The 71338-nt window shown below is 36.1% G+C and overlaps 6 protein-coding genes and 2 pseudogenes across 9 annotated transcripts; 4 read left to right on the top strand and 4 right to left on the bottom strand.

Annotated features, from left to right (window-relative positions):
• Window positions 1-15489: 15489 nt before the first annotated feature.
• Window positions 15490-19448, bottom strand: LOC144559064 (Ras-related small GTP-binding family protein). Of its 2 annotated transcripts, none has more exons than XM_078307994.1 (7): window positions 19055-19448; window positions 18681-18772; window positions 18462-18603; window positions 17811-18121; window positions 17005-17058; window positions 16459-16586; window positions 15490-16004 (listed from the first exon to the last, which is right to left on the bottom strand). In XM_078307994.1, exons 1-7 carry the CDS (start codon window positions 19149-19151, stop codon window positions 15782-15784), a joined length of 1047 nt encoding a protein of 348 aa, XP_078164120.1. In that variant the 5' UTR covers window positions 19152-19448; the 3' UTR covers window positions 15490-15781. The 2 variants fall into 2 exon arrangements, with proteins under 2 accessions (XP_078164120.1, XP_078164121.1); XM_078307995.1 differs by having other exon boundaries at window positions 15937-16098.
• Window positions 19449-20852: 1404 nt separating this feature from the next.
• On the bottom strand, window positions 20853-25625 carry LOC144559063 (plant/protein). Its single transcript, XM_078307992.1, has 7 exons — window positions 25357-25625; window positions 23878-24027; window positions 23377-23592; window positions 22229-22350; window positions 21642-21805; window positions 21223-21377; window positions 20853-21128 (listed from the first exon to the last, which is right to left on the bottom strand). Exons 1-7 carry the CDS (start codon window positions 25567-25569, stop codon window positions 21030-21032), a joined length of 1119 nt encoding a protein of 372 aa, XP_078164118.1. The 5' UTR covers window positions 25570-25625; the 3' UTR covers window positions 20853-21029.
• A 1622-nt stretch (window positions 25626-27247) lies between these two features.
• Window positions 27248-27799, top strand: LOC144559974 (uncharacterized). The gene has a single exon (XM_078309138.1). It carries the CDS (start codon window positions 27248-27250, stop codon window positions 27797-27799), a length of 552 nt encoding a protein of 183 aa, XP_078165264.1.
• A 689-nt stretch (window positions 27800-28488) lies between these two features.
• On the bottom strand, window positions 28489-29978 carry LOC144559889 (uncharacterized). The gene is made up of 3 exons (XM_078309049.1): window positions 29406-29978; window positions 29042-29104; window positions 28489-28824 (listed from the first exon to the last, which is right to left on the bottom strand). The coding sequence occupies exons 1-3, from the start codon at window positions 29760-29762 to the stop codon at window positions 28696-28698; spliced, it is 549 nt and encodes a 182-aa protein (XP_078165175.1). The 5' UTR covers window positions 29763-29978; the 3' UTR covers window positions 28489-28695.
• A 9450-nt stretch (window positions 29979-39428) lies between these two features.
• On the top strand, window positions 39429-40517 carry LOC144559972 (uncharacterized). The gene has a single exon (XM_078309137.1). The coding sequence runs from the start codon at window positions 39429-39431 to the stop codon at window positions 40515-40517; it is 1089 nt and encodes a 362-aa protein (XP_078165263.1).
• An 8750-nt stretch (window positions 40518-49267) lies between these two features.
• On the bottom strand, window positions 49268-51785 carry LOC144559503 (Thioredoxin superfamily protein). The gene is made up of 4 exons (XM_078308534.1): window positions 51442-51785; window positions 51086-51229; window positions 50455-50663; window positions 49268-49667 (listed from the first exon to the last, which is right to left on the bottom strand). The coding sequence occupies exons 1-4, from the start codon at window positions 51681-51683 to the stop codon at window positions 49513-49515; spliced, it is 750 nt and encodes a 249-aa protein (XP_078164660.1). The 5' UTR covers window positions 51684-51785; the 3' UTR covers window positions 49268-49512.
• A 5536-nt stretch (window positions 51786-57321) lies between these two features.
• LOC144559204 (mitochondrial outer membrane protein porin 1-like) lies at window positions 57322-59446 on the top strand (annotated as a pseudogene). Its single transcript, XR_013513104.1, has 6 exons — window positions 57322-57467; window positions 57581-57648; window positions 57788-57898; window positions 58125-58214; window positions 58691-58899; window positions 59118-59446. The product of XR_013513104.1 is annotated as a mitochondrial outer membrane protein porin 1-like (transcript).
• A 2236-nt stretch (window positions 59447-61682) lies between these two features.
• Window positions 61683-69553, top strand: LOC144559478 (FACT complex subunit SSRP1-like; annotated as a pseudogene). The gene is made up of 17 exons (XR_013513153.1): window positions 61683-61812; window positions 62370-62555; window positions 63208-63313; window positions 63815-63951; window positions 64326-64409; window positions 64533-64624; window positions 64708-64816; window positions 65096-65180; window positions 65298-65390; window positions 65551-65555; window positions 65713-65905; window positions 66253-66404; window positions 67020-67167; window positions 68105-68206; window positions 68552-68719; window positions 69169-69247; window positions 69331-69553. The product of XR_013513153.1 is annotated as an FACT complex subunit SSRP1-like (transcript).
• The last annotated feature ends 1785 nt before the right edge of the window (window positions 69554-71338 follow it).

Below are 71338 nucleotides of genomic sequence, written 5' to 3'. Positions count from 1 at the left end.
CATCTGGAGAAACTACTCGAGTGCTCCAAACACCTCCAATTTAAGTAATGTATTAGGGTTGTAAACGCCCTATTATCTTGTAATATGGAGTCAATGCTAGAGTGCTCCAAACACGTTCAATGGGAGTGTTTTATTTGGGTTGTAAATGCCCTATTATCTTGTCACGTGGAGACACGACTAGAGTCCTCTAAATACCTTCAATTGGAGTGTTTTATCTAGGTTTCGAGACACATTTGGGTTGTAAGTGCCCTATTATCTTTCCATATGGAGACACGACTGGAGTGCTCCAGACACGTTCAATGTGAGTGTTTTATTTGGGTTGTAAATGCCCTATTATCTTGTCACATGGAGACACGACTAGAGTCCTCCAAACACCTGGAATTGGAGTGTTGTTTAAGTGTTATAGATGCGCCATTATGTTGCCATATAGAGACACGACTGGAGTGCTCCAAACACCTTCAATTAGAGCGTTTTATTTGGATTGTAAATATCCTATTATCATGTCATATGGAGACATTATTAGAGTGCTCCAAAGACATTTAATTAGAGCGTTTTATTTGGATTGTAAATGCCATATTATCATGTCACATGGAGACATTATTAGAGTGCTCCAAAGACATTTAATTAGAGCGTTTTATTTGGATTGTAAATGCCCTATTATCATGTCATATGGAGACATTATTGGAGTGCTCCAAACATATTTAAACACTTTCAATTGGAGTGTTGTATTAGGGTTGCGTTATTATCTTGTCATATGGAGACACTACAAGAGTGCCTCAAACACCTTCAATCGAAGTGTTGTATTAGGGTTGTAAACGCCCTTTTACCTTGCCATATAGACACACGACTAGAGTGCTCCAAACGCCTTCAATTGGAGTTTTGTATTAGCGTTGAAAATGCCCTATTATCTTTCCATCTGGAGACACTACTCAAGTGCTCCAAACACCTTCAATTGGAGTGTTATATTAGGGTTGTAAATGCCCTATTATCTTGCCATCTGAACACACTACTCGAGTGCTCCAAACACCTCCAATTGATGTAATGTATTAGGGTTGTAAACGCCTATAATCTTGTAAGATGGAGTCAATACTAGAGTGCTCCAAACACCTTAAATTGGATTGTTGTAATAGGGTGGTCAACGCCCTATAATCTTGCCATTTGGAGACACAACTAGAGTGCTCCAAATACCTTCAATTGGAGTGTATTATTAAGGGTGTAAGTGCCCTATTTTCTTGCCATATGGAGACACGACTGGAGTGCTCCATACACCTTCAATGGGAGTGTTGTATTACGGTTGCAAATGTTGTATTATCTTGTCATCTCGTGGTACTACTAGAGTGCACCAAAGACCTTTAATTGGAGTGTGGTATTACGATTACAAATGCCCTATTACATTGCCATATATAGTCACTATAAGAGTGCTCCAAACACATTCAATTGGAGTGTTGTATTAGGGTTGTAAATGCCCTAATATCTTGTCATATGGAGAAACTACTAGAGTGCTACCAAACACCTTTGATTGGAGTATTGCATTAGGGTTGTAAACGCCCATTTATCATGCCATATAGAGACACGGCTAGAGTGCTCCTACACCTTCAATTGGAGTGTTGTATCAAGGTTGTAAGTGCCACATTATCTTGTCATCTTGAGACTACTAGAGTGCTCCAAACACCTTTAATTGGAGTGTTGTATTAGGGTTGTAAATGCCCTATTATCTTAACACATGGAGACACTACTATACTGCTTCCAACACCTTCAATCGGAATGTGTATTAGGGTTGTAAATTTGCTATTATCTTTTCATCTGGAGACACCAATTGAGTCCTCCAAACACCTTCAATTGGAGTGTTGTATTAGGGTTTTAAACGCCCGTTTATCTTGCCATATAGAGACACGACTATAGTGCTCCGTACACCTTCGATTGGAGTGTTGCATTAGGGTTGTAAATGCCCTATTATCTCGCCATATAGAGACACGACTAGAGTGCTCCAAACACATTCAATTGGAGTGTTGTATTAGGGTTGTAAATGTCCTATTATCTAGCCATATAAAGACACGACTGGAGTGCTCCAAACACCTTTAATTGGAGTGTTGTATTAGGGTTATAAATGCCTTATTATTTTGCCATATAGAGACACAACTCGAGTGCTTCAAACCCCTTCAATTGGAGTGTGTTATTCGGGTTGTAAATTCCCTATTATCTTGTCATCTGGAGACACTACTGGAGTCCTCAAAACACATTTAAATTGGAGTGTGGTATTACGGTTGTAAATGCCCTATTACCTTGCTATATATAGACACCGCTAGAGTTCTCCAAACACTCGAGTGCTTCAAACACCTCCAATTGAAGTGTTGTATTAGAGTTGTAAACGCCCTATTATCTTGTTATGTGGAGTCAATACTAGAGTGCTCCAAACACCTTCAATTAGAGTGTTGTGATAGGGTTGTAAATGCCCAATAATCTTTCCATTTAGAGACACGACTAGAGTGCTCCAAACACCTTCAATTGGAGTGTTGTATCAATGTTGTAAGTGCCCTATTATCTTGGCCAAGGAAGACACAACAAGAAGCCTCCAAACACGTTCAATGTGAGTGTTTTATTTGGGTTGTAAATGCCCTATTATCTTGGCACATGGAGATACGACTAGTGTCCTCCAAATACCTTGAATTGGAGTGTTGTTTAAAGGGTTATAGATACACTATTATCTTCTCATATAGAGACACGACTGGAGTGCTCCAAACACCTTCCATTAGAGCGTTTTATTTGGATTGTAAATGCCCTATTATCATGTCATATGGAGACATTATTGGAGTGCTCCAAACACATTTAATTAGAGCGTTTTATTTGGATTGTAAATGCCCTATTATCATCATGTCATATGGAGACATTATTGGAGTGCTCCTAACACATTTAACTGGAGTGCTCCAAGCACCTTCAATTGGAGTGTTTTATTTGAGTTGTAAATACCCTATTATCTTGCTATATGTAGTCACTACTCGAGTGCTCCAAACACCTTCAATTGGAGTGTTGTATTAGGGTTGTAAATGCCATATTATCTTGCTATCTGCACACATGACTAGAGTGCTCCATACGCCTTCAATTGGAGTGTAATATTACGGATGTAAATGCCCCATTACCTTGCTATATATAGACACTACAAGAGTGCTCCAAAGACCTTCATTTGAAGTGTTGTATTCGGGATTTAAATGCCGTATTATCTTGTCATCTGGAGACACTACTAGAGTGCTCCAGACACTTTCAATTGCAGTCTTGTATTAGGGTTGTAAATGCCCTATTATCTTTCCATATGGAGACATTACAAGAGTGCTTCAAACACCTTTTATCGAAATGTTGTATTATGGTTGGAAATGCCATATTATCTTACCATATAGAGACACTACTAGAGTGCTCTAAACACCTTCAGTTGGAGTGTTGTATTAGGGTTGTAAATACCCTATTATCTTGCCATATAGAGACACTACTCCTCCAAACAACTTCAATTAGAGTATTGTATTAGGGTTGTAAATGCTCTATTATCTTGCCATCTAGAGACACTACTCGAGTGCTCCAAACACCTTCAATTGAAGTGTCGTATTAAGGTTGTAAATACCCTATTATCTTACCATCTGGAGACACTACTAGAGTGCTCCAAACGCCTTCAATTGGAGTGTTGTATTAGGGTTGTAAATGTTTTTTTATCTTGCCATATATAGACACTACTAATGTGCTGCAAACACCTTCAATTGCAGTGTTGTATTAAGATTGTAAATGCCTTATTATCTTGAGATCTTGAGACAACTTCTGTACTCCAAACACCTTCAATAAGAGTGTTGTATTAGGGTTGTAAATACCCTACTATCTTGCCATCTGGAGACACTAATCGAGTGCTCCAAACACCTTCAATATGAGTGTTATATTAGGGTTGAAAATGTCATATTATCTTCTCTTCTGGAGACACTACTCGAGTGCTCCAAACACCTTCAATTGGATTGTTGTATTGTGGTTGTAAGTACCCTATTATATTTCCAAATAGAGACATTACTAGACTGTTTCAAACACCTCTAATTGGAGTGACGTATTTGGGTTGTAAATGCCCTATTACCATGCCATCTGGAGACACTACTTGAGTGCTCCAAACACCTTCAATTGGAGTGTTCTATTAGCGTTGTGAATACCCTAACATCTTGCCATCTTGAGACACTACTAGAGTGCTCCAAACACATTCAATTGGAGTGTTGTATTAGGGTTGTAAATGCCCTATTATCTTACCATATGGAGACACTACTAGAGTGCTTCCAAAACCTTCAATCGGAATGTTGTATTAGGGTTGTAAATGTCCTATTATCTTGCTATATATAGTCACTACCCGAGTGCTCCAAACACCTTCAATTGGAGTGTTGTATTAGGGTTGTAAACGCCATATTATCTAGTTATCTGGACACATGACTAGAGTACTCCATACAGCTTCAATTAGAGTGTGGAATTACGGTTGTAAATGCCCTATTACCTTGTATATAGACACCACTAGAGTGCTCCAAACACCTTCATTAGAAGTGTTGTATTCGGGATGTAAATGCCATATTATCTTGTCATCTGGAGATACTACTAGAGTGCTCCAAACACTTTCAATTGGAGTGTTGTATTAGGGTTGGAAATGCCCTATTATCTTGCCATATAGAGACACTACTAGAGTGCTTGAAACACCTTCAATTGGAGTGTTATTTTAGTGTTGTAAACGTCTTTTTACCTTGCCATATAGACACACGACTAGAGTGCTCCAAACGCCTTCAATTGGTGTGTTGTATTATCGTTGAAAATGCCCTATTATCTTGTCATCTAGAGACACTACTCAAGTGCTCCAAACACCTTCAATTGGAGTGTTAAATTAGGGTTGTAAACACCCTATTATCTTGTAATATGGAGACACTACTCGAGTGCTCCAAACACCTTCAATTGAAGTGTTATACTACAGTTATAAATGCCCTATTATCTTGTTATATGGAGGCAGTACTAGAGTGCTCCAAACACCTTCAATTGGAGTGTTGTATTAGGGTTGTAAATGCCCTATTATCTTGCCATTTGGAGACATGACTAAACTGCTCCAAACACTTTTAGTTGGAGCATTGTATTAGGGTTGTCAATTCCATATTTTCTTGCAAGCTGGAGACACTACTAGAGTGCTCGAAACACCTTTAATTAGAGGTGTTATATTAGGATTGTAAATGCCATATTATCTTACCGTCTGGAGACACTACTAGAGTGCACCAAACACCATCGATTGGAGTGTTGTATTAGGGTTATAAATACCCTATTATCTTGTCATCTGGAGACACTACTCGAGTGCTCCAAACACCTTCAATTGAAGCGTTGTATTAGGGTAGTAAATGCTCTATTATCTTGTTATATGGAGTCAATACTAGGGTGCTCCAAACACTTTCAATTGGAGCGTTGTATTAGGGTTGTAAATGTCATATTATCTTGCAATATTGAGACACTACTAGAGTGCTTCAAACACCTTAAATTAGAGTGTTGTACTAGGGTTGTAAACGCCCTTTTATCTCGCCATATAGACACATGACTAGAGTGCTCCAAACACCTTCAATTGGAGTGGTGTATTTTGGTTGTAAATGCCCTATTACCCTGCCATCTGGAGACATTACTAGAGTGCTCCAAACACTTTCAATTTGAGCGTTGTATTAGGGTTGTAAACGCCCTATTATCTTGTTATATGGAGACACGACTGGAGTGTTCCAAACACCTTCTATTTGAGTGTTGTATTATGGTTGTAAATGTCTATCTTGCAAGCTGGAGACATGACTAGAGTGGACCAAACACCTTCAATTGGAGTGTTGTATTAGGGTTGTAAATGCCCTATTATCTTGTCATCTGGAGACAATACTGGTGTGCACCAAACACCATCGATTGGAGTGTTGTATTAGGGTTGTAAATGCCTTATTATCTTGCCATCTTGAGACACTACTTGAGTACGCCAAACACTTTCAATTGGAGTTTTGTATTAAGGTTGTAAATGCCCTGTTATTTGGCCGTCTGGAAATACTACTAGAGTGCACCAAACACCATCGATTGGAGTGTTGTATTAGGGTTGTAATTTATTTATTATCTTGCTATCTGGAGACACTACTCGAGTGCTCCAAACACCTTCAATTGAAGCATTGTATTAAGGTTGTAAACGCCGTATTATCTTGTTATATGGAGTCAATACTGGAGTGCTCCAAACATCTTAAATTGGAATATTGTATTAGGGTTGTAAATGCCCTATTATCTTGCAATATAGAGACACTACTAAAGTGCTTCAAACACCTTCAAATGGAGTGTTGTATTAGGGTTGTAAATGTCATATTATCTTCCAATATCGAGACACTACTTGAGTGATCCAAACACCTTCAATTTGAGTGTTGTATTAGGGTTGTAAACGCCCTTTTACCTTGCCATATAGACACACGACTAGAGTGCTCCAAACGCCTTCAATTGGAGTGTTGTATTAGGGTTGTAAATGCCCTATTAGTTTGCCATATGGAGACACTACTGGAGTGCTCCAAACACATTCAATTGGAGCATTGTATTAGGGTTGTAAACGCCCTATAATATTATCATATGGAGACATGACTGGAGTGGTCCAGACACCTTTAATTTGAGTACTGTATTACGGTTGTAAATTCCCTATTATCTTGCATGCTGGAGACCTTACTAGAGTGCTCCGACCACCTTCAATTGGAGTGTTTTATTTGGGTTGTAAATGCCCTATTATATTACTATCCAAGACACTGCTAGAGTTTTCCAAACACCTTCAATTGGAGTGTTGTATTAGGGTTGTAAATGCCCTATTATCTTGTCATATAGAAACTCTACTAGAGTGCTTCAACTACCTTCAATTGGAGTGTTGTATATGTATTAGGGTTGTAAATCCCTTATTATTGTGTCATCTAGAGACACTACTAGAGTGCTCCAAACACCTTCAATTGGAGTTTTGTATTAGGGTTGTAAATGTTGAAATTAATATTTTTGGTGAAAGAAAAAAAATATTAAATGGGTCAATTAGTCAAATGGTTAGATGAATGTATTTGGAATTTCTAGATGGATTAATTGTTTATGTTTTCAAGGGTCGTGTAGGGGAGTGCAATTCATGCACTTGGTATTTGTGTTGTGTTTTATTATATTTATGTTCTTGTGTTTGTAAAAGGTCACACTATATGGCCTATAAATAGCAAGTTTGTCATTTGTAAGAGTATCTCAACTTAATAGAAAAAATTTTTGCATAAGAGTTCTTCTCTTTTCTATTTCTGTCTTCCACTAAATATAAAATATAAAATAAAATCACAAAAGGCCATGAATAAGCCAACACAAGTGGTATCAGAGCCAGGTTGTGTGACAGTTCAAGTGACAGTGGGTGTAGCAATCACATGACTGGAGACGAGTAGTTATTTTGCAAGCTTGATACGGCCGTCACTAAAATTATAATGGGTAATGATGTGGTTGTGAAGTCGAAGGGAATGGGCACGATTGTCGTTGCTTCAAAGAAAAGTAAAATGTTAGTTCATGATGTGTTGCTTGTCCCATATTTAGCACAAAATCTACTAAGTGTTGGGCAATTGATTGAGCATGGGCACGCAGTTTACTTTGAGAGTGAATCATACAAAATTTATGACAAAAAAGGAGAAAAAGAGAGAACTAATGGTGTTAGTGAAAATGGAGAAAAATATGATTTTCCACTTACACTCAAACCCAAAAAAAGTGTTGCCTTGAAAGCTGGTGTGGAAGACTTGTCATGGTTATGGCACAAAAGGTTTGGGCATATTAATTTTGAGAGCTTAAAATTACTAAGTAACAAGAATATGGTGTATGGGTTGCCACACATAGAAGAAAAAGGCAGTGTATGTGAAAATTCACCGGGAGTCATTTCCAAAAGAGAAGGCATGGAGGGCAAAGAAACTATTAGAGCTTGTTCATACCGATGTGTGTGGTCCTATGAAGACAACCGCGTATGGTGAAAATAAGAACTTTATCACTTTCATTGATGACTTTTGAGGAATGTGTTGGGTTTATTTTTTGAGACAAAAATCTGAGGCATTTTCAGTTTTTAAGAAATTTCAAAATATGGTTGAAAGGCAAAGTGGCCGATTGATTAAAAAGTTGAGAAGTGATCGAGGTGGTGAATTCAACTCTAAGGAGTTTGACAAATTTTGTGAGGATATCGGCCTAGAAAGACAGTTGACGATTGGTTTTACACCGAAGCAAAATGGTGTTGCCGAAAGAAAGAATAGAATAATTGTAGAAATGGCGAGGACCGTGATGAATGAGAAGGGTTTGCCAATGACATTTTGGGTCAAGGTGACGTACACAGCGGTTTACTTATTAAATCGGTGTCCAACAAAGGCGGTTGAGAATAAGACACCATTTGAGGTGTGGTCCAGTGGTAGAAAGCCATCGGTGAATCACTTGAAGGTTTTTGGCTCTATTTGCTATGCACATGTTCCGAAAGAGATGAGACACAAACTTGAAGACATGTGAGAAATGTGTATTTGAAAATAAATAAGGTGATTATAAGTTGGGATGTAATTTTTCATGTGAAATATAAGTGGGATTGGAAAGAAAAAAATGTGGAGAATGTATTTTTTCGGATCCAAGATGAACCACAAAAGGAGTCAAGTGGTCAACATGAAAGTAGCCATGACGAAGAAAAAGAAGAAGAAGAAGAAGAAGAAGAAGAGCAACCACAATCTCCTACAACAAATGCCGGATCGAGCTCTTCTTCTTCAAGCTCAACTTCAGTAAGATTTAGAAGATTACGTGAAATTTATGCTTCATGTAATTTTTGTGTTGTTGAACATAAATGTTTTGAGCAAGCGGTCAAAGAGGAGGTGTGGGTAAACACAATAGAAGAAGAGACAAGCAGTCATGATGGTTTGGTGCAAAAGTACAAGACAAATGAAGAAGTTAAAAAAGGTGTTGAGGAAGAATTATTGGGAATGACAACTAAAAACATTAAGAGGGAGTGTTGAAATTAATGTTTTTGGTAAAAGAAAAAAAAATACTAAATGGGTCAATTAGTCAATTAGTCAAATAGTTAGATGAATGTATTTGGAATTTCTAGATAGATTAATTGTTTATGTTTTCAAGGGTCATGTTGAGGAGTGCAATTCACGCACTTGGTATTTATGTTGTGTTTAATTATATTTATGTCCTTGGGTTTGTAAAAGGTCACCATATGGCCTATAAATAGCAAGTATGTCATTTGTAAGAGTATCTCAACTTAATAGAAAAAATTTATGCATAAGAGTTCTTCTCTTTTCTATTTCTCTCTTCCACTAAATATAAAATATAAAATAAAATAACAAAAGGCCATGAATAGGCCAACAGTAAATGCCCTATTATATTGCCATCTAGAGACACTACTCGAGTGCTCCAAAGACCTTCAATTGGAGTGTTGTATTAAGATTGTAATTGTCCTATTATCTTACCATCTGAAGACACTGCTCGAGTGCTCCAAACTGAAGGATTTCATGATGCGGCAAAGCAATAAATTCAAAAAATTTAACCTTCTTACAAGCATCTACGGATCTACTTTATTATGCTAATTTTATTCAAACAATTCATATGCACAAATAATTATCTACTCATTCATTCATCAAAAATCTATCTACTAAAGGTGATTTGGATATACCTCTACCAAATGTCAATTTGGTAAATAGAGAGAAATCAAATTCTCTTCTTGAATACCTTCGTTTGTCGAAACGGCCTCCTAGTGTTCACCTTGAACTAAACAAGGATTAGAAAGACCTTGCTAGATATCTTAATCTAATCTAAGCTTAGAACCTAGTTAATAACCCTTCTTGTTCATCTACTAATTCTTCATTAGAGAAATCAATAATATGAGAGGAAGAGGGATGGCGGCTATGAGGGAGAGGAAGAGAAGAAAAGAAATTTTCAGAAAATTTCTTGCTTGCTTTCTTAATCAATACATTCTCTACCTCTCCTTATATACAAATATACTAGAGTTTCCATTGTGTAACCTTCCTAATATAATTCTCCTTATTAAAAGAGTCAACCCTAGCTGCTCCTTATATAATTCTCCTTATATACAAATATTAATTTTGGGTTTTAATGAACTTATGTTATAACAATGTTTTGCACATTATTATAATTATGTGTCATGTATATCATACTATATAATATGCACCATATTATACCAAATAATATATATGCACACTTCTCATAAATTTATCTTTGTTCTAAGCAGTCATGATATTTATTTATCACATGTATATTATTTCATATCATATGAAATATACATCATATAAATAAAATATCCTTCTTGTTTCTCGTTCAGTTGGTGTGACCTATATGGAGAATCAGTGTTATGTTGGTAATGGCATAAAACATTTTATTACCATAAATTATAAACGGTATTCTAGTTATACATTATAGTTATCCAAATAACATAGATGTAAAGTATCTCTTTTACAATACACGATCATTTAAAGTAATGTTACAAATAACATTACTTGTGTCCATTCCTTGCCACATGATATTATGAATAATTAATATACAAAGTCGGACTGTGTCATCTTTGTATTATATTCGTTTCTTGGTCTCTTAAGTAAATTATAAATATATAACTGCACTTCAGTTATATTACATGCATTATAATTCTACTTTACCAAGGGGCCCATAAAATATCATCACTCTTTATAAATGAGGGGCAATGATACTATTGACATATAACTTTCTCCCACACAAGTTATATATAAGGAACTAATATTTTTATCACCACTTATGATAAGTAGCTTTTAATACTAATTACATTATATACTTCTCATGTGAAAAATAAATATATCTCATATCTTAGAATTCCGAGATACAATGAAAATATTAATGACACTAACATAACCCATATAATATTTTCATTCGTTAGGTCTGTTCAATATATGAAACCTTTCATATACTCATGTTATTAAACGATAAGCCTTTATCAACATTTATAGAACTACGATGTACTTTAATCAACATGACAAACTTATAATGGTATATTAGTGTTCCATGCTAATAACCAATTTTGTGAACATTTTAAAGATTTATGTTTGTCATCATATAAAGTTCTATGGTTCAAAACCAAGAGCGTCTTCTTGAACACTTCTATAGATAAACATAAATTTCATGCAACAAAATGCATGTAGCATCCAATTCATAAACATAACATGTAAAAGTGATCAACATAAGATAACTTTTAGAACACATATCTAACACAAACACCTTCAATTGGAGTGTTGTATTAGAGTTGTAAATGCTCTATTATCTTGCCATCTGGAGACACTACCAAAGTGCTCCAAACACATTCAATTGGAGAGTTTGGAGCCCTATTATATAGTAGTGACTATAAATAGCAAGATAATAGGACATTTGCAACCGTAATACAACACTCCAATTAAAGGTGTTTGGAGCACTCTAGTAGTGTCTCTATATAGCAAGATAATAGGGCATTTGCAACTCTAATACAACACTCAAATTGAAGGTGTTTGGAGCACTCTAGTAGTGTCTCGAGATGGTGAGATAATAGGGTATTTACAACCCTAATACGACACTCCAATTGAAGGTGTTTGGAGCATTCAAGTAGTATCTCTAGATGGCAAGATAATAGGGCATTTACAACCCTAATACAATACTCTAATTGAAGGTGTTTAGAGGAGTAGTGTCTCTATATGGCAAGATAATAAGGTGTTTACAATCCTAATACAACACTCCAATTGAATGTGTTTGGATTACTCTAGTAGTGACTATATATAGCAAGATAATATGGCATTTGCAACTGTAATACAACACTCCAATTGAAGATGTTTGGGGCACTCTAGTAGTGTCTCCAAATGGCAAGATAATAGGGCATTTACAACCCTAATACAACACTCCAATTGAAGGTGTTTGGAGCACTTTAGTAGTGACACTTTATAGCAAGATAATATGACATTTATAACCCTAATACAACACTCCAATTGAAGGTGTTTCGAGCACTTGAGTAATGTCTCCAGATGGCAATATAATAGGGCATTTACAACCCTAATACAACACTCCAATTGAAGGTGTTTGGAGCACTCTAGTAGTGTCATATATAACACTCCAATTGAGGGTCTTTGCAGCACTCTAGTAGTGTCTCAAGATGGAAAGGGAATAGGGTAGTTGTAATCGTAATACAACACTTCAATTGAAGTTCTTTACAACACTCTAGTAGTGTCTCTAGATGACAAGGGAATAGGGTAGTTGCAACCTTAATACAACACTCAAATTGAATGTCTTTGCAGCACTCTAGTAGTGTCTCAAACCTTGATTGAATATCTTTGCAGCACTCTAGTAGTGTCTCAAAACTTGAGTTTGATAATATTTGGGAATTTCAAATTGATTTGATTATCTCGAAGTTTTAAGCAATGGGAGTTCAGTACAATTGCAGGAAACTAAAAGCTTATAGCACAAAAATTACAAACCAAGTGCAAAAGGATAAAAAGAAACCATGATTTTCCTAAATAATATATCATGTAGTATAATGATATAGGTAACATTTAATTTGCTTATATTTCTATAAGAATAAGTTTGACTTCATGATGGAAGTTTGCCTACCTGAGTGTTTTAGTCTAATGTGATGACAAAAAATTATTTGAAAATAATTTTGTCTCCAATGAAAATTCAGTTGGTCTCTGATTTCCCCCTAATTAAACTTTTAAACAACATAAGAAAATATTTTTTTTGAAAGAAGTGGAAATATCCACCAATTTCCATTAAAATGAAAATCCTATACAGTGTTTATCGGTACCAACAAACTAGTACCAGATAAAAAGAATTCACCTACTAGTATTGATCAATACCACTATAAACTCAAATAACAATCACAAAAACTAATACATCTAACCAAAAATCAAAAACAGAACTTCACATATGTAAAGCAAAAAACAGTTTCTTTCTAGTTATTTGACAACTCTAGAAAATAAGCATAAAAGGCCCTAGAATTTTAAGAAATTTCCGTAGATTGTAAGGAGCTGCAGCACCCATCAGAATCATCACTAAAAGAGGTCTCATCACCATTGGAACTGCTCTCTATTCCAAGCATAGGGGTTGAACCCTGTGGAGCCCCCATGGAAATGGCCACCATAGACCCTATCAATTCCTTCAAATCACAAGGGAAAATTAGATTCAATTTACAAGAAAGATCTGTTTTTTTTTTATTTAAAGCCCAAAATCTAGCTATCGTTAAGATTTTAGACCCTAAAACATGTACCGCTTGTATCTGTCCTCCTTGAAAAATAATTTTGTTTCTATGCAATCATAAACTCCATAAAACTGAACCCCTAATAATTTCAACAATATTTGGATCTTTCAAAGGAATACAATAATCCATCTCCCACAAAGCTTCTATATTATTATACACAAAATAGAAATTGTTATATTGAGCAATCCAATTCCAAATTGATCTAGCAAAATGACAATTCACAAATAAATGATCAATTGTTTCGTCGTGTGAACAATAAACACACTGAGTATCACTTGTCCATCCCCGTTTACTCAACCTATCTTTGATTAAAACCCACTTCTGTATAACTAGCCATAAAAAAAATTCTAGCATTCCAAATACTATTGTAGGTTATATCCTTAACTCCACCAGATTCTAAAGATTGTAAAGGGAATTTACGGTGAATTTACCATGTGGAGTCCATCTCCATACTAATTGATCTACCAAATGGCTTAACCTAACAGAAGTTAATTGATTAACCACGACTACCCATTCCGTAAGGTAAGTACTTCTTAATTGTCTAGCTAATTGAATATTTAATCTACTATTATGAAAAGCAACATCTATAGATATATCCTTGTCATAAGCAATGTCAAATAAATTAGAAAATTCAACACACAACAAAGATTCACCACACCATCTATCTAACCAAAATCGCACTGATTCCCCATTCTCAACCTGCCATGAAGTACTTCCCTGCACAATACTACGTAATTTTAAAATATCATTCCATAAAGGATACTTCACTCTTTTATCTACAGTATAGGAATATTTCTCAATAATAATATCTTTCCATGTGCCTACTTATTATCATAAAATCGAAATATCCACTTTGCCAAAAGAGAAGTATTCATTCTACGAAGATCTAACACCCCAAGTCCCCCTTAACACTTGCTCTTACAAACCTTTTCCCAAACAATTAGTGATCGTTTTTTCCTAACTGTGTTCCCACCAAACCACAAAAATTTATGTCTAATCCTATCAATTTTATACCTAACCTTACTTGGCATTTTATATAGTGAAAGCCAATATAAGGGGATAGTTGAAACCACAGAATTTAATAAAGTTACCTTAAACCCCCCCCCCCCCCCCCCCCCCCCCCCCCGCGCGACATCAATTTGCCTTTCCATGTTTGTAACCCATTTTCAATTTTCTCAATCAAAGGCAACCATTCATTCTCGCTTAGTTTCTTCCAATGTAATGGAACACCCAAGTACATAATAGACAATTTAACTAGTTTACATCCTAATAAGCTAGCAATGGCTTATCCCTGTTCCTCACTAATATTCAAAGGTACCATCTCACTTTTATCAAAGTTTATTTTCAAACCTAATAAATTCTCGAAACCTAACAGTAACCACCTAAGCACTATAACCATTTTCCTATCAGCTTTCAAAAAAAGTAATGTATCATCCACAAAATATAAATTAAGGATATTGTCATTATTAACAATGTTTCCTAACCCTTGTATCAAACCCGCCCGTTGAGCTCGTAACAGAATTTTATTTAAAACATCAGCGATAAGATTAAATAAAAGGGGTGAAAGAGGATCCCCTTGGCGTAAACCCCTTTTACAATGAAAATAATCCACTAATTCGTCATTTAAATTTATACAAGATTTACCACTATGCAAAAGAAGTGAAATCCAAGAAATAAATTTATTGTCAAACCCTCTCAAGTGTAAGACCTCCAACAAAAAATCCCAATGGACCCGGTCATAGGCCTTTTCAAAATCAAATTTAAATAATACACCTTGTTCCTTTTTTAATCTAACAGTATGTAACACTTCATTTGCCACAACAATATTATCCATTATCAATCTACCCTTAATGAATACTGTTTGGGATGGGTCAATCAAATCACCTATGCATAAAGAAAGTCTATTTGGTAATGATTTTCATACTACAATTTATTAAACTTATTGGTCTAAAATTCCTAACTTCTGTTGCATCATCTTTCTTGGGTATTAAACAAATTGAAGCCATATTAATTATTTTCAAATTCAGTTGGTTATTGTAAAAAGTCTCTACTAATTTCATAAAATCATGTTTAATATCCTCCCAAAAAGTTTGGTAAAATAAAAAAGAGAAGCCATCAGGATCCAGTGCCTTTGATGGATTACATGAAAAAAACCGTTTTTGTAAACTCCTCTAGTGTACAACATAAGAAAATATGAAAGTATAAGAAACCAATACGTACAATTACAAATTTGATTATTTGACTAACAGTGACAAAAAAAAAAAAACGACACCAATGAAGCAACTACAGTCGTTCTATTTCTTTACCATGATACGGAAGAAATAATTACTTCTCTATACTATCCAGCAATTATCTGGACAGAGTAGACAATCATTGACAAAGAAATAAAACATTACAGGGTGCAAAAACAACCACTTGGTACTTCGTAATGAATATCCTATGTTGATTCTTGCTCCAAAAGTAGCCCATGTTCCTTCGTGTGTTCTTTTGCAAATTTCCCACAACAATAGATCAAACATTTATATCAGCTCGATTTGTTCTAGTGCTGGCGCTTCCAATATCGGGTAGGCCTCCGGATGTAGAAGAATATATTCTTTGATAGTTGCGGTTATTGGGGATATTGTCAGAAAATACTGACACAGGTTGTTGTGGGTAGAATGAAGGCGGAGGCGTCAGGTTTCTCTGTGCAGGGAGTGGGGCCGCCATGTTGTACTTGTAACTCTCACCACTAAAACTGTATCACATATTTATGCAAGTAATATATTTATGTTATTTACAATAATGATATGGTTGGCAACTATGTTCAGGAAAACTTGTGCTTACCACCCCTACAAAAAGCCAAATGAGGTATTAACACTAATGTGAGAAACAAATGTTCCTAACGAGATGAAATCTGTTGACCACCTCCCCAGAATTATATAAATAAAGGGACTTAATGCCCTCTCTTATCCCTCTATTGTGCACAAAGAAATACTGATCGGTAGTTTGGACACCTTCTGAAATGAAGCATTATTTTAAGTTAATATGGATAAAAATTTATACATATTGTTTCGAACTTGCGGTGAAATTAATTATATTTCCTATTTCCAAGGGTATGTGATAGTTTGAACGTTTTGCAGTTGCAGGGGCACATGAAAGGCAACTAATTATAAATAATTAAATACCCATGGTTACATTTAAATACAAACCTCAGTTTCTTATGAAATTGATCATCCTCAATAGTAGCCTCGATTGATTGGTCAGAGGGGTGTGGTGGGGTAACCGACCATGGATTTGGGGCTGGCAATTCATCAGAGAAGTACCTCCTTCTAATCAACTGAAAGCAGCATTTGGTATAAATATAATTAAACCACGAGGATAAAAGGAATACACCTTTTTCTGAATTGCACCCAAATACCTCACAATATGGTCTATAGACTATAACAAGTAGCATTTCTCATACTAGCGACTTAGCAACCTAATGTGCATAAACATCATACTCTTATGTGAATCAGAAAGCGAATAATTACCTAACTTATTCATAATGATAAACTGATTAGAGTGACCTTTTCATGAAGCTTGAAAACTTAAGTTAGAAACCATTATACCAGTCCAAACAACATCGGGTATTAGTTGCAAATATGATATAATATTGGGCTAATTGAAAAGAAAAAACCAAAGAAAAGTAGAAAAAAAAATAACATTGAAAGCTGTGCACAAAAACTTTCTTAGGCAAAAGGTGAAAGTAGACATACCATGCGAAAAAATTTGTTCAGAGCTTCTTTGTCATATCTTCCCTCTCTAGCAGCCTATTACAGAACATTGAAATTCAGAGAATTAGAAGTGGTTTTTTACAAGAACATAAATTGAGGCACCTATTCAAGCATATTAACTGTTTAATCAATATTAGAAAGTAAATTTTGCAGCCTGCCTGGACAGGTATAAACCTGTACATAATTTGACAAATCAGACTCATTAGGTGCATAAAGCTGTCAATGTTCAATTTGTTACCAGTATATTGAACAAAGTAAATGCTCACTGTTTTCTTATAGTCATTTTGATTTGTTTTCTGCTAACTTGATTTCTCCAATCTATCATCTTAGGAACTCTATGTTTCTATTTTACAAAGGGGATGTGATTCAGATAAAATTCTGCAAATACAGATATGAGCCTACAACTTGTACTAAAATTGATATATAGTACTCTTCATTTGTTACTTGGCATCTATAATTTCTTTTATTCCTATTCAGGATTGTCCAACAGAGTGTTTCTTTTCTAATCTCAGAGGAGAACGCATGATAAATAATGGTTTAAGGGGTTCTAGCAGAGACACAACTAGAGAACTTATACACAGTCAATTTAAAGATCCAAGCTAAATGGTTAAAGCTAATTTTAGAAATGTTTTTCTTCCTTTTTTTTCATTGTGGATTCATGGGGATTTAAAGAATATATAGCAAATGGAGGCTTACAACTTACTCAAGGGGTCCAACATTATGTGTGCCAATGGTCAGATAGTTGGATAACAGAATGACAAATTTATAGATGCAATCTTACAACTTACTGCTAGTAGACCAGAGCTGCCTGGGAAGCTCTCTACTAAAGGAAGCTCTTCTGATGAACTGGAGGGAAGCAGTCCTTGTTTCTCAACCCATTGACGAGCCACATCAACTAGGTTTCCACTGCTAACCCTGGTTCCTTCTTTCGGTACAATATCAGCCTTGTTAGCTATAACCAAGTATGGTACTGGTAGACCTCCAGGCCCACCAGAACCAAGTGGGGCCGAGAAAGTGCCGGTTGATGCGATCTCAGCTGCCCATTTACTTAGGTTTGATTTTGTTTTTCTTTGTGTCAAGTCATGTATGAATATGACTCCTATAGAAAAAGTTAAGGTGAAAAATCAGAAAAAAAAAAAAAAAAAAAAATGAAGGGGAAGAAGAGGGCAAGGTAGGTGGCACCAAAGAATAATTTATAGAAGTTTTTCCTATTATTCCCAAATAACCACCCTTTCACTCTTAAAAAGAGATTTGAAGGAGTATAGCAAAAAGATGTGGGAGATTATTCCTAAAAATTTATAGGGATAATTGGACTGTCTCCATGCTTAACTGGTTTGTTTATGAAACTATAAGATTGTTTTGTAAGGTTGAATGTGATTATGTAGAAAATTTAAGGGGAAAATAAATAAAAAATTAAAAGAAGAAGAAAGAGAACTTACCGTTGATCTGTCTATAGAACAAAGATCTACAGTCTTTATATCTCTCATGTCCTGATATATCCCAAAGTTCAACAAAAATATCCCTCTCTGAATCACCCTTTATGCTATTAGAAGAGCTTCCCCCATTTCCATACGTGACATGCTGATAAGAAATTAATTGTAGTAATTAATTACAGAGAAGTTAGAATGATAGGTTTGGGGGAAGAAAAGTACTGGTACCTTCACAGAGACAGCACAACCAATAGTTTGAGCTGGTCGAGAAATAGAAAAACCTTTCAAGATTAGATGCACCAATGATGTTTTTCCAACACCTATAGTCAGACAGTAAAATGTTAAGGGAACCATCTTCCATTTTAGAAAGTTAAGGGACTAGAGTGCATTACTGTCATTTTAGAGCAAGATGGCTATGCAATTTCTTCTTGTTTTGATATAATCTATTTCTGATTAATCCACAGAAACCTGATATTATCAGGGAAATAGTGCAATCCTCACCAATAAGATGTATATTTTTGAATCAAAATTAGTAGTGATTTCAAGTTTGAAGCATTGATACCCAAATAAAAGGAAAGGAAAGGTGAAGAAAAGATTTAAACCTGAATCGCCTACTACAAGAACTCGAACTTGGCCATGAGGCGGACCTCCATTATGATCTCTACTACTTGCGCTACTCCCATCTCTCCAAAATCTCATTCTCAATGCCAAACAAAACACCTATTTAGAGAAGAAAAAAAACCGCCAGAACGTCACAGGTTTGCCCGGATTTCAAATCGGATCTTCACACCGATGCTTCACCAGATCCACCTCTAGAGCTGATAACGATTTTGAGTAAACTGGATTTGAAACTAGGATTGCTTCGTGGGGGTAGAGAGAGAGGCAGATCCGCAACAAGCAGTTAATTTAATTTACTCGAAAGATATAAGACACCACATACAAAACCTGTTGCATAGCTTTGTCTTTTCCAACTCTTCTTCGACTCGAGTAATTAATTAATGGGATAGAGAAGATCGGAGATGTCAAGATGCGTGGCTTGATGTCACACTACGAAATACGAATACCCCATTTTACGAATTCTCATCCTCTGAGATATCTCATATTTTTGCGTGACCTTTTGGAATATCTCAACCGTTCAAAATACGTTCTACACGAATCTCAAAGCTCAAATAGGACTAGCCCTGCGCTATCCCCGAATAGCCACCGGACACGTCGGTCACGCAAAATATGAGATATCTCAGAGGATACTCACTCCCGTTTTCCAGGCTTTAACTCAAAAATATAATAAACATTGCCGTAGTCATACAGAATCTGATCATAACAATATAAAAAGAATGAGCTATTGCCTATTGTACTTTGAGGATTAAATGTTTTATTTTAATTTGTGTTAATATTTTGTGAGTACTGTATGTTTGGATGTAGCGAGAATAGCGGGAACAGCGAGAACAGTATTATTCTGATCCATCCAAACATATTCAGGAACAGCGAGAATAGCGCTGTTCTCGCTATTCCTACAAAAACATAGAATAGCAAACTACTCTCTCAAATGTTCAATCGCTGTTCTCACTATTCTAAATGTTCAATCCAAACAATATTCTGAATAGCTTTGAGTTAGCGCTATTCTTAAATAGTAGTTATTCTAACTATTATTAACCTATTATTCTCAACAGTAGCTATTCTAGCTATTCTCTAGTGCATCCAAGTTATTCCGAAGATCTTTATATTTAAATGTATTTGGAGAACAAATTTTACAGCTTTTATAAATTATTTGCTATTTTTTATTAGATAAGTACAAAATCACTGTACTTTTATGGTTCATAATCTTCTGAAAAACTATAATTTTTTTTTATCTATCTAAAAAATGTAAAATTTGATTTCTAAGTACATTTTAATATGAAAATCATGTTAAACAGTTCGGATCAATTGTTTAAAGTTTATAAATTTAGATTTGAATGTGAATTAATACAAAAAAATTTAATTTCCAAATTACAATAGCCCAACTCTTATATATATATAAAAAAATAGAAATGGTCAGTTTGGAAGACTGTATAACAAAATAATAGAAATAGTAACTCTAGCCGGTAAAAAAAAAAAAAAATTTAATCATCGCGTAGTAGACTCATTTTGAATTATGTAAAATCATGGATCCACAAAAAATAAAACGGTTGAAAAAGATAATTTCTTATTGTGAAATTTAATTCCAGTTTGTGAATTTGCGAAAAATCTACCCCAGAAATTAAATATTCACAAGGTTGTTGCTACAAGGCAGAGGCATAAGCCAAAGAAAGATCCATCTGGCTCATTAGTCATTACACAGTTTGTTTTATGGCGAGAAAGATGTAGACGAATATTTATAATATTTTGTTTCTTTTTCTGATAAAAACAAAACCCGGCTACGACATATGTATGATTTGGATCTTTCAAGCATTGATTGTGTACAAACTTAAAAGAAAAAAAAAGGAATATCATTTTTATTGATTTACTTTCTTTTTTTATCACATTTTTATTGATTTACTTGTGTCCAGATAACTACAAGTCTACGTCAATTCTGAATTCAATGCATGACTAGAAAACCACTCATGCAACTTTCCGAGTTAACTGATCCTTTGATGTGCTCTCAAATATCTTGTCAGCATTTCCTACCTCGAAACCATCACGCCTATGGGATTCCTTTAACTGTTCAAAAATACAATACAAACCAAATTTCCAATTAAAAAAAAGGTCATCTCCATTTCCAATTAAAGACAACAACAAAGAAGAGAGAACGTACCTCCTCCTCAGGTAAATTTTTAAACAGAGGCAGTGGAAGGCGTTCAGCAAATTCAATATAGGAACAAGGGACACAGTCCTTTTTGCCATCGGCAAAGGTAAAGGAGATAGAATCCGCCACAGTCGAGCTTTGTTGAAGAAGCCCATCGGGACTGACTGCTCATCAAATTATAAAAAGAAAAGCATCAAATTTGCTCCAGAATTATAGCAAGAAGCAGAGAACCTCTTTTATGTTAACCCAGAGTAGTTACATTACAAGTTTATATGAACTAAGTTGCGAAGAGAATTGGTTGGAGTAAGAATGAAAATGTAAAGGCCAGTGCAAATCCAGTATGCCTTTTAGTATGGCATGGTAATAAGAATGAAGAGAATTTGGTATGGTTATCTTTGTCTGAAAATACAGTAAAGGTAAAAGGGAACCTTTTAGTATGCCTCCCTCTGAATTCAGCTTAAAGCCACTATCTTCAATGAACTTATTGAGAGTTTGAATTCTTCTGATATCAGATTTAAGTCGATGAGCTGAAATTGTCACATGGTTTACTGCATATCCATTTACAAGAGTCCAAGCTGCATACTCACTTTCCCTGTTACAATACAATAAAATAGTAAAACTACATGAAAAGAAGAAGAATAGTGTCATAAAGCACAATGGCTGTCTATGCAATTCTCTATTTAGCACTGAAAAAGAACAGAATATATCACATAGAATCTTTCAAAAATAAAATGTCTTCTTTTAATTTGAAAAATGTGAGAGACATCCCATCTACTGTTGAAAAAAAGGATGCATCTCACAAAAACCCGCCTTTTCCTCATTCTTTATAAACAAATAGGAAGGGAGGGGTAAAATGAGTGCCTTTGAGAATTGGGAGGGGAAGAGGTTTAGACTTTCCCAAATTTATATAGACATGTAGTATACTTGCATTTTTGGAGTACACATTTACGTGGAAAACTAGTGAACTTCCATTTTACTTGGTTTTTTAGTAATGAAGAAACTAGAGGAAAGGTACCTTGCTAAAACCTGATAATCAGAAAACGAAGGCTTCTCCCAAGTTAAGCCTCCACACATACTTGCAAGAGAAGCATACTTGTATCCAGGACCAGAAGTCTTAACATATTTTCTTATCACCTCCTGTGTAGATAAATTATGCATGAAAGAGAAAAGTATAATAATAAAACTAAACTTGATAAAAACAATTGAATTTAGTGCCATACTTGTCAGGTTAAATGTTGATATAGTTCCATATAAACTTGGTAGCAAACCTTTTTGACTTGTCCCATACTAATTAGGGGGCTTAGCTAAGGTCATATAACTTGAACATTTGATACCAGTAGAAACTGAGGTAACTCAAGCAGGGTTGGTAGAATTTATAATTATTCAACCAATGTCACCCACGTTGTGTATTCCATTTGTAATAAAACACAACATATCTCTTTGCATTCAGATTTCCATCTTTTGGTTGTTCTTGCAAATAATATCCAATGTCAAGTAGAACTTAAGTTCCCCAAGTCCTTTGGTGAGCTTAAATCCAAAACCTATCAATCAGATTGACTTCAAACAAGGAATCCAAACCGTTGAAACCGATATACTTCACGAGTGATGAGTTTACATGTCAAACTTATAACTTTTCAATTAATATAAAGTCAAGCGGTCAAAAAATGAACATATAAAAATAAACTTGCAAACCTTTTTTTTTTACCACTAAACTTTATATTAAATTAATTCAAAAATTTATAAAATTTGACATGTAAATGCATCACTCGTGAAGTATATTGTTTTCAATGGTTTGAATTTGTCATTTTAAAGTCATCTCGATAGATGTTGAAGTCAAGCTCACCAAATGATTGGTAAGCTTAAGAACACCCTAGTTCTACTCTCCAAATGTCAAAGTATGATTCAGTCAGTCATAACTAAAAGTACAAACCTGCTTGCTTTCATTTTAGGGCAAGCCTATCACACAGCTCTAACAGTTCGGTGTTATTTTTAAAATAGCTCAAGAGATGTCGAGTGTTAACTAGTCATATCTAGCATATAAGAAAATTATTTTTGCAAACACCATATATTTCTTGGTGTCTCAGCCCCTTAACTGACCCCACATTCACAACCACCCCCCCTCCCCCCCCCCCCCCCCCAACCCTGAGAAAATAAATACAGTACCTGGCTTTCAGAGCTCAGCTGATCGACAATTATCTCAGATATAAAAATCCTTGGTAAAGGCCCATTTACACCAGTCCCATTGTTAACAGAAATTTTACCAGGAGGAGAAAACCACAGTGCTTTAAGCTTTTTTGCTGGAAATCTTAGTTCTTCACGTTGAATGTAACCAAAATCCATGAAAAATTCAGCCAGAGAATTTATACCATGACCATCCACCTTCATTTGAAGAATACATAGGTGATTCATTATGTGCTATAAATAAATGAGGTAATTTCATGTGACCCTGTAAAATGATATCTCATTCTCAAACACTACTCTACAACATCTGGAAATTATTAAGTTCACCTCTTGCTAACATGTCCAGAAAAAGCAATACCACCCCCGCCCCCCCCCCACACACACACACACAATTTTTGTATTCTCATTATATAGATATAAATCATAAGGAGATAGAGGTTCTGCATCATTAAGGAAATAGTTGGAAAAAAAAAAATTGTATACCCCAAATGTACGAAATGCAAAATGGTCGTAACAAATGTGGTCCCCGTCGTGTGATTGAACAAGATCAAGAATGGCCTTAGCTGTGGGGTTTCTATTCAAATAGACCTTCTCCATGTTTGAAATTACTGTTCGGAAAAATGTCTCTGATCCCTGAAACAGAGAAGGGGCAGATTAAAGATAAGTTAAATTACACTACTGGTCTTGAATTATTGAGAAAATTAGACCCCCTGAACTTCTAACTTTACGATCTGGACCTGAACTATTTCTTACAAATTATTTTTGTTGTATATATAATCATGTGATGATCCAAATTGTACTGATTAAAATGTTTCGTGATTTCAAAGAGAAAGAAGTATGAATCACACAAAGTAAATTTAGAGTACGTTTGTAACTAACTAAATTAAAATTAATGAAATTTTAGCAACAGGTTTGGTGTTCTCCCAAATAGTCAAATGAATTGAATGCATATTGGGCTAAAGTACAGAAGGAAAATTACACTGCCTTGAGGTGCTTCCTCACCAAATTAATAAGGAAATGAGTAAACAGAATAGCAACAAATTGAGACAGATCATTGCGTAAGAATCAGTTTTACAACATATTAGATCAAACCAGTGAAAACAAGCTTTCAATAAAATAAGTTAGTGATCTACATTTTGTGAAGGGATAGGTTATATTATTAACAAAATTATTTGACAACCAACTCACCAATTGTCAAATTAAAAAAATAAAACCATTAATTATATGTTCTCAATGATTAAATTAGGCCGTGTATCAAATTTGGTGCAGTTTGAAAATTGACTGGTCATCCACTAAGCAGATAGAAAAATTAACTGTTATGTTATTGGCTTTTTTATCGGTGGCCAAACAATTTCCAAAATGTACCAAAACTGATACACGGTCAATCTACACCTTATAAAACATTTTTTTTATTATTGATAAACAGTTGAGTCAATTGTGAAGGTTGTCAATATACCTTCCCTTTTATGAAAAACAAGGCCATATAACATTTACTTTTTGCAAATCAACAAAAGCATGTTATTTGTGAATAATGTGGCTGCCTCACTGTGCATATGCTTCCAATAATTTTTTATTTAAAATAGGTCCTACAGATGACACCGGCAGGGTCAGAGGCAGGGTGAGGCAAAAATTGAGGATATAGCATAATATTTTGTAAATCGAGTAGATTTTTATAAATTTTTATGTACAGAAGTATAGTTATAGTGAATGAAGCATACCTCCATAATTAATTTGAAACTCAATTAAGAATATTTGTACAATTTTTTATATTCGGAAGTATAATCTTAGAGGTATACTTTTGAAAAACATTTTGGCAGGGGCAGAAGGGCCTCCCCTCTGGCTACGCGTGGCTCCGCCACTGTACACCGGATACTCGCACTGATCACAAGTCACAACTAAGCCAGAAAGGCATAAAAAAAAATAACAATCTATATATATAAGCTAGAGAAGTAGTTTGCAAACCGTAGGAAGAGGGTCAAGGGTGGCTAGCGCAACTCGGGATCGAACGGAGGACATGGTGAGGCAGGAGCGGTTGGAGGTGGAGATATCGATCGGACGGTGCTGAGCGCGTGAGAGGAGAGGAGAAACGAAGGGGAGATGGAGGTGCGATCGCCTCGCTGGTGACGATCGAGTGAAGAGGAGAGAGACGGTCGACCTTGCACAAATCGGCTCCATTGAGAGTGAGTGGTGAAACAAGAAACAAGAAAAAGCGCGAAGAAGACAAGGAGGCTGACGTAGGAAAGGGGGGAATTCTATGGGCTACAAGTACCCAAAGAGACCTCTTATAAGTTGGTGATGATGTGTAGTATTTAATATATGAATTCTATAAAACCGAAATTTTTAAAAATACCATTTTATATAAAATATTAAACCAAAACACCAATTTCGTTTGGATTTATCATAATTCGCATGGCCGCTTGCCCTGGAAGCGGTCACCTGGAGCTGGACCGCTTAGCAGGGAAGCGGGCACCTTTTACGGGCCGCTTTGGGGGCCAGCGGCCAGGGCCGTTTCCTGGGGGAGAGGGCACCCTGAAATAATATATATATATTAACAGAGTTGTATTATAGAGGAGAGAGAGATTCATTTCAATTTTCACCGTTCTTCTCAGCAGAACCGTAAGTTTTTTATTTTCTATCTTTTTAAAAAAAAATTAGTATTTATAATTAATTTAATTAATTTTTAATTTTAGGTTTTCTTATACTCATACCAAATGGCTGTTATGGTATCTATTTACACTGGTGGTGAGATTTTAACAGGCCCTAACAGGGTTTATTACAGTATCGGGCCTGTTTCTGTGATACCGGTAATCTCCGGTACTGATTTGTTGGTTCTGAAATCAATTATTTCTCAGAACCTCGGATTGAATCAAGATCGATATGACCTTGATATTCAGGCCAAAATTAGCATGCCCACTGGTTCAGGCCAAACTTGGTTCCAACTTTTTCCTGTTCAGAATGATGGAGTCTGGCAAGTACTGTACAACCAGACAATTAGTTTTTCTGGGGGTGGATACAAGATAATTGAACTCTTTGTGGAGATTAACCGAGTCCAGCGTCCTAACCCCCTTGCAAGGTTAATCCGGGGTGTTAGTCGGGCTAATGCGTCAACCTCCTCAAGTCTAGTGGCCCAACCCCCTTTCCAGATTGACATGCCTGAAAGTAGTAATGCCCCAGTTCAGGAGGGCCCACGGTCTACTAGTCGGCCCTCCTGTCGGTCCCGAATTCCTTTGCCGATTGACATGCCTGAGAGTAGTCAAGCCCCAGTTCATAGGGACCGACCGTCTAATAGTCGGCACTCCCATCGATCCCGAGCCCAGCCTTGTGATCCGGAGGAAACTGAGGAGACGGTGGATCCGGAAATACAAGAGGCAGAGGAAAATTGGGGGGATGTTGATCCTGATTGCATGAGCGATCATAGTGACACAGCAGATACGAGGCCTGTGCTCGGGCAGACAAAAAAATTCAAGGTTGATAAAGGGTTTCGGATAATGGGTCGCGGGGTTGAGCACTCGATTGCAGCTTTCAATGACCTGTCAGGTTTTCAAGAAGCAAATGTGGGGTTATTTGGTAAACATGCAGAGTTTGAAAATAAATTGTCAGAGGGACAAACCTATGATTCAAAGGAGGAAATGAAAGCTGCAATTTACAAGTTTCACATTCTTTGTAATAAAGAGATTAAGAATACGCACAGTGACAAACAACGGATTAGGTTCAAGTGCAAGGACCCCAGATGTGGTTGGTACATTAATGCAAGGGTCATTGGTTTTGGTACACAATGGAAAGTATCAAAGTGCCCAACAAAACATGTTTGTCATGCGCCACAAGAATAGATCATGCACAGTTGACCGCTGCTATGGTTGCCGATTGCATCTCAGCACACATGAGAAATGACGTAGATTTAAGTATCACTTCTGTCAGAATAGCTTGTGCACAAACGTACAACGGTCAGGTACCAGCGTACAATAAATTGTGGCGTGGAAGGGAGTTGGCAATTGCCCGCCAATTTGGTAGTTGGGAGGGGTCATATGCGCTTATAGTCCCCTTATTGGAGGCAATTAAGCGAAAAAATCCAGGTACATTGTTTGATGTTACCTCATATCCAACTGGTGAGCCTGGACCTTACAGGTACTTTAATAGGGCGGCTTGGGCATTTGGACCATGCATAGAGGCTTTCCAACACTTGAGACCTGTCATCACTATTGATGCATGTTTCTTAGCAGGCCGGTACAAAGGTAAAATGTTGATTGCAACCGAGTACGATGCAGAAAATCAGCTCCTCCCGTTGGCTTTTTCATTGGTAGATACCACTACTAGAATAATCGTTTATTGCATGACAACGAAAATGACTTTTTGCATGGCCTTTGGCATGCAACAAGCCCCGAAATGGCTTTTTTCATGGCCATAGGCATGCAAGTGTTACCATGCAAATGACCTCCATACAAATAGTCAGTATTTACAAGGGCAGCCATGCAAAAAGTCTGTTACATGAGATTTGTCATGCAGTAACTAGCCATGCAACTACTTCGAGAGTTGACCCAGTTTGGAGTATATGCAAGGGAATAGAGTGCGGGTCCCATCATACTATTTGCAAGGAGCGGACGTGGGTCCCACCATAGTATATGCAAGGCAAGGGAACGCGGGACCCAGTAGACTATATGCAAGGACAGATAACGTGAGACCTACTTGATTATTTGCAAGGTTAGTTAACGTGGGCCCCATATGTTTATTTGCATGGGAGATGATTTCGTTATAACATGGGAGGAATATGTAGTTATTACATGGATGACAGCAATGCACGAATATGATTGATTTGCACTTTTTGCATGCACATAAGTTACCAATATTTGCGTGGAAATGGCGATGTCTAAAATGAGCTAACTGGAGACAATAAAGCACAATCCAATTTTACAATCCTCCCTCCCTGTACCAATATGGTACCAATCCAGTGTTGTTTACCAATTTCCAAATTACCATTCAACAAGATTTACATATAACACAGAGAAGAGTACATCCATAGAAAACAACAAACAAGATAAAAAGAGTAATTAACTTCGATATATAACCAGAAGACTATAGTCATCATACATTTTTTCAACATTATAAAGGCAGTAAAACAACACCTTTCTATCAGTTACCAAGATAAGAAGATAAGAAGAGTAACTTCTATATATAACCAAAATATACCCACCTTTCAAGCATTAACAAAATAAAACAAACCCCCACTGAGTTTGCAAAATATACCCAAAATATTACCAAAATAATTTACCCTTACTATTGCCAACCACACTAGACCTCCCTGCTTCATGTTGAAGGTTGATTGGCCAACCAATCAGATATTGCGGCATCATGTCCAGCAATTTCTTGTACATTCTGAGAACTCAGCAATGCTTGGAAAGGCCCCTGATTTGGTTGTATAGAACCAGCAGCATCCTATGTATATCAAATTGTTGTATTAGAACATGTTATTATTGTAACAATTATTTATGCAGTTGAAGCCTCTAAACAACTTATTATTATTTATCATACAATACTATTACCAATCAAGGGAACCAAGTTACATTGAGCTTGTTTTTACAAATGTTGCAGTTGATGCCACAAGATAACTTAGATAAGTGCATTATTCAACCAATATTGTAAATGTACTTACATGATTGAATTCCATTTCTAGCTGTGATGGTACTTCTTGAGATGGTTGAGATGTGAGATCATCCTGTCAGATTTGTAACATTAAAATCACTTAGATTTTTATCTGAGGTTGTTAGATGTGACTACCATCAGTTGATAGGTGGGACCATGCACCTAACCAATATTCCCTACTAACCATCAGTTGTTGGTTCATAAGTGGTGGGTGGTGCATAAGTTAAAAATGTGAAAGGACAAAGGTAATTAGTTGTTTTAAAAGTCTGTTGTTATAAAAAGTGCAATCTAATATGTGCCATTATTTCCATGTTATAAAAGGAGTCGGATGTTTTGAAAGAACCCATATTCCCTACTATTCTGGAAATACGAACCTGTGAAGGAAGGTGTTGGATCCCAAGCGTCTTGTACAATTGGGCGAACATTAATAGGTTCTGTGCTTGATCCCTTTTCATCTGAGCACGCTCCTCGGCGATATGACGATCACGTTCTTCCATTATTGCATTCATTTCTGACCTAGTGAAGGTTTCCTGTTGCCCACAATTTGTCAACCCGGATACAGAAGATGTTTGGCTCTGCCTGTCTCGGTTGTTTGCTGTTTTGGTTGGTGCTATCACGCTTCCAAAGCCTACAACGCGGCCATGTTTTGGTCCGCCAAGGGCTGTCAGAAATAAGGTGCTCTCGTCTAATTCTGCATTGGCCTGATCAGCCTTCAATGCCTTAACCTTCATCTATTAATTGGAACAGATGCTAAATATGTATTAAAGTGAAAATTGAGAAACCAAAATTTTTTATATAGAGGCAGATGTCTAAGAAGCACGAGGCTTATGTTGTGAAAATGTGATGGCAATGAATTTGTTAAGTTAACATAAAATTGATAGTGCCTTAAGCTTACTGTAGTGACCAATATGAAGCTCTTATATGAGGAATGCCGAAAATAATGTATTGGAAAAGGATGTGTATTTTGTGAATTGTGGGCATTACATGTTAAATTGGTTGAGGCAAATAATTTTGTACATATAATTTTCATCTTAAATTACCCTTCATTTTCAATTACGCTTCCATCCTTACCCTCATCTTTAATTTCCCTTCCATTATTTTTAATTACCCTTTCCACATGTTTCATCTTACCAGTCCTCTATATTTGTAATGGTAATCAATGTTTGTAAATTGAACTTACATAAATATTTTCCTTTTCCGTGGTGGTAAATTTCAAGGTGTTGATATCAAACTCCATTGTACTCTCCTCGCAGCTTGGATCCACTTCCCTATTACCATCATTGTTTTCATTATCTTCAGCCACACCCTCCTTGGGTGGACTAATTTGAGCCACAATCGGTGATACACCATTTTCTCTTGCACAGTGCATATGGATGTAAAGGTCCTCCATGCTTGGCTTTCTCCCATTGAACAGCTTAGTCTTCAAATGAAAAGCAAGTTTGATAATTAAATGTTAGATGAATGTTTAATGTGAAAACAATTATAATATTGGAGCGTAAATGTTAGGAATACCAGTTTCTCAAAATGTTGGTGAGCACTAGCTGATCCAGCGTAGTGGGAGATCGTGCCACCAGAGCTGGTGCGATTTATATGGTTTTGTTTACTAACCATTTGCCACTCTTCTGTGAACCAGATATCACAAAGGCCTCGCCAAAATTCGGGCACCACAGACCAATGCGGCACATCAGCCTTCCAAGAAACAATATCCCACTTGTATTTTTCAATGCGATTCCTCCTTGCTGTACCCAGCTCCTCACAATACCTTTTGGCTACTATGGCATCAAGTACTGCACGACAGCGGTCGACATCTTCATCTTCGTGGTATGTGTATCTCTCCTACATTCAAGAAGATTAAGAAGCATCATCTTAATTTTACTAACCAGAAAAAAAGGTTACCAGAAAAAGGTTACCAGAAAGGTTAACAGAAAAGGTTACCAGAAAAGGTTACCAGAAAAGATTAAGAAGCATCATCTTAAAAGCTGATAAATTAATGTAGAATATAAAAAAAATGTTACCAGAAAGTCCCTCTCCAGTTTGTCCTTTATTGTCTTATCGAAGCTGTGAAAAGATCTTAATGGTGCAGGCATGTATTTGAGGGCAAGCCTAGTGATTGTCGCTGTAATTTTATTTGCACTTTTTGCACAGGTGAACTCGTGTGGTCCAACTCGCCATATCACTGGTCGGTCAGCGATATCCTCTTTCACCGGCCTTATCTGTCCAGCGCCTCGTCCCTTCTTTTTTGGAGGTTGAGACAGTGTAATTTCAACTTCTGGGGAATTATTCAAACTGACACCACGCACCGACTGGGTACGATCTATACTACGTTTCCCCTTGCTGTATTTGGCAGCTTTTGCTCTTGTGAGTTGAGATTTCTTGGGACGACCCATTTGTCTTTTACCGGAAAGGAGAAAAACAAGTTGTTATCTATAAATTGGTTGTTTGGTCTAAATATGAATTACATAATTTTGTTAAAGTAACACCTATGAGAAATATGAAAAAAGAGTAAAATTAAATCATATTACCATTTAAATAAGGAATTTTCACTATATATGAAGTACAACTACTTATTGAGGAAAGGTTTTCCAATAAATACTGATTGTCATACACAAAAGCATAAATAGTGATATTAGACCAAAACAGGAAGAAAAACTTTGACTTGAGCATTTTATCAAACACCTTAAGACCAATCCCAATATATATAGTACATATAAAATTTAGGTTTGCTAAATTATAATCTGCTAAAAGCTTTCCTAAAAAAACGTCTTGCTGAAAGGTTTTCCAATAACTAAAAAAGTTGCATTGAAGAGAACTAAAAAAATTCTCAATTTAAAAAATTAGCAACCATTGCACAGTCACATAATTTGCCTAAATTCCAATAGCTTATAGAATTAGTGCAAAATCCCAACAGATAAGGTTTAATTTACACATATATGCCCAGATTGGCACATAGTTCTTTAATTACTTCAATTTTTACATTCTCTAATCAAAAGGAAACTAAGAAGAAGAAATTTAGGAGAGATCAGTACCTAATGCCTTTCTCAGATTAATGCGCAGTGGAAGTGAGAGAGATTGTGAGACTTCCTTGATGTAGAAATTTGCGAAATTTTCTCAAATAGTGAAAGGCAAATTTTTCTCTTAGTAAGAGAGGAGGTTAATGGCGGCTGGTTTTGTTTTCTCTCGACAAAATCGATGTGGTAAAGGACTTTTTAACCCTGTGGCACTAGTCCTCTGAGATACATCATTATTTACCCAACCATCGTGTCCTGATCCTAGATAGCGTCCCAAATTTGAGATTCTTGCAGATTTTGTATGAACGGTTGAGATGTTTGTTGATCGAAAACTCTAGGTATCAGATAGCACAGAGATCGGAAACTGAAGGTACGCAAGCGGGCGCCCTAAATTGAGAATGGGGGGAAATGAAATTTCATCATAGCGCCCAAGTTGTTAAATGGGAACAGAGTGGTAATGGCTTCGTGCAGAGTAGTCAGTCTCCTTTAATTAAGCCTAATTTGCGCTTCCATTAGTTGAAGTAGCTCTGTTTGAAATTTCATTCAAAATCCTTGTTGAATGGAATAAGTACAGCAGCACAGCCACCTGATCTCAAAATATATATTTTGTGATTAATATGATGAATATTTGTAGGTCATTAATATAAGAAATGATGCATATATTATTTCCGAAATTTAATAATTTTGTTTGTCAATTTTAAGTTAAATGTGTAAATTTAATTAAAAAATTAGGTTTATATTTCCTTGCTTTTTGATGCATAATATATATATATATATGATTAGTATTTTATTACATATTTAGCAAGAATGTCAATGTTATCATTTAAAAAAATATAATGAAAATAATAATAATTATAGTAGTTATGCAATAATGAATAACAATGTTGTATTTTATTTCATAATAAGATGATTTTATACATAAAATTTATGTTTACAATTAAATGTGAATTGGATATATGGATGACATCTATGTATCAATATGAAACATAAACTCTTGATGGAAGGGATAATGAAGATGTAATAAAATTATGGTCCCGGAGATCGATCGGAACCGTTGGAATCGAAGAACACTGTATTTAATGTCTTGCGGGAAAGTTTCATCAAGTAAAGTATTTATTCACCCCTCCATCCACTTGACAGAATATCGAAGCATCAAATGGCTATAAAAACTTTGCGGTGGATCGAAACCGATACATAACAAAACTTATTATATTTTGCGCTAGCTAAGTTCTATGTTAACTCTTGATCATTTTAAAATAAATTTTGAGTCATTTCATCGCAGATCGACCGTTCAAAATTTACATCAAAATGGACGGTCCAATTTTGTTTTTAACTTTTGAAGGGGTTAGAAAAAAATGAAAGTATATAAAATTACGTTATTAATTATAATTTGGTCAGATGTGTTATAAGAAACAAAAAAAATTTCATTTTTGGATTTTTTCAAAATAGTTTATGTACATACCAGTACATAATGATCACAGCTACAGCTCTTGTGCCGTCCGATTGGTGATGAATGGACATGATTTAGCAGATTTGAAATTGTATATCGGTACAGGGTGAATACACTCTGCAATAACGCAACAGATAATATTAAATCTGACCCTACACGTTGCATAAGTTGGTTCAATGATCGTGCAAGGATTAGATCAAACTGTTCCGATTTAAACATAATTATTATGGTACCTGATGCTAAAGAGCACCGAGTGGGTAGGTCACCCAACTAAATGCATCACATCTTTCTCAAAGGTAAGATAATATTTCTGTTTTGATCGGAACCTTACACCATCTACAATATACATTATAATTGGCGCCTGATCCTAATCAAACGGTCTCTATATAGTACTTCATATTCCACTACCGTAGAGTGCATGCAAAGGGCCCCTCCCCACTTAATTCTCACGAGAATATTTCTGGACTTAGCTTTTTTTTTTTGAAATCCCACTCCACAGTTACACAATCTCTCTCTCTCAAAAACTCCAGCCGTCGCTCTCCCACAAAGCTCTCATCTTCGAAGGTCTCCCTCGCTGAGTCGCCATCGTCTATCGGAGTTTAAGAAGCCACTAAAGTCGTGCCTAGGTCTTTGTAGTGTCGATTGATCGGATATCGGAGGAGGGATCGGCCGTCAAGTGGTAAGTACGATAGATCTAACAAACCCCAACCCTCACCGCCACCCCCACCCCCACCCCCGATATGTGGTATATTTTAGGGTTTAGGCCCTTCCTAAAGTTCCTGATTTTTTTGAATTTTTGAGTTTAGGGGTTGGTTAAATTAGTTCAAGAGCCCGGCCAAGTTTAGGGGTTTAGGGATTTGCTGAATTTTAGGGTTTAGGGGTTTGATAATAAATGAATTCCTGAATTTCCTGAATTTCCTGAATTTACTGAATTTTAGGGTCGTTGGGTTTGCTGGAATATATGTACTCTATTGAAATGTCTAGGCATTTAATATTTATCAATGCTATTTATGTTAAATTAAAAAAACTGGAACAAGTAATTCTTATTTTTCTGAAGGATGTTATTGTTAGTTTGGTTGTTAACAGAAATCAAATAAATTCAGGAACAAGTAATTTAGGAAACTAACTAAATGCATTCTCATAATCACAGAATAGATGGCTGACAATAATTTTGAGGTCGTTTTTCGCCGAAAAAGTTCAAGGCTCAATAAATCCGACAAAACCCAAGCAAATGTGCCACCACCTCCACCGTCAGAGGATTCCCAACCCAAGTTGCCACTGCCTAACACTCTCGAGAACCCAGCAAATCTGCCACCACCTAATCCACCACCGGCACAGCAACTTGACAAGCCAGTTAGAGGCCGAGCCAAGTGCAACAAGTCGAGTACGTCGAGTCCCATCCGCCGCTCATCAAGGTTCAACAAGCTAGATCCATCACAAGCTGACAAAGGTACCAACTTAATAATTATCTTATTCTTTGCTTATATTGTCAATAAAGAAAAGTTAATTAGTTCTCACTAAGGCATAAAAAGAAATAGTGAACAACCTGTCAGAACAGTACAAACCAGAACCATTCATATAACGAAAAGTTAATTAATTCTCACTAAGGCATATATTTTGTAATGCCTTTTTTGGGGAATAATAGAAATAATGCATTGATGTGTGTTTGTAATTTATTGTATGTTGCTATTAAAATAATACCACTGAAGTTATGACAGTGGTCTTCAATTTGATTGTAGGACCCCCGGTTGAGCCCTATGTCGCAGCAGCAACTGTGCAACGGGATGTGCCACCACCAATTGTTCAGCAAGAGGTAGAGCCACACCCCTCCAATTCAGCACCCTCCATGTCAGCACCCTCTAAGTCAGAACCCCCCAAGCAACCTGAATCAACTGTGCCACCGCATAATCCACCGCCTGTTGCCCATGACCTGCCACCTCCCCCGTCAGAGGATTCCCAACCCAAGTTGCCACTGCCTAACACTCTTGAGAACCCAGCAAATGTGCCACCACCTAATCCACCACCGACACAGCAACTTGACAAGCCAGTTAGAGGTCGAGCCAAGCGCAACAAGTCGAGTACGTCGTGTCCCATTCGCCGCTCATCAAGGTTCAACAAGCTAGATCCATCACAAGCTGACAAAGGTACCAACTTAATAATTATCTTATTCTTTGCTTATATTGTCAATAAAGAAGAGTTAATTAATTCTCACTAAGGCATAAAAAGAAATAGTGAACAACAACCTGTCAGAACAGTGCAAACCAGAACCATTCAAATAACGAAAAGTTAATTAATTCTCACTAAGGCATATATTTTGTAATGCCTTTTTTGGGGAATAATAGAAATAATGCATTGATGTGTGTTTGTAATTTATTGTATGTTGCTATTAAAATAATACCACTGAAGTTATGACAGTGGTCTTCAATTTGATTGTAGGACCCCCGGTTGAGCCCTCTGTCGCAGCAGCAACTGTGCAACAGGATGTGCCACCACCAATTGTTCAGCAAGAGGTAGAGCCACACCCCTCTAAGTCAGCACCCTCCATGTCAGCACCCTCTAAGTCAGCACCCTCCATGTCAGCACCCTCTAATTCAGCACCCTCCATGTCAGCACCCTCCAATTCAGCACCCTCCATGCCACCACCTAATCCACCACTGACACAGCAACTTGACAAGCCAGTTAGAGGTCGAGCCAAGCGCAACAGGTCGACCTCGTGCAGCCCCACTCGCCGCTCATCAAGGTTGAATAAGTCAGATCCATCACAAGCTGACCAAGGTACCGTCTTATTTGCAGATTTGTCATTTCCTATAGATAAGAGTAACCAGATGCCTTTTGAGAGAGATCAGGTTATCTAGCTAGTGAATTAAGGAGTTCAATAATGGTTATGTTGATAATTATTATGTTGTGATGCTGGAATTACTAATTCAATTTGATTGCAGGAACACCCCTCAAGTCGGGCACCCCCCAAATTGACAAGACTGAAAGAGGAAGCAACAAGCACAACAAACCAGCACAGTGCAAGTCAGCACCCCCCAACCCGACACCCCCACAACAACCTGACACGTCTGACTCATCGAGCAATGGTACAGTTTTATAAATTTTGCTTTGTTTTTGCAATTGAGCCGTCATGTCTATTGCCCATGCCTCAACTGTGAGTACCAGTTACATTAAACTGGTTAGGTTGTCAGAATTAATATGATTTAAACACATTACATTAAACCAGTCAGAATTTATCTGTTTTAATGTAATTAGGTCGTTTTTCATTGTCAGAAAACCCCAATTCAGACTCCAACTCACCGCTACAGACGGAGGCAGGTGATCCCAAATGGGATGAATGGCCCGAGTCTGATGCCACTCAGCAAGGAGAGTCAAAGAACAGTGAAGACACAGCTTATTCAGAGGATGACAGCACGCATCCAGCAGTTGTGGATGACGATGGTGGTAAGAGAGGGTGCAAACGCATTGCACTTCGTGACTGTGAGGAAGCGATGCATATCTCGGGAATGGAACTTGAGGAAGAGAACCCCACAGGGGCTGAAGACCAGGCGAAAAGGAAGAGAAAAAGGGGGCAGAAGTCTGATGTGAGGCGGGGCAGAGGTATGGCCAAGGCTCGTAAACCATCAAATTTTGTATGTAGACCTGAATTGTTTGTTGTTGGTGACGCGGAATTCACATCCACTCCTATATGCACAAAGGTGGTTGCCACAATAAGGGTCCTAACTTTGGAGAATATGCCGGGCCCATATAGGACTTACAATATGTTTCCCGTTAAGGCGAGGCTGGAAATACTCAAAAAATTCTTGCAAAGGTATACCTGGGGGGAGGGGGAAAGCGTGAAACGTTGTCTGCAAGTCTTTGAGACAATTGCAGCAGATGCATATAGTCGTGAGTTGGTAGTACTGAGGGGCAAGTACACAAAGAAATACACAGAAGACAAGTTACTCTGGAGAGACTTCCCGCCTCACTGGTGCAAGAATCTGCAACACTGGAAGGGGTTGTGCCTTATTTGGTCGAAGGATAAATGGGATAAAATGTCATCCACCAACCGGAATAACAAAATAAAGGATGGGTCGGTGATCCATCACCTGGGTGGTTCCAAGTCACTATTTCGGCACAAGCAAAAGATGGTACATTTTATTTTATATTTTGTAGGTTTACTAACAAATTTCATGTTTAATAATTACTTAAAAACTCATTATCAAATCTTGTAATTGCAGGTAGCCGACAAGGGATCGGCTGTCACTCTGAAGGAAGTTTTCGATCATATCCACACAAAGGAAACGCAGGATGGAAAGGTGTACGTAAACAAGAAGGCAGCTGAAAAAATTGTAACCTTCTTTTATCCCCATTGTTATAAATCCACGGTACCCTTACACTCTGATCTGAACCAATTCATTCTTATTTTATCCCCATTATTTGTCAAATGCAGGCTGTATATGAGGCCTTGAAGGGAGTTTACACATCAGAGGTGTCCGATGAGGATCTATGGGATCTTGCTGTTGATGGAGAGGATGGGCACGGCCGCTTATTTGGCTTTGGACACCGATCGAGAACATGCAAAGGGAACCAAGCATTGGCTAAAGAGGATGCTACCTTGTCAGATCATGCCAAGAGCACTGCTACCTCGGCTGAAGATGAAAGTACAAAATTCACAAAAGGTCAGGTGGCAGTGATGATTAAGGCTCAAGTGGCAGCTGAACGAAGGAGACTCTTGGCTGACATTGCTGCCCAAGAGGCCCGACACAATGCAGATCGTGAGGAGTTTAAGAAGAAGGAGGAACACAACAAAAAATTATTTGCAGAGCTCTTCAAGCGAACTGGAGCGCCTCTTCCAACTTTTCCTGTAAGTTCTACACCTCAATCCTGCCTAATTTATGAAAACAATCAAGTATGTTTGACTCATTGTTAACAAACATTTTTTACGTGCTTTTTAGGGGGGTTCATCAAAGGGAAATGATGGTGGGGGAGCCAGCGGGGGGGGGGGGGGGGAGACGACCCACTGCAGTCACATGATGAAGATTGAAGTAGTAATTTGTAATAATTTTAAGGAACAGGGATATGATGTGTTTAGTATGATGTATTGGATGACGTGGAGTAGGATCTCAAAACTATGTTAATTTCTAAGTAGGATGTGAGTCTTATGTTTATTTTTACCTTTTTAAGTAGGATGTGCATATTTTTAAGTAGGATGTGAGCCTTATGTTTAGTTGTGTGAATTTAGGATGTCAGAACTATGTTCATTTCTTTTTTCTCACTATTCATTTTCTTTTGTTGTGTGTATGTTACACAAGAAACATAGGGTGCAGTTTAATATGATGCGTACACTGTGGGTACGCAAAGAAAACAAATTATGCCTAATAAAAAATTGACCACTATTTACATGGGTATTGAGACATAAATAATGAGTACTATCTGTACCCAGCGCTCGTTCTTATCATTCTAATCAGAGTAGCGCCGTTTTTAACCTACAGTCTCTCCGCAAAATAGGTCATAGTGTCTCCGCCAAAAAAGCCAACCAAAAAGCGCTCGTTCTTATCTTTAGCTAGTGATTTGGCCGCAAGATCTCAAGATCACAGAAAACCCTTTGCAGTCTTTCTAATCTGCGAGCCATAGAAGGGAGCTGCAGTTAGTTGGAGTTTAGAAAGTGAGGTAAGTACTCTTTTGAGCAAGGTCCCAATTATTTGTTTTCTTTAGTATATTCATTACCAATTTGGTCCTGGTTCACTGTCCCAAATTTGGGGTATGCTGATATGCAATCACATAATATGCTGATATGCCAATTTGGTCCTGGTTCACTGTCCCAAATTTGCATATGTTTATTTCAATTATTTGTGATTGTACATACCCCAAATTGTTATATTACAATTATTTGTCCATGTTTCAAATGTAGTTAAATTATTTGCTAACTCATACCTCTTGACAAACAATTTTATAGTAAAATGGCAACGGATCGTAGATGGATGTATAATAGACTAAATGCCAATGGAAAGCTTCTACCCGAGTTCATAAAGGGTGTGAAAGAATTTGTTGATGTAGTGAAATCAGACCCCTCGGTTGTGACTCTCCACAATGGCAAGGAATGTATCTTATGTCCATGTATGAAATGTGAAAACCTCAACACCAAAGAATTGCAAACCGTGAGAATGCATCTTTACCAATCCGGCTTTCGTCCTGGATATAACATTTGGCACGCACACGGGGAGGAACGTGAGGAGACATCTCAACATGTCTCGCACCATCCACCATCAGATCTCATCAATGACAATTATCAAGTGGGAGCGGATATGGTAAGGGCAGCTGCTGGGCAAGATTTCAATTGGGAGGAGGATAAGCCTACTGGAATGGCCAAAAGATTCTTCGACATGATGGCCGCATCGGATACACCGCTTTGGGAAGAGAACATGACGGGCCAATTGAAATGCGAATCACACACAATCTTATCGGCCGTTACACAAGCACTCGCATTGAAGTCGAAACATCAATTGAGCCAAAAATGCTTTGATGGGATGATGAGTCTTATCAAAAGCGTGCTTCCCCCTAGTGAAAAAATGCCGGAAAACTTCTATCAAGCCAATCGATTAGTTGAGCCGCTCGGCATGGAGCATAAGAATATAGACGTATGCCCAAACTTTTGTATGCTTTACTATAATGATAGAGAGGACAAGACAAGTTGTGATGTATGTCATACACCGAGATATAATCCAATGGGATCAAATACGAATGCCAAACCGGTTGCACAAAAGACACTTCGTTATCTACCTATCACCCCAAGAATGCAAAAGATGTACATGACCCACTTCAATGCGGTCCAAATGAGATGGCATAAGGAAGATTTCCGTGAGAAACCCGGAATTATGGTGCACCCGGCAGATGGTGAGGCTTGGAAGCACTTCGCACGGAAATATCCGTCCTTTGCTAAAGAGGTGAGAAATGTTTGGTTGGGGATAACGACGGATGGATTCATGCCATTCACTCACCTCAAATGCATCTCCATATTCTTATTGGCCGGTTTTAGTTTTTCCGTATAACTTACCACCCGGAATGATAATGAAAGAAGATACCATGTTTCTCGCGCTTGTCATTCCTGGACCTAAGCATCCGGGTCGGGACATTGACATTGTTCTTGAACCTTTAATTAAAGAATTGAACAAATTGTGGAAGGATGGAGTGGTTACATGGGATGTGTCTAAACAAGAGAATTTCAAAATGAAAGCAACACTTCTTTGGTCGATAAACGATTACCCCGCGTTGGAGATGCTAAGTGGGTGGGGTACTAAAGGCCGATTAGCATGTTTTCATTGCTTGGGTGCAACAAAGGCATTCCGACTAAAGTATGGTGGGAAATCTACATGGTGGGGTTGTCATAGATGCTTATTGCCTCTAGATCACCCATTTCGTCGCGATAAGAACAATTTTCAAAAGGGTATGGTAGATTTTGATCGGCCACCACGAAAAGTAACGGGGGAGGAGCGGCTCACGATGGTAAATAAACTAGGGAGGATGAAATGGGGTAAACAGACTGGCCTTGACCAGTTTCCAGGTTATGGTGTCACCCACCATTGGACAAAGAAGAGCATTTTTTGGAGCTTGCCATATTGGAAAAACAATTTGTTGCAACACAATATTGACATGATGCATGTGGAAAAGAATTTCGCAGAAAATTTGATTTACACAATTCTAGGCATGGGGGCCAAGAACAAGGATAATGAAAAGGCACGGAAAGATTTGGCTCTTCTTTGCAATCGTTCCATTCAGAACCTAATACCGGACCCGGATCATCCCGGAAAGATGCAAAAACCAAAGGCTCCATTCACACTCTCTCCACAAAATAAGAGGAAGGTTTTAATATGGCTCAAGAATAATGTCAAGTTCCCCGATGGATATGCATCGAGTTGGTCAAGGTGTGTAAACCTCAAAACAAACACATTAACTGGGCTAAAAAGCCATGATTTGCATGTGTTCATGGAGCGACTTCTTCCGGTTGCATTTCGAGACTTCGTTCCTGATTACGTATGGGATGTTTTGTGTGAGATTTCAAGCTTCTTTAGAGAGATTTGTGCCAAGGAGCTTGATCCATCCCGTATCGACCAATTAGAAAAGGATATTGCGGTCACAATATGCAAAATGGAAAAGATATTCCCTCCAGCATTTTTCGATTCTATGGAGCATCTTGTGGTCCATGTCTGTGAAGATGAAGAGGCTAGATTGGGTGGACCGGTAGGGGCTCGATGGATGTATGCATGTGAAAGGTGTGTGTTTTCTTAGTCTCTTTCTTTGTGATTCACTTATTGCTTCCATATCTAAACACTTGTAATTGTTACAGACAAAACAAAGAACAGAGAAAGAAAGTCACGAACAAGGCGCGTGTTGAGGGTTCAATCGTTGAGGCAACAATTGTTAAAGAAATTGGTTCATTTTGCACTCGTTATTTTACGGAGAATTCTAAAACTAAGCAACAAGGGGTTGGAACGAGTAACCCTCCGCGGAGACGCCTCTCGATATTTGATACCGCAGGACGTTTTTGGACGCGGTCGGACCGAAGGACTCTCGATGAGAAGGAATTTAAAGCTGCGCACACATATGTCATCCTCAATTGTCCAGAGATAAAAAATAAATTTCTAGGGTACAATCTTATGATATGTTTATTTTGATGATTTCAAAAGTACCTATTCAAGCACAACCTTAATCTCTTATATTTTGACATGTTTGAATGTGTAGAGAGTTTGATGCATGCATGCTAAACTCTGGACAAGCCAGATCCGCACAACAATTGGACAAAGTTCGTGAAGATAGGTTCGCAGATTGGCTACGGAAGAAGGTTCTATCTGATCATGATTGCGACCCCTACATTCGAAAGGCTTCACTCATGCCACAAAAACAAGTGAAATGCTACGGTGGGTACGAAGTTAATGGCTTTCGATTTCACACGGAAGCATATGGGCGAAACAAGTCAACAAATAGTAGTGGTGTTTGCATTAAAGGGGAGTGGGATGGAAATGACACACCACAAGACTACTATGGACTTCTCCAAGAGGTAATTGAGCTAGATTATGATGGATTCAACAAGGTCGTTCTTTTTAAGTGCAATTGGTTTGACATAACAAATGGTGTAAGGGTGGACAACCAACATGGAATTGTGGAGGTTAAACATGCTTCTCGTCTTAAAAATTATGAACCATTTATATTGGCACCTCAAGCAATCCAAGTTTTCTACCTTCCTTACGCATCGGATAAAGTTGAAAGACAACAATGGTGGGTGGCAATGAAAACTAGCGCAAAGGGGAGGTTTCGTGCCGATGACGAAGTCGATGCCAACCTAGAATTTTTCCAAGATGAAATGCCGGATCATGCAATCGAGGTTTCAAATGGTGAAGAATTTGATTGGGATGGTTTGGCCCCTCATGAAGGCGAGTTCGAGCTAGTAGACGATGCAATTTCGCAAGATGAGGATGAGGATGAGGAAGAGGTCAACCAAATTGAACTTTCAAGTGACGAAGAGTTGGACATGGACCAAGATGAGGATGAATTTGGTTTCTAGGCCCTCGATGCTTCCATTCAAGAGTTTTAATATTGGTTAATCAAAAGTTGTATGTGTGTTGATACATCTTTTGTACAATTGTTTTTGTTCCTCCATTATTTTGGAAGGTTTGTTCTAAATGCAAGAATTTAATTAAGTTAGCAAAGTATTGAATTCTTATATACTGCTATTATTCGTGCTGTTGTGAATTTTGATTTCAAGCTTCATTGAAAAGGAAATATCAAATAAATAGAAATGAATCTGTGTACAGTAAATAAACTATTGCATGTCTAGTCCCATGCAAATGTTTAGAACTTCAGTCCAGACTTTTTATATGCGAATGATAGAGGACTATTTACATGGACCTTCAATAAAATATAATATAAATATGGGATTAAGCAGTTGCATGGCCATGGGATTAAGTAGTTGCATGGACCTTTAATAAAATATAATATCCACTAAGTGGTTAAGTAGTTGCATGACAAGGGAGTTGAGTTGTTGCATGGAGCTTTAATTAAATATAATATCTACTAAGTTTTTAAGTAGTTGCATGGCCATGGAGTTGAGTTGTTGCATGGACCTTGAATTAATTACAATATCTGACCTTCAAAAATTATTTGCATGACTGAACATCACACAGTTGCATGGTTGCACTTCGTACAATTGCATGCGATATCTGTTACATGGGAATTCGCATGCAAGAAGTTTAAAAAGTCAACAAACGCCATTTCTTTTGCATGGGCCTTCTCAATCATGCAAAAAAACGGTGATGGGCATGCAAAAAACGATTATTCTAGTAGTGTACAGAGAATTTTGAAGATTGTGCATGGTTCGTGCAATGGTTGAGGCGCAATGTAATTCGCTCCAGGTTTGTGTGTGTCATCACTGATAGGGGTAAGGGCATAAAAAAGGTGTTTCGACAGGATGATCTGGGATGGAATGAGGAAGATGAGGATGAGTGCGTTCACCGTCTTTGTGCTACTCACATAGCAGAAAATATGAAAAAGAATCATTGCAATGAAGAAGCAATCAAGTACTTCAGGATATGTGTGGCGAAGAGAAAGATGAGGAGATATGAGCAAGGAATGCAAGCAATGGGAGATGTATGTGATCGGGCTCTGAATTGGTTGGACGGTGTAGGTAAGTATCTAGATCAAGATGAGAACGAATGTCCTAAACCATGGAAGATATTCCAAGCGTTGGATGGGGGTTTCCGTTGGGGAATTATGACGACGAACGGGTCCGAGTCGCTCAATAATGTTTTTAGATCTTCTCGTAGGTTACCGGTTGCAGCAATAATTGAGGACACGTTTTACAAATGTCAGCAATGGTTTGCTCAAAGGAGGGCAAAAGCGCAATTTGAAGCAAGCCAGGGTCAACAGTTCTCATGCCGTGTGCACGAGGTATGTTATTTTCATTAAATTATTTTATTTGTTGTAATTTTTATTAAATTGTTCTTTTTTTCGTAGTTGATTAACAAACGGTGCGGAAGGTCACAATCTATGACGACGCTCGGTGGATTTGGCAACTGGAACGAGTTTGAGATAACATCCACACAAGAGAAAGTTAATGCATACATTAAAGACGCTTCTGGCCGGTTTACCAAAGCGAATTATAAATACACAGTGGTAATCACGGATGAGAACACGGTTACATGCACATGCTAGAAGCCGCAATTAAACAGAATACCATGTTCTCATGTTCTCGCAGTGTGCCGTCTCCGAAGCATTGACCCTGGAAGGTTTGTACATTACTACTACCACATACAGACACTTATCAACACATGGTTGGGTGAATGGCATGTGTATGACAATCAGTCCGATTGGCCGGAAAATGAAGGCCCAGTCCTTGTTCCAAACGACAAAAATATTACCTTGGGTCGAAGGCGAGTTAATAGGATTCCGATGTGGCTTGATTTACTTCATAATAGAAGGAGAGGACATCAGACTCGCCGGGATACGCAAGAACAACAAAACAGAGCTGCTCGAGATGCACGAGGTAGTTAACTCATACATTTTTGTTATTAAATTTTCAGGTTGAGAAAGAGGAGTAACAATATATTTTTGTTATTAAATTTTCAGGTTGAGAAAGAGGCAAGCAATGTATTTAGGCGCACTATTACTGTTTATTGTATTTAGGCAAGCAACAAAACAGACTGTGATTGCATTACTCGTTTATTCTATTAACATGCAGACACTTATTAGGCGTACTATTATTGTTTGTTTTGATTTATTTGTGATTTATTTGTTGTTTTATGGTTTGTTTACTGTGACTGTCAAGTTTAGATTTACTGTGACGAAAAATGATGAAAGATAAAAACAAAGTAGTATGATAAATAACAACATGAAAGATAAGCATCTTGATATAACAAATCACAGTATATGACAACACTAGAGTAAAAAAAAGTGACAAATCACCATGGAGGTGTGGCCGCTACCCCCCAAAGCGGCCCAGAAATGTGCCCGCTTCCCTCCGAAGCGGCCCAGCTCCAGGTGCCCGCTTCCCAAGGAAGCGGCCATGCGAAATATGATAATTCCAGGCGAAAATGGTGTTTTAGTTTAATATTTATTGAAAAATGGTAATTTTAAAAATTTCGGTCTATAAAAGTTGCTTTATTATCTATCAAGTAATATAAATTTGTATACATATTAGAATTATTGTCTTGATAGATCTCAAATAATGCTCAAATTGTATGAAAATTGATTGATATGTTATCTATCTCTAATAATGTACTTACAAATTTATTTTAAAATGCTATTATTAATTTTGTCAAATTAATTTATTATTAAATGATTTCTTTTCAAATCAATTGATCTAATTCACAGTGTTATGAATAATAACATAATAACATGTAGGAAAATAAGCAGTTAGCTGCTTTGGAATTTGTATTCTCTGCATTAACTTAAAAAAAAAAAATAGTTAATACATCTGAATCATTTGATATGCTTTAAGATCTGTATGGATTAAATTCATATCTCAAAACATGCTCTTTTGAGTTAATTCAGACGATGCGGACTCGCTTTGGAAACGTAACTTTTGGCAAAACTGAGTCAGCTGGATAAGGATTAAGGACCGAGCATGAAAGAGTTCCTGCGTGATCGAACTCTACTATTCTCGTGTGCGGGCCACGTGGCATTGCCATTCAGTGAAGGGTTGGAAGTTGGAACATTGCGTTTACGCTATCATTTTTGCCCACAAAATAGAAATTAAAGTCATATTAAATTAGCAGATTGATTCGATTCGTGCATCTTAAAGCAAATAGATTTGATTCAAAACAATAAAATCCTACTCTACTTAGAAAGAGAGGAGTCGCTTAATAAATTTTTTTTATTTTGAAAGTATCGACAATCTTTAAATTTAAAATTATTGGATGAGTACTGGAGGTGTCCATTGATTGCTAAAACTGGAGGATTTTGACAGCATCTTGTAACAAACTGGGCAACGCCTAACCAAGATATAACAGCATCTTGTAACAAACTGTGTAACGCCTAACCAAGGCAGTTTTAGATTTATTAACCATAGTTTAGATTACAACAAGATTTCTTACTCGTATCCATATTTGTTTATCTAACGAAAAAAAAATTCTTACTCATATCCATACCCAATAATAAGTTAACAGAAAAAAAAAATATTATCCACACCGTTCTTATTGAATACAATACATGTAGGGTAAACGGGTAAACAGGTGTCAATGACACCCCTACTCACAAGTGCTCCTAAAACTCTGGTATCGACATACATGCCAAAAACTTCCAAATTAAAAACATGTACTAATACTATGTATGATTCGTAATGCTTTTCATATTTACCTACATAAACCAAACCTGAAAAAGCATCTCTTATTTTTGCACGGATATTTATGTCACAAGTTCCGTTTAAAATTCTTCAACTGGAACGATTAATAAATATGGGTACACATTATGCAATTCCTCAACTCATAATACTTTAATTTCTCTATTAGGCCTGTGGTTAGATAACACTAAAAGAAGATATCCCATAAAAAAAAAAAATATTCCTTCAAATGAAATTAAGAATGAATTTATACTAAGAACTTCCAAATTAAACACGTGCTGTGTATGACTCACAATGTTTTTCACATTTACGTACATAAACCAAACCAGAAAAAGCCAGCATCTCTTATTTTTGCACTCCTAAACCTAATTAACTCAATAATTATACTAACCACACACCCATTATTTTAACATAAGACATCACATATACTAATTCAAACTAAACATTATAATAAAAATATTAATTTCAACATATCTAACGCTTGAGAATAATGCTAGAGGATCGATATCCATTGTGTACGTAACACCTGAACTCATATATAGCTTTACATAATGAAATCGCTTCAAATATCCACGTACCGCTTGACATGCATCGTGGTCCTCCACTCCTCCCTTATAGTTGATTGATCTTCCCCGGCCCGTAGCAAAAATAAACATTGATATGTGATTCGAGAGAGAAAACCGCAAAAAAGCTTTTCTTTGTAATTTCATAACATGGTGGTACAACCCAAAAAATAATTATCGTTCGGAAAATCCAAATTGTCGTCTGAAGAATAGATATCCATCCCAACAATCTTCATCTTCTTTATGGGCCTTCCCGCCGACGTCATCATAGGATGAGCACTTCTCTTGCTTTCTGTACTCATCTTGCCTTCCGACTGCAACTTTAGTAACTCAAGGAAGTTGCCTATATTCCCAGACATTTTCTCAAGCTTCTCCATGGTTTTTATAAGCTTTCTAACATCTTCACATTTCTCCAAGTATTTGTCAACCATCTTCGAGGATTGAGTGAACTAATTAAAGTTTCTTGGATCAAATACTCGAGCGAATACAGATAAGCCCTCTTTAATGGCAGGCCATGGGCTATCTGTTGTATATATGGTTTGCAAGGTGTAATTTTTCTTCTAGGTTGACTTGAAGAGTGGCGGACTCCCTGAGATTTGAGGCAGGAGGCACCAAAGTTGCATGGTCAGATCCTTCTTCTTGCATCGATCGGTTGATCATCGGGTAAGTTTTCTTCTTGGTCAACTTGACGAGTGGCTGTCTCCCTGAGATTTGAGGCAGGAAGCCCCAAAATTGCATCGTCATGTCCTTCTTCTTGCATCGATTGATCACCGGCAGATGGCCCACCTTCAACGGTTTGGTTTGGATTTTCATGAAGGATTTTGGCTTTGGCTTGGAATTTGCTGAGTTCCTCTTGTCCTTCACTAACAGCTTCCTTCAACTTCTTCTGCCATTCATGGAGCGGTTCATCGATCAATATTGATATCAAACCTCTCAGAGCAATGAATGGCACATTTGATGTGTGTATATATATACATGCCATCTCCAGACGGTTTCTCCATTCCTGGACGTTGTTGTGTTCGCTGTATATATATGCCATTGAGGAAATTAAGAGGTTGCTCAGGTGACAGCCTCACTAACGACTGCCGAGCAACTAATGGGATGCCATCCCCACTCAAAACCTTTTCCTCTCTCTCACCTACGGCTGGACCCCACCCAAATTTAATTCCCTTTTCTTCTTGGAGAAGGGCAAGGCATGCATCCCCTTCTCTCTCTTTATTCGTTTCTTACGCTGATCCCTTCCCCACGCCTCTCTCTCCCACGCACTTGAAGAAAATTTCGACCGAGCCGTACCTCCATGCCCCATCTCTCTCTCGCTTCTACTGTCGTACGAAGCAACCACGCCGCATCTGAACTACGAAAATCAGACGGATCTACCGTCCATTTTTCACATTTTTTGGTAACTAAAATTAGATTCTTCCCCTACAGCGCATTTTTCGCTATTAGCGAGAGTGCAATAGAAGAATTTTCACCGGTGCTTCCAAACCGGTCCACATTGTGATGATCTATATTGGTCAAAAGAGGTTGTGCTGATCTCTATTTGGTGCTCACGACTTTACAAGCTTTTACCCAAAATCCAAATTGTGACAAGCAGAGAGCACTTGGTGACCCACATCATCTTCGAGTGCGTATCCTGAGATTCGTGCAGAACGTATTTGAACGGTTGAAATTTTCCAAAAAAAACACGCAAAAGTTGAGATATCACAGAGGATGCAAATTCGTTATCATGAGACTAGGCTGAATGCTTAAGCTTACACAGCACTGTCTCATGAGTCGTGATAAACAAACTAACATATAAATTCTTATTAGGATCTTGAACAAGGTTATGTATCATATATAATTCGCTCCTGTCAAGGTGAAGGCTTAAATTGAACAATTAAACAGTAGATATGCAAGTACTGGTAAGTGGAATGTAACAAAATGATTTAATGCCCACATTAGGAAAAACCCCAAAACGCCGACCATACAAAGTGTGTCCCTATACAACAGAAACGTCTCAGTAGGTATTAGCACAATCTCCACAAAGGTAAATAACTAGATTCCTTCCTAAACACAATTACACCAAACCAAAAGATAACACAAAATTTTCAAAGAAACCATTCAGTCAATAATAACTTACAACAACACTTAACAAGTGAGAAACAAAGAATATCAATCACTTGAATAATCCTCTTCGTCTTCATGTTGAGTTACTAATTTCTCGATGAATCTTTTGCGAACGCCATCTATGACAGCATCTTTTGATGCATTGTTGCTGTGACCATCATTCAGCACAGGATCTGACTTGCACAGCGCTAAAGCAACGGCTGTGATTACAAGAACCATTTTAGTAAACACTATTTTAACACACATAGATGACTATTCAGATATTGAAGTTTACTATTATGAAAGACAAGGAAAATACAACCTGCAGCCAGATGCCAGTATTTAGTATGACCATCATGGTGCCCAGGTAGAAGGGTACCAAAGGAAAAAAAAAATTATAATCCTACGGGATAACCAGACCAAATTTGACTAATATGGTACCAAGTAGATGTTATTGTAACTAAATATTACTGATATCCAAATACATAACAGTGGTTGTGTTTAAAGATTACAAGTATTCGAGCACAGTATCAAATGTCATTATTACCAAGGAATTCACGATTAATGGTAGTGGTGCTTATGAAACCACCACTGGACCTTTGATAAAATGAGCCAAGCTCGCAGAATAGCAATAACTCAAGGATTTCTTTATTAGTTTTAGTAAGGAATTATTTATTTTGCACAATAAAATGTCCAAGGGTCTCCAATTTAGCTCAATCTATGCAACAAAACTGAGAACAAAAAAAGGCCGAGACAAATAACACAAAAAGGGAAAAAAATTCTAGCACATGTTAAAATTACTGTAGGGCTACACCAAGCCATTAGAACAATAATTCTAAATATTTTGGATTTTGCACTAGTGGGCCAAATCGGTTAAAATATAAATTGTCCTCCCATCTGAAATAGCAATTAACTTTATAAAGCTACCAATTAACTGATAAGTAGGCACAAACAGCAATAATCCACCCCCTTCTTACAAATAAAATAATTTAAGAGAAGAAAACGTACATTCAGGGGTGCATCTTCTTGCACCAAACTGACTCAAACCCACAAGTGTACCTTTCACAGCACCATTGTTGTACACAAGTATGGTTGGGAGGTTGCGATCAGGATAGTTGGGTATGCAATCCGTAGAGATTATTTTAACAAATTTTGTTGCTGGATAGCGGGTTGCCAGTTCTTCCAAGCAGGTGAGGAGTACTCCGCATTCTTGTACTCTAAAATAAATGAGAATCCACCAAAAAATGTCATATTAGTGATGGTGCTTACAATGAAATGAAATTGGCTGCAAATTTAAAACGTTTCTACTATGGGTGTTTACCAGATGGTGCTTATGGTATACAAAATGCTAATTCATTCAATTCAAAATTATCCATTTTTCTTGTGATGGGATAACCCATTTGGTTAATCGATTAGTTTGTTAATTGAATCCTTTAGAGACGTAAACATATCTGTGACTAAAATACTAAATTAGAACACTGTTTATTGGTAAGATACACTGTGCTACCACTACATGTTAGAAGAAATTAGCTGAGGACTTCCCTTTATTGGCTTCATTTAGTCATATTAGTTTGACAGAGGACTGTAAGATATGGTAAATAAAGTAGGTCTACTAAACAATAGAAATTGAAAAAATTACCCGTCTTTGTAGAGAAACACAACCACCCAGACATCTTGTGGAGCCTGAGAAACCTCATGAACAAAGTCTGACCCGGAAATGGGCACAACCGACCCATATCGCACCACTTTTGCTGCTTCTTGTATCTCTGCTAGCCTCTTCTTTCTTCATCAGCGATCGAAAAAATAATAGTAATAAAAGTAAGTGCAATGCAGTGTAGCAATTGGTAAGTGACTTAAGATACTACAATCTGAATTCCAATCAACATTCTAAAGATCCAAAGAACCAAACAAATCAATAATTGAATAACGAATCCATCCCAACTGAAATAATCTGAATCATGATCAAATGGAACTCATATCAAAAAGTGACCAAACCTGTACTCCTGGAGGAAGCGATCATCATCCATATCGTCATCCTCTAGCTCCTCGAGTTCCTCCGGCGACTTCTCGTCGATCCACGCCGCCGATTTGGGGCGGAGGTCGGGATCGTCGGCGGGGGTGAACGGCGCGGGTTTGAAGACCTCAGGCTTGGGAGGAAGGTTGCCAAACTTGCGCTGGAGGTCATCCCACTGCGTGGTGGCACCTTCTACATCCTTGTACACGAAGCGGTTCGCCATTTTTTTGAGGTTTTTTGGGGTTTATTTTGTTTTGGTTGAATTTGATCGGACAGGAGATGCCGAGATGGATCTCGATTCTCGAGAGGGGTCGGAGTTTGGAACAGATGAAAAAGATATAAAGTGGGACCTGCTTTCTGACTTGAGATAAGTTGACAAACACCCTTGCAAAAGTTGAGAATATTGTAAAGGGAGAGTTTTCTTTTTCTCTTTTTTGTTTTTTTATTTTTTTTTTCTCTTTTTTGTTTTTTTGTTTTTTTTTGCTGCTGCCAATGAAAGCGAGAAGTTTGGGGAATGACCTTGAAAGACTTGTACAAAATATCAGATGTATGTACTGAAAATTATGAAATGAAAGATATAAAAGGGCGGATGCAGGAATTCTGCCGGGAGGAGGGGCAGAAATCAGAAATCAGGTTCAAATGACTTATTAGATTGAAACTCATTAGCTAATTGATACTAAATTTATCAAATCAGATAAATCAGTCAAAATTGGTCAAATGGGATCGGAAACTAAGATATTTTTTGCTAAAATCTTGTTTTGTAGTTTAAAATATATATATAGGGTCCAGCTAATTTGCTGTCGGCAGCATTTTAGCCAAAGGTGTTGCCCTCCTTTTTTATTTTGTGATGTTCAAACAACAAATCAAAACTGTTAGATGTTTAATCTATATTATAATCTACTTGGAGACCAAATTTTACATTTTTTGGAATTTTTTACTATTTATTAAGCTAGTTTGAAAACCGTTATTTTTTAGTAAATTTCTGCAACATTGAAATCAGCGGTTTTCAAACCAACTTAATAAATAGTAAAAAATTCCAAAAAATGTAAAATTTGGTCTCCAAGTAGATTATAATATATATTAAACATCTAAGGATTTGAATTTGTTGTTTGGACATCACAAAATAAAATAAAAAAGGGGAGGGGGGGGGGGGGGGGGGGGGGAGGGGCAGCACCTCCGGCTAAAATGCTGCCGTCAGCAAATTAGCCGGTCCCTGTATATATATATATATATATACATAGTTATTATATCAAACTAAATATACTCAAAAAAATTGTCACACACCATCTTTGCATCAGTTAGTTTTAATTGGACAAAATGTGACATCGGCGTATCACTTTGTTTTAAAGCAATGATCCACTGGCTTATATTCAAAACCGTGAAACAATTAAGAGGCTTCTTAGAGCATCTACATCTCTAAAACTCAAAAGGATTTCTAAATAACCGTTAACTACTTTTTAGAAATTATAGTCCTTAAAGTTTCTAATTCTCATATTCCTGAAACTCATTTTAGAGTTTCTATTAAGCCACGTCAGCAAACAAATTAAAAAGGAGAAACAATTTGAGCCAATCATTTGGCTAACATAGAGTTTATAAACAGTTTCTTAATAAAAAAAAATTTCTGCATAGTTTCTAAATAAGAAACTCTCTCACATCCCTGAAACTGTATTAGAAACTCTAATAATTTCAGGGATGTAGATGCTCTTAGAGTTACTGGATACGTTTGGACTATGAGAAAATAAAATTTGACACCATTGTTACTCAGGACCAAACAGAAAATTAAACAACGCCCATCAACAAATAAAAAGACATCTTATAAAACTATTAAATCATCCTTCTACTTGACCCCTCCGTTCAGATTTATCCTTTCTATGTCTTCTTCACCATGAGACATAATTCTTTCTTCAGAGCTTGACACTATTGTTTAGGAGATTTTCAGATTTTGATGCCATTAGACAAAAATTCGATTAGGGAGGGACAAATTCATTTTCAGGGAGGAGCAAAGAAGAATCGGATCTACTTTTTTCTAACGCGGGTCCGCTCTTGAAGAGTAATACTCAGACATTATAGATAGTATAAGGTTTTTTGTGCTATGATTTTAAAAAATTATCGTATAAATTTAAAATTTTTATCTAAGTTATATAATAAATTTGTTGAATATCAATTTTTATCATTTTGAGAATTTTTTTTACTATTTTATAATTTATGAAAGATGAGAAAAAATTACTTAAAAATAAAAGAAAATTATCAATATTTTAGGTTATTTTTACAATCTTTCATAAATTATAAAAAATTATAAAAATTGATATTCTACAAGTTCATTATATAGCTAATTTACTGAACTATTTAGATTGAAATTTAAAGCCTGTATGACAGACTTTTGAGATTGTAGCACATAATGTTTTATGCTATCTATAACACCTAAGCCTTACTCAAGATATAAATCATATCTGGTTTGTAATCTCTATAAAACATGGTTTATGAAATTATTTGTTTCATATTACGACTGGCAAAAATAAAAATTTTATGAAGTTTTTTCTTATAAATCTGTTTTCCAAAAGAAAATATATCTATCATTAAAATACTGTTGTGGCTGCGTAATACATGAGTAGAACTAGGTGATTTTAAGCTTATCGAATATTTTGGTGAGCTTAACAGTTAAGCTTTAATTCTAAAACTTATTAAATTAATTTTAAATAATTAATTCAAATTGTCGAAACCGATCTACTTTAAGAGTGATGCATTTATATATAAAATTTATACATTTTCAAATTAATTTTGTACAAATTACATGGTAAAAAATGATGAAAAATAAATACATTAATTATATTTTTTATCACTTGACTTTCTACTAGATTAATTTGAAAATGTATGAATTTTACATGCAAAACAAAATAACTCGTAAAGTACATCAATAATTTGAATTTATTATTTAAAGTTAATCTGATAATTTTTAGATATAATATATTGTGAATGACTATTTTTTTTTTGTTATCGATCCCAAAACACATTGCAGAAAACATTTGATGCGCTATATTAATTTCTTTGCTTCAAATCAATAGAGGTGTATTTTTACGCTTCTCTTTCGAAGGGTCATCTACTCATTTATATTATTTGTTCTTCGAATTCGTGGAGAACGTATTTGTACGGTTGAGATTTTCCATGAAAACATTCAGGTCCTGTTCGGCACGCCGTAATTTTGTGGGAATCAAATGGGATTGGAGTCAATTTCCTTTTTGTTTCCAAACACCGTTCGGCTGACTAGTTTTTTTCTTGATGGGTTCCCAAATATATCTCCAATCAGGGGCGGATCCACTGTAGCACAGGGGGGGGGTCAGCTGCCCCCCGTTGGATTTTCAAAAATAGTGCTAAAAATCTGCTTTTCGGACCTCTGCCCCTCCCTGGAATTCAAATTGCCCCCCTGTACCCCATTCTGGAATTCTAATAGATGGAATGGAGCCCATCTAAACTCTGAGCGAAACAAATTAGCGAAGCCCAAATAGGCGCTGATCTCAAATAGTGAAAATTAGTTGAACCAAAATGTTTTTATTTTTGTTTAATTCAAAAGCAAAGGCTGCCAAGTTGAACCAAAATGTTGATTTGAAATTTCCTATAAATGTTAAATTGTTGATTTTTTTTCAAGTAATTTAGGATTTTTATTATATTGATTGGTATTTTTTTGTTATGTTGAATTGTACCCGATAAGCTATTGGGTTTGAACCCGATAAGCTATTTGCATCTGATTATTGCCCCGCCCTGACAAAAATTCTGCGTCCGCCCCTGTCTCCAATCGTTCCCATATCAATGCAATTTTTTGGGAAAAAAATTATTATCTCAGACAATTTTTTTCTTCCCAAATCCTCCCTCTCATCAATTTCTCTCACTTTACGTGGTTATCTGACTCAAGTCTCTCTCTTTCTCTTTCAAATAGCAAGTAAATTTCAGCATCTATATATAGAGACTCGAATTAAAATTGATTTTTAGATGTGGGACTAACTTGATAAGCTAAGAGACCGGATAACATTTTGCATTTGCATGTGACTATGGATCCCAATTTTCTTTATCTCAGATTTTATGTGTCCATCCTCCAAATGAAGTGTATTTTATTTGTTAGTATAACTTCTTTTACAATTTAAAGAATAATACTTTCATCAAAGGATGAAGGTAGATAAAAAGATAAAAGACTAATTACTTTTGTTATATTATTATGTTATTATTTAAAGAAAAAAGACTAATTATTTTATTTGTATCTATTTTAGTAATAATTTTTATAATACATATTTTACATATTTATTTGTGAGTAGAACTAGGGTGCTCTTAAGCTCACCAAAGTTTTGGTGAGCTTAACTTTAAAACTCATCAAATCGATTTCAAACGACGAATCCGAACGTTGAAACCCGTCTACCTTACGTGTGATGCATCTACATGTGAAATTTTTAAACATTCGAATTAATTTAGTATAAAGTCAAGTGGTCAAAATTAGAAGGTTAATAAATTAATTTTAGTGCATTCATTTTTTGAATGTTTTTGACCACTTGACTTTATACTAAATTAATTCGAATGTTTAAAAATTTCACATGTAGATGCATCACACGTAAGGTAGACGGGTTTCAACGGTTCGGATTCATCATTTGAAATCGATTTGATAAGTTTTAGAGTTAAGCTCACCAAAACTTTGGTGAGCTTAAGAGCACCCTAGTTCTACTCTTTATTTGTTTCATTGCAATACATATTTTTTTCATTGTAATTTTTTATTTAATTACTTTTTTATATTAAGCTAATTTTAACTTAATTGATTAAAATCAATACAGAACAGAACGCTACACTATTCAAAGACAGTAATTAAATAAAAAATTATTTATAACTAAACTAAACTAAAACAATTAAATAAATATACATATTTTAAAATAAATAAATATTTTTCACAATTAATCCTATGATACAAATGAACACTCATTTTCTCATATTTCTATAATTAATTTCATGCATTTCATATTCGTAAGTTTTCAATTTTTCAAAAATAAATTTTCATTTCTATTCTTATTTTCTTCCGTAATTCCGTAATTCCGCGATATCCAAATACAGTGTTTGAGAAATCTTTCTCAGAAGATGCGAATTCGTCTAAAATATCCTTCTAGTCAATCCTTGATCTCCTAAGTCTGGGGTCGGTACAAACTCTCTTGGGGCGAGTCAGCATGTCACCGACATATGAATAAGGCCAAAGAAAAAGAAATTTTGACGGAAAAAGAAACTTGTCAGGTCTATGGCATATTGCGATGTTTGTTCCTTGATGGCCACAGAAATATCTGAAAGCTAACCTTAGTCCTGGTAAAATCTCAGCTTGACACGTATTGGCAGAAGCGTCCGCTTGCCACCGCCTTAATATTCAGCCAAGCAATCGAAACCGTCTGATAAATCAAAAGCCACCTTAATCGGACGACAGCTATCGCTCCAACATCTCGAATTCGTATCCTCCGAGATATCTCAAACTTTGCGTGAATTTATGGAAAATATCAACCGTTTAAATACGTTCCGCACTAATCGCAAAGCGCACAAATACTGACCCCGTACATCACCGCCGAATAGGCACCGGACACGTCGGCCATGCAAAAGTTGAGATATCTTAAAGGAATTCGTATCCTTTGCATTAACTCAAAAAAGGAATCTTTTGAGTTAATGAATCTTTACCGTCCGATTAGATTCTAGATTTGTGCGAATTAGATCCGCACTAATATTTAAACCTCCTATATTTTAGGCGAGGGTCGGATGAGCTCCGTTTACAATCGGACGGTCGATATGTATTAACTCAAAAGAGTTAATGCAGACGATGCGGACTCCTGTTAAAGACGGAGACATTTTCATTCACTACTGTCAAGCAAAGGATAAATCAAAATTATCCTTCTTCATCTGTATTTTCGTTGAGAATTTTCTTAGTTGGAAGACAAAATGGAAGGAAAGATTAGGTCGGGACCTTGTTTCTACTCAGAAATTGGCAAGAAAGCTAGAGGTTTGTCTTCTCTTTTTCAATTTATTTTTACTGAAAATTGAATTAATTTGAGTTATTGTTATAATGGAACTGACATTGTTTTTAGAATTTGACACCCTGGTTTTTAATTGCAGATCTGTTGTACAAGGATTACCAGACTGATCAGAAGTTTTCTATTACAACCTATACTGAAAATGGAATCGTTAGTGCTTTATTGTTTTCTTTTAATCTTTGCATTTCACAGAGAAAATACATTGACCGTGAACCTATAGAAATTAAGTTGTTAATTGGATTTTTTTTGTATGATGTTAAGAGACAAATTAATTATTTGTGAATTTCAGGCACTGACAACATCAAGTACAAAGAGAAATGAGCTGATTTTGGGTGAAATCCAGTCTCAGATAAAGAGCGACAATATCTCAATCAACCTCAAAGCTACTTCAGAGTCTAAAGTTAGTCACTTGTACTTAATCTACTAATCTATTACAAAATTTGGTATATTTTTCTTTCTTCTTTCAAAAAAAAAAAAATAGAGTGATGAAGTCACATTTCTGTATTAGTCTATGTTTATGGTTCACACTTTTTCAATTATGTAGAAATTACATAATAAAAGCAACAACAACGACAAACTCTACTGCTAATAAATAAGATGAATTCTTTATATTTTTTCAATTGTAGGTTTTAAGCACTGTTACACTTGATGACCTCGGTGCCCCTGGACTGAAGACAGTTCTTAGCTTCATGGTGCCCGATCAGCGATCTGGAATGGTACTTATTCTTTATTATCTCTTGTTGTGTTCACCTTTTATTCTTGCTAACTAGATGCCAAGCAGATCATTTTATTCAGAATCAATTAGGTGAGAGGACTTTGTTGGAATTAAGTTTATGAAGTGAGCTTTGGTAGTTTTGATAAAATTGATGGTGTGCATGGAAAATTCATATTCTAATTAGAGTTCATAGCTGAAACCTAATTTTTTGGAAATCCTTCTGTGTCAGTAACTGTAAAACATTGAGAATTCTTGTGTTATGCTGTGATTTGATTACATGCTCTGTTGAGTAGAATTTGGTGCTTATAAAAGCCATTAATTGAACAATAGATTTGGGCTTGGCCACTAGGACATAAATGTATTGTTGTCTGAACTTTGATAGTTTCAACTCAAGTAACAGTATTTTGAAGATTATGAATACCAGAAAACTGGAAAGGTCCTAAGTTGTTGTATTCATATGAAATTTCTATGTGACAGTTGGAATTGCAATACTTACACGACTATGCTGCAGTAAGTACTGGAATGAGTTTGACTGCAAATCCTGTGGTCAACCTCGCAACGGTTGTAGGATCAAATGCTATTGCTCTTGGTGCTGATGTGGCATTTGACAGTGCAACTGGAAATTTCACAAAGTGCAATGCTGGTCTTAATGTGGTGAATGCTGATCTCATTGCTTCTCTCACTCTGTAAGCATTCTTCAGTGCAGTTCTGATTTTTAGCTTCCATAAATTTCAATTTTTAAAATTTGACTGTATGTGAAAAAAAAAAACTTAAAAAGGAAATTTGTATGACCAAATCAAAATGTTACCAAATTTAGTCGGTTCTATAACCTGATTGGCAACTTTTACTATTTTACATGGTCTAAATATTTTTAAAAATATTACATCTTGTTCTTGACATAAAGGAATGAAAAGGGTGAGAGTATGACTGCCTCATATTACCACTTGGTAAGCCCACTTACGGCAACAGCAGTTGGTGCCGAGCTAACACAGCTTTACAAATGGAGAAAAAAAAATAACATTTGGTACCCAACATCTTTTGGACCCTTTAACCCTGGTGAAAGCCCAGTTCAACAACTATGGCATGGCAAGTGCCTTGATTCAGCATGAATGGAGGCCTAAATCATTCTTCACCATCACCGGTGAAGTCGACACCAAGGCCATTGAGAAGAGCTGTAAGGTTGGGTTGTCCTTGGTTCTTTCACCTTGAAATAGCAAAGCAGTGTCTTGTGGTCTCTAGGACTAGTCTTAATTTTAATCTCTCATCTGATGCTTTAAGAAATTCTGAACTTTGATATGTGCCTAGTTTTGGATCGTTATCCTTAATTTTCTTCTGATAATCCTCACTTCCGCAAATTTTTTTGTGGGTATATAATAATTAACTTTTGGTATTTTTCGTGATATTGGAAATTTTTTGAAAATCAGAAATTTTTACTGTTCACAGCAAAATAACAATTTTCAAAATTGCTTAATACATAGTAAAAAAAAATTCAAAAAATGTAAAATTTGGTCTCCAAGCACATTTCAATATGGAGATCACATCTAACGGTTCGAATCGGTCGTTTGGACTTTTAATACGGCGTGGAGTACAAACGCGTTTTACTCCATGCGTAGCTCATCTATATATATATATAACTTTTTTTCTCCATCAGCACCTAACTTTTTTTTAAAAAACTAAAAATACCAATGGATACCAATGGATTGGATTCAATAAATTAAATTTATATATTTGGATCGGACACGATGATGAGTTAGATCCTTTTATATTTGTTAAAAATGAAATACTTTTTATTTTTGTACATCTGAATTTAATAATTTCTATGAATAAAAAATTTCGAGTGATATTGGATGCCAGCTCCCCTCTCCTTTCTACGGGTGAAACTAGAATTTGAATATTAGGGAACATCATATTTAAAAAACAATATTTAATAAAAATAAAATATATGTGTACAAACTATGCGCACAAAAAAATAATCCGTAGTTTTAGAAAAATTATTCTCGACATAATTCAATTTTTATGCACAAAATTAATGATCTAATAGACCTCGTGGATATGGCATATTAACAGTTTTACTGCTAAGTCTGATAAATACGATGAATATTATGCATGAAATACTCGTAAAATGCATTTATAGGGTGTCCTTGTTTTTAGTCAATTGCTAAAAGAAACATATAATCTTCAAATTATTTTATGTTAAATGTGTATAATTTTATCTGTGCTAAAAGAAACATATACGTACGGCAAATATTAGACACAATTTTTTTTTTAAAATGCATTTAAAGTGCATCGTGTGTATCTATCGATTGTTATAATCAACTAATTAGGTCTCAGATATGATTAAGACACCAAAACTTATAAACTCTAAATCATCTCTATTAATTGTTTATATACTTACCAAGTAGAACTAGCTAGGGTGTTCTAAGCTCACCAAATCTTTTGTGAGCTTAACTTCAAAATTTTTGTAAATGCTTTCAAACCGTTGAAATTCGACCTCTTTCATGAGTGATGCTTATATGTGAATTTTAGATGTTTAACTTAAGTTATTAAGAAGTCAAACAATTAAAAAAGAAGGTTTATAAATTAGTTTGAATGCAATTCATTTTTATCATTTTGTGACTGTTTGACTTTATATAAAATTAATTCAGAAATTTATAAATTTTACATGTAAACGTATTACTTGTGAAGTAAATTGATTTCAACGTTATTGATTCATAGTTTGATGTCAATTCAATATATTTTAGAGTTGAGCTCACGAAGGACTTGATGAGCTGAACTCTCATATTTATCTATTCTAAATAGACAACAATAACAAATACAACACATGACAATTTTGTAACATGCAATTACAGTGTCTTGTGTGTGTGTGTGTTTGTTGATACTTTTAATTAATTTGGATCTAATTTGTAATCGATAAATCATCAAAAACTGAGCAATAAACTTTAAATTATATCTATTAAATGTGTATAGATTTATTGGTCCTAAAATAAACATATAAAATCATGGAACTTGATGTTTTTATGTGATTTAGATCACACTTCATGATCATTAAATCATGGAATATGATAGATAAACTCTATATTATGTCTTGTAAATGTTTATAAATTTATTAATGCTAGAACAAACAACTATAATATTTTGAATCAAATATTTTAAAATGTATTACAATAAATAAAATATTGCTTTCTTATCGTTCTTCTTCTTCAAATTTATCTCTCAGGTTGTTCTCTCTTTTCCTTGATATCTCTAATATGGTTTCTATTATTAATGGGCTTAACAGTTAACGATAATAAAAATTAAGAGCTAATTTTCAATTTGGGCCGGTCAAAACTTATATAATAATCTCTATTTAAGCCTTCATATATCTTATTTGGGCCGGCCCAAGACATGGCCGACATGGCTCTCCGCAAAGCGCAAATTACCAAACACTGGAAAGGGGGCGCGGCTAGGCGCGACAATTACTGCACACTTAGAGGGAGAGGGACAAAAAGAGAACTTGAGAGAGAGAGAAGAAGAAGAGGAGAGAAGTGGTCGGAGAATAGAGAGAAATGACGGACGGACACCAGTTTAATGGTATTCTCCTCGGTGGCCGAGGAGACACGGTGAGAACAGCCGCTTTTGATTCATCCCTTTTAACTGTTACATTTTTTTTTTCTTAATTTGTGCGTCTCTTTTGGATTTTGGACTCTTAGGTTTGATTTCGGTTCGGTATTTTGCTGTAACCATGCTGGAATAGCTGAAATAGGAATGTTACTGAGGATTAATTTCTGAGTATGAGGCCTCAATAGCTGGCTTGGAATGCAATTAGGGTTTTGATTATAGGGCTTGCCTTTAGATGCACCGAGATTTTTTTTTTTTTTTGGGTGAAGCTGTAATATTAGCTTGTACTTGATATAAAAGAACTTCTGTGTGCTGTCATATTAATTTTTAAAAGAAAGATAATTTATTAAGTTTGCTTGAAATAGTTTAGCTCTCCCCTACTTTGAGAATCTCCTTTTGGTTCTAGTGGCATATCAAAATAAATCATTTGTGGACGTAAAATTATCTTTTTTTCCGGAAGTTTGAAGTTCTGAGGTGCTATTGATTTTAGTGAAAATAATTTAATAAACAATTAATTGAGCTTGAGTGTGTTTCCTTTTCTTTGCCATTTTTTTTTCAGAACCCGGGCTAGTTTCGCCTAAACTCTGGGGGACTCCAATGGAAAAAACAAGGTGGTGGGAAGGAAATAATAGTCAACAAATCTGAGATAGTATCTCTCACTTGGATGAAAGTGCCTCGGGCTTACCAACTTGGAGTTAGAAGAAAAGATGGGGTATTCTATAAATTCATTGGTTTTAAAGAACAGGTAATTGTTCAACTTAATATTTTGGTTACCAGTTTATTTGAATAGACCCATTAGTATACTGTAAACACGACAGTATAACAAATTGGGTTGCAAAAGATGAAATGTTTTCATAGAGGGATGCTTTGCTCATATAAGTCCATTGGGTTTAGCCTAATTTTGCCAGTGGTCTCATATAAGTTCATTGTTGTTCCCATTCGAAATGTGAATGCAAAAATGTACTGCATGACATATAAAAAGAATTCGCTGAAATTTACTTCCCCCGTTTCAGGTGAAATTTCAGTTTTTAAAATATCAATATATCATATGTACCGTACGTAAAATCTTCCAGCTACCGCTACAAATATGGAAATTAAATTCTTGAGTAAAACTTGCAAAGCGCGAAGCATACTTTCCATTATTGATCGTTTCTTACTACCCGGGGCCCAAATTACCTATCCTTCTTCACTGTTTGTGTCTTTATTTATGTTGTGGGATTATGTTGATGGGGGGAATACGTGACATATTTAGCTTTTGCAAGGTATGCATTAAATCCTTGCTTGGTTCATTTAACCACTTTGTATACATTAGGATCAAAATTTGACCCATTGTGGATTTATTAAGAATGATATTTGACTGGATAAGCTAACAATTATACTGTACTTTTGATATGTAGGATGTTGGCACTTTGAATAGTTTTATACAAAAGAATATTGGAGCAACGCCTGAAGAGAAACAGCTTTCTGTCAGTGGCCATAATTGGGGAGCTGTTGACATAGATGGTAAATTTCATTCCCTTTCTTATTTACTACTTAATGTCAGACATTTTTGCAAATTAGCCCAATGTCTAACCTTCTTCGCTGCATGGTTAATTTTTGCAAATTAGCCCAATGTCATATATTTTAATGACATACAAGATTGTATGGTTAAGTTGTAAATCACTCCAAACCTTTGGAAGGTATGCTGTAGAAAAAGGTGACTGAATAGCCCCTAACTTTAATCTACTTATAAGTAACATGAATTTGCAGTATAACTTGTAACATCTAGTTGGCTTGTTTTTAAGATTGGACATAGAAACAAGTAGCAAACTCTAGTTAGGAAAACCTATCTAAATATATAATGAAATATTCCCTTTTCATTATAATTATAATAAATAAATAATGTTAGATGATATTTGCAAAGACGCAGAAAACTGTTCTCATTTTGAAGAAGAAAAATAATTAATGTTATTAGCTATTTTATGTATACCAGCAAAACGTGCTAAAATTTGCTTCATATTGTAGGAAACATGCTGACATTCATGGTTAGTAACAAACAAGCATTTGAGGTCTCTCTAGCTGATGTTTCGCAGACACAGTTGCAAGGGAAAACAGATGTGTACTTGGAATTCCATGTGGATGATACTACGGGTGCAAATGAGGTGCTTAATTCATTATTAATATAGTTAAATTGCATAAAATTTTCACTCTAAATTTCTCTGGAATACAAGATTCTCATTGACAAATAAAAGAAATAAGTTATTTGCTATGATACCGAACTGCTAGTATAGTCTTCTGGAAAAGATATGGAGAAGTATCAACCTTAAATTCTGGCAGCTTTTCTCCTAATAAAATTATCAGTTCCCTAAATTAATGTTAACATGATAATACTTTTGATGAACAATTTGTTATTGTTCCAAAATATGGTTGGAAAGATACTTGATGTCAATTGAATTAACATGGAATTTGAGGGGCAATTTCAATATCAATTTCCATTGATTTAATCGTTATGACTTAATTTTGTGGTCAAATGTAGAAAGATTCGTTGATGGATGTGAGTTTCCATATCCCCACCTCCAATACCCAATTTGTTGGAGATGAGAACCGGCCTCCTGCACAGGTGAGTGTTTGTTGTCGATCTGATTACTTTCAAGGGTAGTTTTTAAATTAACAGTCAAGCCGTCAGTTGACTTGAGATGTTTAGTTTTAAGCCAATTTCTAATTTATTTATTTTTGTTTTCAGGTTTTCCTGGATAAGATAAAACAGTTCGCAGATGTAGGATCATCAGAAGAGCCTGTTGTTATGTTTGAAGGAATTTCAATTCTCACACCTAGGTAGACAAAAATGGCATTTCTATGCTCTTTCACCTGCTGTTTCAACCCCAAGGAGGGCTAACATAATTTTTTGTGTTTTTCAGGGGACGATATAGTATTGAGCTGTACATGTCGTTTTTGCGAATCCAAGGGCAGGCAAATGATTTTAAAATTCAATATACTAGTGTTGTTCGTCTCTTCCTGCTGCCGAAGGTTTGCTTTTCTTTTATTTGAATATGTTGATTTTGCTTTTCTTCTATTCAAGTAAATTGAATTTTAGATTTTGGGAAGATGACTTCTCTTGCATACCATTGAATTGATTAATTTCCCAGGTGTCCCTGAAAATGTGAAGTATGTTTGGGCCTAAACCTTTAACCCTTCTTCAATAGTAGTTTGGTATTTGGAATGGAGGAGTAAGAGATCATTTTTTTTGTCATTTATGAAACTATTGGAGATAATAATTATTATATACGTGTGCTATTATATATGCAGTCCAACCAGCCTCACATTTGTTGTGATTACTCTTGATCCACCAATCCGCAAAGGACAAACTATGTACCCGCATATTGTTATTCAGGTACATCCTTTTGAATTACAAGTATACAACTCAATTAAATATCTACTTACTGTTGAAATTTATTTTACAACATATGACATATTCTATCGTTTGGTTTTCATTTTAATTTCAACTTAGCTTGAGACGGAGGTTGTTGTTGAAAGGGAACTGATGTTAAGTGAGGAACAACTTACTTCAAAATACAAGGACAGACTGGAGCCAACATACAAGGTGATATATGCATATATATTTGTATACATTTCATATTGTGAATGTCTCTATTACTCGTAGGAATTACTTGTAATCTGGGCTCTGTACCTTTTTGATCCCATGTTGTAATAAATTTGTGATTCCCTTTCTTGGTTGTTTCATCATCTGACTTTCCACCGAGGGTAAGTTGAAGTTAGGGGTTAGACTACTGCATTGCACACTGAGGAATAATCTTGGTTTGCACGACTTTGGGTTAACTCTTACTAAGTTGGGCATTATTTTGAGCAATTGCAAAAATTGGATTTCATTACTAGATGAAATCTAAATCCTGTAATGACGCTAGCCATAATCTTGTCTTCACCAAAATTTTACGTGGCTTATTGGGTTCAAAGGTGACAAGACCTAGTTCATTCCGTAGTGCTCAAGATGGGTATGCAGTTAAATCTTCTCTCAAGGCAGAAGATGGGTTATTATACCCGCTTGAAAAGGGTTTCTTCTTTCTTCCCAAACCTCCAACTCTTATACTTCACGATGAGGTACAATTTTTTTCTGCTTTGATCTCACTCTTTATTATATTGGATTTTTTTTTCATTTTTTCATTACTTGGGGTCACATTCACTAGTAGTTTGGATAAGTTTGTTCTTTCCTTAAAGTGCTGATATGGTGTGTTCTAATTTTTCATGGTGCCATTGTGAGCTTCGGGTTGCTTTTTGTTAATTGCATAGTTGAAATTGTAGATGTGGTCTGATTTGAGTTGTTTTTCGCAAGGGTTTGTTAATTTCCATAGTGTACACAGTACAAGTCATCTATTATGGTCTTTTCTTTTTAAGTATAATAGCTTCTAGATAGCTCGTAAACCTCTTTAAAAAATTAAATGACGCAGATTGATTATATGGAATTTGAAAGACATGGTGCTGGTGGCTCAAGTGTGTCATCTCACTACTTTGATCTACTAGTCAGACTTAAGAGCGAACAAGAGCATTTGTTCAGAAATATCCAAAGGAATGAGTACCACAGCCTCTTTAATTTCATTAGGTAAATCCTTTTCCTTCCTCTCTTCTTACTTTTTTCTAATAAAGGTTACTTAAACTGTTATATTTATGTTAAACTAGACATGTTCGAAATGCCTGAAAAATATAAGAAAAACAGCCTTATACCTTTACAGGAAGTTGGAAAGTACTGCATCCTCTTTCACACTTTCATTTATATTTTAAAAAATAAAACAGTTCATTAAGCCCCCAACTATTCCTTTTTCATCTTTGCTTCCTCTTTTTTGAATGATGCAGAAAAGAGGGGCACTTATCTGATTTTTTTCATCGTTCTTGTTGTTATTTTGGTTTTTAAAGATATTGGGAGGAAAAGTTATGTTAGTGATACTTCCATATTTTGCAGTCAGGGGTGTATGTGATAATTATTGTTCTAGGAATTCTCCCTTTATTGATAATGTGTGCCAAAAGTAACAGACATATTTGTGGGGATCTACCTAACATTGTATGAACCTCGCATCTCTATGGAGATGCAGGTTCAATTCTCACAAGAGGCATCTGAAAGGATGCTGAGGTTAAGGCTGCAAATATTTCACTGAATAAATAGGGCTAACATTGTATGAGGAAGAATTTCACAATATTTGGTTTACTCTTTTTTGTAAAGTGCGAAGGGCTTGAAGATACTCAACCCAGGGGAGGTACAAACAGCTGCTGGAGTAGCTGCAGTTCTTCAAAATACAGATGACAGTACAGTTGACCCGTATCTTGAGGATATTAAGAACCAAGCTGGTGATGATGAAAGTGATGAAGAGGTAATTACCTAACTTCACTCATGATGCATATTATTACTTTTCTTTTCTGGCCTTCTGTATAGAATGATTTCTTCCTGGTCTGCTTTTTTGCCAATTTTGTTATTTCATTTTGGTTTTCTTTTCTCAGCTTGCCTGGTCTTTAGGGTTTTAGTTTTGACTTGGTTAGGAAAACATTAGAGAAGATTTTATTTTGGGTCTCAACTCATGAAGGTAGCCTTGAGCATAACCTTTGAACTGTCATATGGGCTTCAAATGAGAGTCTGAACTGATGGCCATGATCTACTTTGTTAATGATGCATTAATGTCTAATATCTGTACATTTTTTTTATTTTGTATTTTGTTGTGTCTAAGATCAAGAGGATGGTAATGTTAAAAGTACCAAACAGACTTCTCAACCCTCATTTTTAAATTTCGTGATCTTGTATGAAACAAACTTGGTATTTAACAATGTTAGGAGGTGCTGTATCTGACTCTGTTGTGAATTAGATCAAGATCAATTGTCTGGATCCATCTTTTGAAGCCCATGTTGAGACTTAACAACTAATCAAACAATCTTTGGTGTGATAAAAATGCCCTAGTTGAGCCAGAAAAGAACATTCGTATTATTTGGTACTGTATCAGTTGGTCTGGTTACCTTGGGTATATGTTTGTTCACTTTGTGTTTGGGACTGGATAGATCATTAGTAAAGATTACATTATGAAGACACATTGAAAATTTCCTTGAGAAAAGCCAATAAGTTGTCTAGTCATGAAAATGTGACTATCAGTTAACTCTTAATTTAGTATCATTGAATGAGAATGTACAGAATAATATCTTACTTCTGCTTGCATGCACTTGTAAACCTCATTTTTTGAATTGCGATATTGATTATGCAAGGATCTAAGCGACTTTCTTCATTGTTGGTTTTCTAACTGATCTCGTCCTTGCTTATGACAGGATGAAGATTTTGTTGCTGAGAAGGATGACAGTGGGTCCCCCACAGATGATTCAGACGAAGAACATTCTGATGCCAGTGGCAGTGGAGGCGAGAAAAAAGAGGTAACATGTTCTTTGCCTTTATTTTGCACTGTTTGCATTCTTAGTACTCGAATATTTTCAATACTTTGGCTTTTGATGCAAAGAAAACTAAAAGACGTAACAAAATGATACCACTGTACCTTAATTTATAAAACTTTCTTTTATCTATACAATTGTTAGCAGGGCAATTCACCTGTTCTTGGTTTTGGTCTTCTTGATTAAATTTGATTAGCTTGATACCTGCTACTATGGATTTTATGAGGATGTCTTTTCTCTTAGAAATATCATAGATGGGAACTGTAATATTTCTGCTTTCTTAATATTAGAACTTCAAAGAGATGTAATATGAATGTTCTTTAACAACAGAAAATGCCGAAAAAGGAAGCAACTGTTACCAAGCCATCATCATCCAAGAGAAAAGCAAAGGATGGAGATGAAGGGGGATCAAAGAAGAGGCCGAAGAAGAAAAAAGACCCAAATGCCCCTAAAAGGGGCATGAGTGGCTTCATGTTTTTCTCCAATGCAGAAAGAGAGGCAAGTTTTTTCTTCTTTATTTATGAAATATTATTATGTACTTTTGTAGCCATAATGCTTGTTTAGATTGCTAAAGAAAGGTGGTGGTGTACTGATATAGCAAGCAAAACTTGAGGCTGTTCATGTCATTGTTTTCACTTATCAGAATTGTGATATGTTGTACTGCAATGGTAACCCATGTACTCTGTCATAATATATTAGAATCTCTACCACAATTTTGCATACGTAATGCCAGGGAAAAGCAAACATCATAGTAATTTTGAACAGAAGCTGTATTTATGTTGCTGTAGTGTGCATATATGTTGTTGCAAAGCATGCTAAAAAATTTAATACCCTATTTTATGACCTTTTTATTCATGTAATTTTATTTGTTGTTGGAATTTTTTTGCATTTTTGTGTGTTTGTTAAGCCACAAGAATAATCTGTTAACATTATATATAATTGTGCAGAATATAAAGAAAAGCAATCCGGGATTGGCCTTTACTGAAGTGGGGAAGGCACTTGGTGAGAAGTGGAAGAAAATGTAAGGTAATATTCTGAGCTATATTCCTTTTTTATTTTCTTGTCATCCTACTATTTTAATCTGTAAATTTATGTTCTCTTCCGAGCAGCTGAGGAGAAAGAGCCCTTTGAAACCATGGCCAAGGCAGACTCAAAGCGGTACAGAGAGCAAATGGCTGGGTACAAAAGTGGCGCTGCTGCCAACGTTAATTCTGGCAATGATTCTGACTAGATTATCCTGTAAAATGTTACTGTCAGAGGGAGGGAGGGGGTTGGATAGATTTTGCACATTTTTTGTGAATTTTGATGTCTCTCGCTGTTCTCTTTAATGTAATTGTATTGGCACTTTTTAGCTAGCAGTTGGATGCAGTACAGTATTCCCATTTCTTTTCCTCAGCAACATTGCACGCTCTCAGATCTAGAAGGGGCTTTATCATTGGGGATTCACATAAATCTCCTGACAGCCCAATACCAGTACAGTCATCTGTTGTGTGCAGTGAAGGATGTGAATCCATATCAGCTGCCTTTACAACTAGAAGTAGTATTTTATCTGTGCCATTCAGTTTAACACTGTTTGATCCGGACTGTCAAACTCTGATTGGAACCATGAAATGTTAATTGAACAGGTCACATAAAACACTAGCAACTCTCTACCGTCACTGTTCAATAGGCATTTGGATTTAGATATTCAAAGCAACTTATGGAGAAAATCTACAGAATAAGCTATTTACTTTTAATTGTTTTCTGTAGGAATACATGTTGCTTTAATGCAAGAAACAATAACAACGAACTAGGTACGCTGGAAATAATGTAAAATTTGAAACGTAAATTACAATAGACGCACTTTCAGTTTTCAAGATTACATTTTGACATATGCAACCTAAACATAACTATTGATGCCATACTTCAATTTCAACAAATTCTAGGGGGCCTCCATTGATCATGGCCTTCTTCTTGAAGGTTGGTAACCGTAATATGGATCTGAGGGGTAGGTGTCACTCAGCTTGCGTACTGTTAATCGTATATGTTCTCCGACCTTGCCGGACAAGCCATTGCTATTGGCAAATTGTTTACTTTAATGGGCAAAACCATATATAACAACCAGGGGTGAAAACGGAGCGGATAGTGGTAAAATCATATCCATATTTATTTTTTTATTTTTTGGATACAAATACGGATATGGAGTGGATATAGACAGATACGGATACAGATTCAGATCAAATAGGATATTTATTAAAATAATATAAAAAATATTTAAAATATTAAAATTCGTAATACTTATCTAATTATAATGATGAAACATAAATTTTCATAATATATATTAATATATATGGTGTATATTTACTATTCACATGGATATTCGGATCGGATATCCACATCTAATCAAGTTTTCAAATATGGATCGGATATTATCCATACCGTTTTCACCTCTAATACGGATCAGATACAAATTGAATACATAATCGATACCGTTTTCACCTCTACTAGCGGATCGCCCCTGCAGAGGCGGTCCTCTATTTTTTTTTTTTAGAGATATTAATATTTTGATTTAAATAATTTTGTAAAGAAAAAGTTTTCTTGTTTAGAGTGTACGTCAAAAAATAAGACATTTGATATATTTATGAAGTTATGTCGTAACTCTTTACTATGATTTATACAGGATACGCGCATGGGAATCAAATCTGTAGCTCAAATGCATTGTTTTAACTTTTGTCAAATCAACGTCTTACTTTCGTCAAATCACCACTCAAAAAAATAAAAAAGCAAACCGGAACACTACACTCAAAGAATTCGTATCTTATGGGACCCGAGGTGCAATTTATATAGACGGTCCAGATTAATTCTCAGCCGAAATAAATTCAATGTCTTAAGAAAATATAAGAGTTTGTTTCAAGATGCGTGCCAAGTTAAAAAAACGGTTCATATTTTATAATTGAACCTCAGGTATCTAGGATCTGAATTCTTAGCAAAATGATCCTATTAGACATTTCAAACTGTCACATGTGCTACTCAAATCACTTTTGTAGTTTGGTCCCACACTCAAAGAATCTATATCTTATGGGACCTGAGGTGCAATTTATATAGACGGTCCAGATTAATTCTTTGCCGAAATAAATT

The sequence above is a fragment of the Carex rostrata genome, chromosome 9 (genome assembly GCF_964058835.1).
Source record: "Carex rostrata chromosome 9, lpCarRost1.2, whole genome shotgun sequence".
NCBI classification, from domain to species: domain Eukaryota; kingdom Viridiplantae; phylum Streptophyta; class Magnoliopsida; order Poales; family Cyperaceae; genus Carex; species Carex rostrata.
This window is presented reverse-complemented; position numbering and strand designations above follow the sequence as displayed.

What these genes read in the sequence shown, in the direction of transcription:
- LOC144559064 (XM_078307994.1), bottom strand. Translation starts at nt 19,151, where the DNA reads ATGAGATTTTGGAGAGATGGGAGTAGCGCAAGTAGTAGAGATCATAAT. An exon ending in GTTCTATAGACAGATCAACG is followed by an intron (nt 18,122 to 18,461) that starts GTAAGTTCTCTT and finishes CTTTTTCTATAG; the next exon opens with GAGTCATATTCATACATGAC. An exon ending in GCAGCTCTGGTCTACTAGCA is followed by an intron (nt 17,059 to 17,810) that starts GTAAGTTGTAAG and finishes GTTCTGTAATAG; the next exon opens with GCTGCTAGAGAGGGAAGATA.
- LOC144559063 (XM_078307992.1), bottom strand. Translation starts at nt 25,569, where the DNA reads ATGGAGCCGATTTGTGCAAGGTCGACCGTCTCTCTCCTCTTCACTCGA. An exon ending in GATTATCAGGTTTTAGCAAG is followed by an intron (nt 21,806 to 22,228) that starts GTACCTTTCCTC and finishes GTATTGTAACAG; the next exon opens with GGAAAGTGAGTATGCAGCTT. An exon ending in AGAGGGAGGCATACTAAAAG is followed by an intron (nt 21,378 to 21,641) that starts GTTCCCTTTTAC and finishes TTTGATGAGCAG; the next exon opens with TCAGTCCCGATGGGCTTCTT.
- LOC144559974 (XM_078309138.1), top strand. Translation starts at nt 27,248, where the DNA reads ATGGTTGCCGATTGCATCTCAGCACACATGAGAAATGACGTAGATTTA.
- LOC144559889 (XM_078309049.1), bottom strand. Translation starts at nt 29,762, where the DNA reads ATGAAGGTTAAGGCATTGAAGGCTGATCAGGCCAATGCAGAATTAGAC. An exon ending in TCCAACACCTTCCTTCACAG is followed by an intron (nt 29,105 to 29,405) that starts GTTCGTATTTCC and finishes CAAATCTGACAG; the next exon opens with GATGATCTCACATCTCAACC. An exon ending in TAGAAATGGAATTCAATCAT is followed by an intron (nt 28,825 to 29,041) that starts GTAAGTACATTT and finishes TGATATACATAG; the next exon opens with GATGCTGCTGGTTCTATACA.
- LOC144559972 (XM_078309137.1), top strand. Translation starts at nt 39,429, where the DNA reads ATGGCAACGGATCGTAGATGGATGTATAATAGACTAAATGCCAATGGA.
- LOC144559503 (XM_078308534.1), bottom strand. Translation starts at nt 51,683, where the DNA reads ATGGCGAACCGCTTCGTGTACAAGGATGTAGAAGGTGCCACCACGCAG. An exon ending in GTGTTTCTCTACAAAGACGG is followed by an intron (nt 50,664 to 51,085) that starts GTAATTTTTTCA and finishes CATTTATTTTAG; the next exon opens with AGTACAAGAATGCGGAGTAC. An exon ending in AAGAAGATGCACCCCTGAAT is followed by an intron (nt 49,668 to 50,454) that starts GTACGTTTTCTT and finishes TTGTAATCACAG; the next exon opens with CCGTTGCTTTAGCGCTGTGC.